This window comes from Solanum lycopersicum, chromosome 9, assembly GCF_036512215.1.
Source record: "Solanum lycopersicum chromosome 9, SLM_r2.1".
Classification (NCBI taxonomy): domain Eukaryota; kingdom Viridiplantae; phylum Streptophyta; class Magnoliopsida; order Solanales; family Solanaceae; genus Solanum; species Solanum lycopersicum.
In genome coordinates, this window is record NC_090808.1 from 48,994,178 (window position 1) to 49,066,266 (window position 72,089).

At 34.6% G+C, this 72,089-nt stretch overlaps 1 protein-coding gene and 2 long non-coding RNA genes across 3 annotated transcripts; all 3 read left to right on the plus strand.

The window, feature by feature from the left end:
* Positions 1–579: 579 nt before the first annotated feature.
* Positions 580–48,964, plus strand: LOC101266665 (N-terminal acetyltransferase B complex auxiliary subunit NAA25). Its single transcript, XM_004247002.5, has 18 exons — positions 580–1,109; positions 1,186–1,304; positions 1,389–1,463; positions 7,836–7,929; positions 8,034–8,152; positions 9,129–9,199; positions 12,995–13,136; positions 13,218–13,393; positions 13,809–14,011; positions 19,835–19,965; positions 21,541–21,617; positions 35,068–35,142; positions 35,295–35,487; positions 38,029–38,148; positions 38,565–38,703; positions 38,849–38,889; positions 46,622–46,885; positions 48,064–48,964. The coding sequence occupies exons 1-18, from the start codon at positions 806–808 to the stop codon at positions 48,748–48,750; spliced, it is 3,030 nt and encodes a 1,009-aa protein (XP_004247050.1). The 5' UTR covers positions 580–805; the 3' UTR covers positions 48,751–48,964.
* LOC138338335 (uncharacterized) lies at positions 17,449–18,741 on the plus strand. Its single transcript, XR_011211803.1, has 2 exons — positions 17,449–17,538; positions 18,543–18,741. It is a non-coding gene; the product is annotated as an uncharacterized lncRNA (long non-coding RNA).
* Positions 18,929–19,439, plus strand: LOC138338334 (uncharacterized). The gene is made up of 2 exons (XR_011211802.1): positions 18,929–19,061; positions 19,279–19,439. It is a non-coding gene; the product is annotated as an uncharacterized lncRNA (long non-coding RNA).
* Positions 48,965–72,089: the final 23,125 nt, after the last annotated feature.

The window sequence follows — 72,089 nt, forward strand, 5'->3', positions numbered from 1 at the left end:
GTGGGTTGATGGCAGGGATAAGAAAAACAATTATTTTAATTATTTTATTTTGAATTTTGGATACACACAAAAAGAATTGCAATTTCCTTTATAGTTGCTTAATTAAGTAATCTTTTATTGCACTAATTATTTCTATATGAATGCATCATTATTTTCATCATTTTCTCTCTCTTATTTCATAAATTATTTTTTTTTAAAAAATCGGCGGACAAGATTCAAAGAGAAAAATAGAAGAGATAGGAAGTGATGGGGAGGAAGGAGTATAGACAATATATACTTAACCTTTTTTTTTTAATTTACTATGAAATTCAAAATTAAGTCAATCATGTGAAGTATTGTAATTTAAAATTATTTTAACGAAAAAGAGCCTTCAATGTTCTTAAACTATGATTGGTTATTTGGTTGGAAACTAGTTATATCAGGATAAACTATGTTGGGTTAGTTATCGTGTGATGACTTATTCCTTCATCTATATGTAATAACTTATCCCATTACTATGCTATAAATTGTGGATAAGCTATCCCAAACATGTCAACCAAATATGACATTTAAATTTTGTAGTAGGACTATTTTTTTTTCATCCTTGGACTATTTATAGTTATTTTGTACAATATTGCACCTTATGAGTTTGGAGCCCAAAAATAAATGAAAGGTAGTTTTGTTTTGTTAAGTTTGAAGTAGCTGACGACGGAAAAAAAAGAATAAAAACGAGGACGGATTAGGTCTTCTGGTGTGTAGCCGACACTGAAATTCGTTGATAAAAAAAGGGAAAACATCCATCAGAATTGAGGATTGAATTTGTGGAATGGCGTCAAAGTTGGGTTTAGCGGGTGGAATACCGGAGCGTAGAGTTCGACCTATCTGGGATGCAATTGATTCTCGGCAGTTCAAGAATGCTCTGAAGCACTGCACCACTCTTCTTTCCAAATACCCGAATTCTCCATATGCTCTGGCACTTAAAGCTTTGGTTTTGGAAAGGATGGGTAAATTTGAAGAAGCATTTTCGGTTTCCTTAAATGCCAAAGACGTTTTGTACACTAATGACTCTCTCTTGATTGATGATCTTACTCTCAGTACTCTACAGATTGTCTTCCAACGACTTGATCACTGTCAGTACTCTTTCTCCTTGTCCACTCAAATCCATCCATTCCTCTCTCATTAATATTTTTAAATCTGTCTTCACAGTGGATATGGCCACAAATTGCTACGAGTATGCTTACGCCAAATTTCCAAACAACTTGGATCTAATGATGGGTCTCTTCAATTGCTATGTCCGTGAATATTCCTTTGTCAAGCAACAACAGGTTTGCACCATCTGTTATCAACTACAGTTCACATTTTGTAACTCAAAAGTCAAACCTCACATTTAATTTCTTAACCCTTTGTAGATAGCTATTAAAATGTACAAGATTGCTGGTGAAGAAAGGTTCCTGCTTTGGGCAGTATGCAGCATTCAATTGCAGGTTCTCTCTTCACTTCTTTTTCATTACTTTTGCTCCACCACTACAAACATAATTCAGGTCTTGCTTCTATTTGTTTTCTGGTCTTCCTTTTTAAGTCTCCTTTAGGTCAAAAACTAATTCTAATCGTATGCTGAAGCAAGTCTATCAAGAAATCAACTAATACCTAATTGGGTATGGTCTTCATAGACATTCTGCTCTGTGCAGATATTGATGTTAAGAGGTTACATCGTATTTTTTTTCTTTTATGTTGGTGGTCAGTTTACCACATAATTCTTCCTTTTAGAGTATTGTGATCAGTTATGCTTTACAAAGCTCACAAACGCAAAGTTGAATGATTTGTGAAAATGTGGGAAAATAAACATTTTCACTCATTCAAGTTGGATTGTCTCGCAATGTTACATAGCGGGATCAAGCTTTCTAGCGGATGAATTTCACTGCTGTTTTAAGAAGAATGATAAGAAGTATTTAAGATGCTTCACAAGTTTGACTTTATCAATTTTTTAGAATATTGATTCTTCTATCCCAATAATGTTATTCCAAAATTGTTGCTTGTTGTCAACACTCCTCATCCTTAAATCTTTCTTCTAAAGGTAGAACCAAATGTTTAGTCAAAAGCTCAACATCCATCATCCTCGTGCTAGACAACATATATTTTGTATTTCTCACTTTAGCACCAAATCAAGATACTAAACAACACTTTTACCTATTGTTATTGGAACGTGGAGAAGCATAACAAGAAAATATGACATACGATACTTGATGCAACCACCTAATTTTGTTGCTCAGGGGAGTTTAGTAGCCTTTTGTGAGGATTGCATAAGGTCACACTATGGTTTGAAACAATCTTCTCAAGTTTGACTTGGAAGTTCAACACTATAATTTAGGAATTTATCACTCTGTGTTTTATCGTCATTATGCATCAAATTCAGTATTTTATGAGAAGACTAAGCACATTGAGATTGATTGTCAATTTTGTAAAGTTAAGTGATCAACTTGCAAATATCTCATCGAACATCACTTTGTGTTTTATCAACATTGTGCATCAAATTCATATTTTATGAGAAGACTAAGCACATTGAGATTGATTGTCAATTTTGTAATGTTAAGTGATCAGCTTGCAAATATCTCATCAAACCCCTCATCAGTCCTTGCAGTAATTACATTTGTAACAAGCCAGGTACATATGAATTCTATGCACCAGCTTGAGAAGGAGTGTTACGAGTAGAAATAGAAACAAGAATAATATATACAATCCTACTTAGAATATGAATAGAAATTGAAATAGTATATAGGATCTAACTTAGAAGAAGATTGTATTATAGTGTCCTAGTTGGAAAAAGAGTAATTTAGTTTCTATTAATAAGGTCTCAATGCAATATTATAGATACCTAAGTCAATAATATTTTTCTCCTATATTTTTCACCATGTCTATAAAAGAAAGCCATGTTGCAGGAGAAATAACATGTACAACAAATGTCCTTAGATCTCATACCTGAGGCGAGAACATCATGAGTATTCATGGCAAACATTCTATGATAACAATCAGTTTTATACCCCCTTTTGAATCTTGGTCGTATAAATATCTCGCAAATAAAGTCTAGAAATGGCTATAGAGGGATGGCAAAAGAGGTGTAGATCAGAAGGGGGTAAGAAAGTTTTGATCAAAAGCACTCTTTCTAACATTCATACCATATTTTATGTCACTTTTGCAGGTCCCCAACAAAGAGACTAAAAGATTGTTAAGACTTCAACGTAACTTCCTATGAGACTCAACGAGAGGCTTTAGGAAGTTCCACTTTGTAAATTGGAGAGTTGTCACATCTCTAAATGAATGGGGGTACTCATTAAGATCTCAAGGTGTTCAATAAAGCCCTGTTGGGGAAGTGGATCTATAGATTTGGGATGAAGGATATTGCTCTTTGGATTGGGCTAGTAGAGAAAAAATATGGAACAGTAGATGCTGGACGGAGGACTAGAAACATTGTAACTCCTTTTGGGTGTGGTTTATGGAGGAGTATCATGAATGGATTGGAAATTTTTGTATACATATATTTAAGGTTGGGGACATAAGCATGATTAGCTGTTGGCACATAAGTAATGCAGGGGAGATGGAGTTGAAGGAAACCTTCCGTACTTATATCGTTGTTCATGCTAGAGGGATGAAAGTCCAACAAATTTGTAGGTCTCATGGGGTGTTATTCAATAGGACTTATGATTAGTAGGAACCTTCAAGATTGGAAGATTTAAGAATTTCATAATTTTATAGAGCTTTTGACGGATTAGAGACAAAAAAAACTTATAGATATATAGAGGTGCTGGGAGAGTAGTGATTATTTGCTATTAATATTTTTTTAAGTGTTTGCTAGGAAGAGTGGAAGGTACTTCCCCTACGACCCCATTTAGATCCATAGTGAATCGAGGAAGGTTTGTTTCTTTACATGGTTAGTGATAAGGGGTGTGATCTAAACAATAGAGAATCTGCGAAAGAGAAGAATCACCTATGTCAATTGGCATTTCATAAGTAAAAGTGTAGGCAGATGTGTAGATCATCTTCTTTTGCATTGTAAGGTGGCTAGTCGATTATAAAGGATGACCCTCAATTTGTTTAGGAGGCATTGGGTCATGCCAAGTACAATGAAGAGGCTTTGCAAGGTTGGATTCATTAAAGAGGGAAGAGACACCCGAGGGCTTGGTGAATTGCACCCTTCATAATCACGTGGGCCATTTGGAAAGAGAGAAAAAGGAGGGCCTTTGAAGGAAAGTAATGTAAAATTGCAGTGTAGTATTTTGTCCTTAGCTTCTTTTTGATGTACTTACAAGGTCCCAAAATTTGTGTAGAGGATTAAATTTCTTTTGTTGATAACTATATTTTGGTGTAGGGTCGTTTCTTTTTTGTATTCGACTTGTATACGGTGTCTCCCCAAATGTTAATAGAATTATTTACTGCATAAAAAAAACAGATCATCAGAACTATATGGACATGCTTGGAGTACTCACATAAATTATGTAAATACTATAGAGCATCTAGTATGCCTAATAAAGTACATAAAGAATAAGGCATATATATAATGTATATAAAAGGTAAATTAAGAGAACATAGATGGTAAAGGTTTACCTAACATATGCTTCTGTCTGGATTACAAGCAAAAAATATTGGCTCAATGAGAAAACAACGATCAATTGGCAAGATTCATAGGTGAACAAAAGAAAATTTGATTGATTGACAAACAATTCATAAATAGGTCAAGATATACAATTTCATTTCCCAAAAGTAGAAAATTAGAATTGCATTTAGAAAAATATGGCACTGTTCAATTCCGTCAATTTAAAAAGGCATCTGTTAGAGTGGTAAAAGTCCCACATTGGTTGGGGAATGGATGGGTGGTCTCCTTATATGAACTTGGGCAATCCTCCCCTCATGAGCTAGCTTTTGGGTTGAGTTAGGCCCAGGTGTCGTATCTTTACATGGTGTCAATGCAGATTCAATGATTGAGTTAGATTTAGCAGTTAGATAGTCTAATGATTGAACCAGATTAAAGATGTAGGTTTTCATCTTGGCGGGTGTAATTCTAGCCGCAACCTTTTTGACAATAATGAAGATTTTGTTGGAGAAACTGTTTCAGAGAGAGGTTCTCTGTGTAGAGACGTAGATGTGATGGAGGGGATTATGGAGAAGAAATGGAAGATCCTAAAGATTATGTGAAGAAGGTGGACAAATTTATTTTGTTAGCAATTCAGGCAAAGGGGCAAGATTTGTTGGTTTTATTTGCCCTAATTTCTTACCATAAATAGGTTTTCCTTTTAGAAAAATGTTTAAATATATTGAGTAGTCCTTTTCTTGTAGGAAAGCTTTTAGGACTGTATAAATATAGGCTTGTTTCTGTAACTTAATCAGCATTCACAATGTAGTCCTAGGGTTTTGAGAGTTGCGATTAGGGGGATAATTTTGTGTACCTCCCTTATTTCGAATTAATTGGTTGAGGTTGTTTCACTCTATATTTTGTAATCTCAGTGGGTTGCTCATGTCCTTTGTGGACGTAGGTCGATTGACCAAATCATGTTAAATTTGTCTATTTTGGTGTGTTTCTCGTTTTTCTTCTTACTTGTGGTCTTTCAAGGTTTGCTTTGCTAGCTTCCGCATTACAATTGCTTATTTTCGGTCCTAACAAGTGGTATGAGAGCGAGGTCCATCCCCGTTTGGGCTCCCGGTCCACAATCCAGTCGGGTCTGGGCGTGAAGGGGGTTGTTAGAGTGGGTAAAAGTCCCACATTGGTTGGGAATGGACAGGTGGTCTCCTTATATCGACTTGGGTAATCCTTCCCTTATGAGCTAACTTTTGGGATTGAGTTAGGACCAGGTGTCATATTTTCACAGCATCTAAGGTTGACACACAAGTGGATCATGAGGCCAAAGAACTTTCACTGAAAGTGTAAATCATCTTGGCAATATGATTTTTAAACTCAGAAAAATTACTTTTAAGGGACACCTTCCATGAAAAACCCAAATAATGTCCTAGACAAAATAGTTCTTCAAATTCAAATTTACTTTTAGGTAGTTTAAGTAAGGAAATCAAAGGACTGTAAATTTTTTGTTGATCTCAAAGTCCTAATATATATTAGTAAAATAATGAAATGACTATTTTTCTTTTGGTAAAGTAATTAAATGATATGAAAAAGTGTTGAGAATATAAATAAATGCTAAAAGTGTGCTCTCTCAAACAGGTTAAGCTTTTTGATGAGATGATCACACTTTAACATGATACAGAGCATGCAAAGGTCTTGAGATCGAATCTCACTACCACCCAAAATTTAAAATTTTTTCCACGTGTTTGGCCCATGAAAAAAAATTAGGTCCGCACGCGAGGGGGCGTGTTGAGGATATAAATAAATAATAAAAGTATGCTCTCTCTAATAGATTAAACTTTTAAATGAAATGGTCTCATATTTCAACAGAAAGCATCAAGAAGATGCAATTTTTTTTTGACGACGGAGAAATTTGTCTGCGATCCGCCATTTGGACCAATTACAGCCTTCTAAGCTCGTTGGATAATGGGCCCGCCCCTCTACCTTCTCCACTTAAATACTGGGCTTCGGGTTTGTGTGGTGTGGGGCTTGAACCTGCGACCTAAGTCACAAATCCTCTACCTTTACCACTCGAGCTAGGCCTTGGGGGCAAGAAGATGCAAAGTTACAAAAGCAGTGTGCAAGAAATCTGCCCCAAAACAGAAATATATGGAGTTTGCTTGGCAAATACCTGCGAAACGGTCAAAAGGGTATCCTACTACTCTACTGTACTAGAGATAGGGAACTAACCAAAACCAAAAAGTCATCCACACTGTTTACACTGTGACAAAAAAAGGGCCAGCCAAATAAACTAACTTGACAGGGGGCCGTAAGAGGTTGATATTCCATTAAACATCTGCTGTTTCTCTCCTTCCATAGGCTATAAAATATGGCTGCTGGGATCATTCTCCAGATCTTTCTGATGGATTTGTCAACTCTCCACCATATCCAGCTGGCATAGGCCTATATTTCCAAGTAAAATACTATTTTTTAAATGGGTAAAAAAAGTGAACACATTTTTCTAAAGGGCTTTGTGCTTTAAATACAATATAGATATTGATTAACCTGGCTTAATTCCTTGAACAAACTACCCGATGGTGCTCTTAAGTAATATTATTCGAGGGGGAGCAGAGACGGTGCTTTTATTAAGAAAGAAACAACTTCGATTGGGAAGATATCTGTCTTGTATGCATGCATGGGCACTTCATCATATGTGCTGCATTCCTGTTTAATCAAAATATCATAGATGCTGTATTCCATGTCAGAGCTATTGTTGTCCGAGTTTGAGGCCCCTTCTAAGTTATGCAGGAGAAAAAAATAAGCAACTTTTTGTTAATTCTAGCAGTGTTTGTGAAATATTTTTCATGATTGGAGGATGACTATGTCAAAGTCAGGTCACACATCTTTGGAGTAAAAATCACTCATTCCAATCATGTGCTATCACAGCTCTTTCTCCCTTTTCGATCCCTACACCCTTGCTCCTATCTTGCTCTCATCCTTCCTCTATTGCTTTTTGGCTGTGGACTTATCATGTTGATTGCCACACATGGCTCTCTGTCATGGTACTCTTGGTAGTGCCTTTTTCTGATTTTGCTGGTTTGATCTTCAGCAGAAAGTAGTAGAACTGTAGTCCGTCCATGCTCACCATAAATACTTTTGAAGTATATGTGCCAGTTCCTGATCCCCTAAATCTTCTTAATTCCAGTGTATAAATCCTGAAACTTGTAATGATTTATCTTGTTACAGCTTTCTGATGTTCAACTAAACATTATGAATGATAATTTCTCATATTCCTTCCATCTTGTTATAGGTTCTCTGTAGCAATGGAGGAGAAAAGCTATTACTCTTAGCAGAAGGCCTGCTGAAGAAGCACATTGCTTCTCATAGTTTACATGAACCGGAAGGTGCTTTTTGTTTGTTCTCCCATAACTCATGAGTAATCAGGCTTGGTGCTCTCTTATGCTTGAACCTTGTTCTATCTACTGAAACATTTCATGCTTTTATACAGCTCTTGTTGTATATGTTTCCTTATTAGAGCAACAGTCTAAATATGGAGATGCCTTGGAACTTCTTACTGGAAAATTTGGGTCTCTTATAATGACCGAAGTTGATAGACTACGTTTACAGGTACAGCCTGCCTTTTTCTACTCTTTCGTTTGTTTGTCATTGATTAAGTTAACTAGTAGTAACAATGACTAGTAAATTTGAAAGAGGAAGGACGATTTCCTTTACATTTGAGGATATTCCTTTGCTCCTGGGGCTTAGATAGAGTTGTAAGAGCAAACCAACTGCTGTGTAGGTTAGGGTTAGGGCATGTCATGGTTTCGAATTCTGCCACAGACAAAAGCCTGGTGAGGCCAATTGTCTACCGCGTTTCGAACCATGCGCCACTGGCTCTTGAGGATTTCTTGGGTTATAAAAAGTTGGAACTAGGTTCTCATGTCGAATGGGTGCAACCTTGGTTCAGGAGTGTGCAGTTCTCTCGCTAATTGTGCTTCTCTACAACTGTCAAAGCGTCTGTTATCAGGGCTTATTTCAGATAACAATCTCATCATTTTATAATAAAGTCAACATATTAAAGAAGTATGAAAAAAGTCCAAAATAAACCTAGAGTCGCAATTTTTTTTTAACATGGTAACTTTGAACCTAGATTGTAAATATCAAACATACTTCAGGAGAAGTTTGGGGAAGTTGTAGTCATATAACATGGTTGACCCTCTATTGTATAAAATGAGATAAGAGAGTTCTGGTTGAAGCAGAAGACCCAACTGCATATTTAGGACTCATGATTGCTACATGGATCACTGATGGTTGAATGCTGAACAACGAGGAAGAATTTGTGTAAGGTTTCGGTAAATATCATCTTCACTTATGGAAATAAAATAAAGTATGAATAGATATGTTAATCCTCAATGTAGTTAACTTTTGCTTTTGGTGTCAGACTCTAGGTGAGAGGTGTCTTGAAAGCATAGCACTTTGTTATTCTGTAGATGGATATTCATTTCATTGCAGTGGCACATTAGTCCTAGGGTACTCTCCTTTATTTTCTGGGGAACATTGTTTTCGTTCCTTAAATGTGCATTCTATGACTTCAAGTTGACAGGGGAGGCTTCTTGCTAGAGGGGGTGATTATGCTGCTGCAGCCAGCATATTCCAGAAGGTTTTAGAACTAAGGTATGTGATTTGAAAATGCTGATTGCTTCATATTCATTGTTTGTTCGTGTGTTAACTTGTAGTCATTTGAATTTTGTATATGTTGCTCTCTTAGGTGTTGCACATTGAAGTTTCTTGAATGATTTGTGGCATTGATTTCTGAAATTTTGAGAGATATTAAAAAGATAATTTGACTTTGTAAATTTTCTTAGAGACATTATTTGAACATAGATGCCTTTTACCGAAACGAAGGATGAACCTAGTTGCTGTGGCTTGGCAGGAATTACATGCCTTAATGTCAGTGTGGAGCCAAGTTTCTCCAGTCTCTCTGGCAATGATTACCCTACATCTGTGTTTTGTCAACCATAGCAAACTGTTTGGTGGATTCAACAAGGGTTAGCTGGCCCAGAGTTTAATGTCATAAAAAGGAAAAAAGAAGTGCGTTATCAAAAAAAAAAAAGAAGTGTGTATAACACTGTTTGCAATGCCATGTTCGAATCAGCAGCCAAACTACAAAGCTTAAGACGATTTTAACGCACACACATATGTAAATCTGACAATTAGATTTAATTAATTGGACTGCTTGATCTTCTAATCCTCTTTTCCCTATATTAAATCGTTTTCTTCCCATGACCAACTATAACCAAGAAACTTCAAAGTCACTAAATTTCAATCTTGAAAAAGCATACATTAAGTGTAAAAAATGAATTCCACTCTAATAATAGGGAATTAGAGTGGTTTCGAAGAATAGGCAATGAGGGAGATTTTTTCTTTCACAGAATAAGAAAAAGGGAATGATCGAAGAGAGCAAGGGAAGAATAATTTTTCACAAGGGAATGACACTGTTCACCGGGACCTGAACCATCATTCCTCCACTAGATTCCATCTTGTTCAGCCTTCAAAATCATGGGAAACCACCATACCATTCCAAATCGAAAAAACAGAGCTCTAGATCTTCTCTGTTTTCTCCCTTTAAAACCACCATACTTTACTGTTAAACCGAGCCATAGTTGGAAAACACCTCCTCCACCTCTTTCGCACAAATACCACTGACGAACCTATACCAATCCAGCCAAACAACAAACAAATCAATGCATTTCAGTGGTTACACCATCAGCCTCGAACAATTGAATTGAGAAGAGTTGCTCGAGGTTTTTGATTGCCATCTCCGGTCTAGGCTCCTGCTCTGAAGCCCCTAATCTCGCTTGGCGGAGGAAATTTGCCGTTGAAATGAATAAAAGATTTAGAAATTAGGGAATAGAAAAAAGATTCAAAAATTAAGAAAGAGAAATGTGCTTTAATGAAAAAACAAGAAGAAAAAAAATTAATGCTAAAATGTATATGAAGTGCATGCAATAAACAAGTGGGATACTCATTTGGTTGTCTATGCCACATCAACATCGCGGTGGGGGGGGGTATTATTCCATTTTAAAATAGTTCAGGTGGTAATAGGACCTGCAAAGAAAAAGTGTATCTGTGGATTTCCGATCATGGTTTGGGGGGCGGGGGCATTTATGCCTTTTCCCTAATTGTAAAACAAGCCCTATTATGAAAGATATAGTTGTTATCCCCTTAACATTTATTTTGTATCGAGGAACTTATAAAACTATTTAATATATAAGGGTACTTTTAAAACCTTGAGAGGCAGCACATCTCAGCCTTATACATAAGATTGCTTTGCCTGTTTCAAGAACTGGAGTAACTGAAGTACAGAAAGGCCAATAGTTCCTCCACCACCAAATTTCTGCTTTATTGATATGATTTTAATTCATTTAAGCTGGTGGAGGATGTATTGTCTTTCTTTAACTTTTTTTGGGTAAAAGATGGTATTCTGCAGTTGCGATTCCAGTCTATCAGCACCACAACCCCAAAAGTATTGTTAACATTTTGAATCTCACAGAAAAATGAGGACCTCTATGTGCAGTATGAACTCATCTATGTTGTATTGGTAGTAACTTGGGCTAGCATTTCTTTCTTTGATTACCCATTAGAAGTATCTTTTTTTATACCTGAGCATATTGGTCTGGTACCAAATGATGCTTTGATATTGTTTTCCCCTTTGCCAGACACCAAAACCTGGTTTAGTGCAGGTTATTTCCCTTAGATATAAACCAGACTGTCTTCTTCAGTGTTGGTGCAACATATTAGATTCTCACTAGCATTCATTGGTATGTTCTTCTGTAACACCTGGTACATGCTTAGTTTCTTAAGAACCGAGGTCAGTTTGAAAGCTTTACATCATCTCCAAACCACCTCTATTTTACTCTCCATTCTCTATATTTGGAGAGTAAAATAGAGAATGGGCACTCCAACCCACCTCCAAATTACCCTCTATTCTCCATTTATAGAGAGTTGGAGAACTACTATTCACTCTCTATTTCCCTTTTTCATTATTTTATTATTATTTCTATTACTTTCTAATTAACATATTATTTTACATACGATTCCATTAATAAATATCTAATATTCATAATTCTTTTTTAAATATAATATAATATTTAATTTTTTTTGATATATACTACTTAAATTTCAAATTAATAGTATTTTTAATTTTTTTTTCTAATTTTCATCAATAGTAAAATTTTATTATTTTAAATTTTCATTATGAAGAATACACAAAATTAAAATGGTACGATGAAAAAATTAATTTAAAAGTACAATACATGATATGATAATTTAGATACAAGATAACTATAAAATACATTACATAATAATTTAAATTCAAGATAACAATACAATATAATTCATGATATATGACATGCTTATTTTGGATTGCCTGACACCAATGACAATATTAATGTTTTAGAGTGATCACATTTATTTTCCTATCTCGCTAGCGATATTGCATCTCCCGCCCATTATGTTATTTAATGAAAAGAATACAATATGGGTTATTACTTAGCTGATCGTATATGTCCTAAATGGTCTATAATTGTTCAAACTATTCGTGATTTCATTCCAAAAGAAGAAATATTTCATGATGAAGCAAGAATCGTGCCGAGAAGATGTTGAGCGTGCATTCGGAGTTTTGCAACCATGTTTTGCAATTACTGCAGGATCATAACGTTTTTGGAGAAAGGAAGTGCTACATAATATAATGACTTCATGTATAATACTGCACAACATGATGATTGAGGATGAGTGTGATTTCAATGCACCAATTCAATATGCCGTAGGGCTCCAACTCCAACTATAGAAATGGTAGTAGATGAAAATCTACGATTTGAATAATTTTTAGCTAGACATAATATAATCAAGGACTAAAATGCTCATTTTGAGATCCGTACTGCATTAATAGATCATTTATGGGAGCAATGTAATGATTTTGAAAATTGAGTGTTTATGTAATTGTATGTCACTTTTATTTCAATTTGTCTCCAATTTATGTATTATATTATATTTTCTTGCAATCTATGTTTTTTAAAAATTTAGAATAAAGTATAATTTTATATCACATCAAAAATTATACAAAGTAATTATTTGGGAAAAAAGAAATAAAAGATTTATATTATGAAATAAGAAAATAAGAATGAAATAGAAATAACAATATAATATTAAGGAGAGAATTTTTTTTAGAGAGTAAAATAGAGAACAGGGATAGAGTTGTCTGAAAAATAGAGAACTCTATATTTGGAGCGTAAAATAGAGGATTGGGTTGGAGATGCCCTTAGCATTGCATTGGAACTTACTCTCAAAATGAATAGAGGAGCTAAACCAAATGATATTACTTCTTTTTTGTTCAAGTATAAAGTAATTTTGTCCTTGTTTACCACTGTTTTATCACAAAAGTATGTGTAACACTAAACTCTTTGGCAGCCCCGATGATTGGGAGTGTTTCCTCCACTATCTTGGCTGTTTACTGGAGGATGACAGTAGCTTGTGTAAGGGGGAAAACAATGAGTCTACTTATCCTCTAAAGCTGATGGACTTCCAAGTTTCTCACTTGACAGATGAAGCAGTAATTACTAATATCTCTTAGTAATTTATTTATCTTCAAGTTTTATGATAGTTTCTGACTCATGTAAGTTGTTGAATGCAGTTCGATTCTCGCCTATCAAATGCATCATATCTTGTACAGAAATTGTTAAAAGAAGCTAGTAATGATACTGTAAGATGTCCTTACTTGGCGAATATTGAAATCGAAAGAAGAAAGCTTCTACATGGAAAAGGTGATGCAGATAAGTTGGTCGAGGCTTTGGTACAATATTTTTTGAGGTAGCTTCTATCGTTCTTCTAGTATTCCTTCTTTCCCTTTCCTAATTTGAACTTTAAACTCTAGATAATGTAATATAATTTTTTTTGAATACTATTACGCACAACTGCTTCATTACCTTATGATCGCGAGTAGTATTAGAATTCATTATACCATGGATGTCGGCTTAGACTAATCTGAGTTGTGAATTATAGAGTTTAAGTTGGATTGCTGCTCTGTCGTTTAAGTTTTTCTTGAAATTATTTGACTATTGCGATGAACGATAACTTTGTGCAGGGTCTCTTTTGGTCATACTTATTCCATATTGCTGATTTGTTTGAAATCAAGGATGTATTCTGCTTTATTGTAGGATGTTGCGTAGTTATGCTTGTCTATTAACTTAATATTATCCTTGAGTTTTTCCTCTTTGATCCGCAGGTATGGGCATTTGGCTTGTTTTGCTTCTGATGTTGAAATATTTGTACACACTCTGGATCTTGATAAGAGGACACAACTTCTGGATAAGCTGAGGGAATGCTGTGAGTCTATTCCAACTAATCCCAGAAAGACTCTTGGACAACATATTACTGTCTTCAAAATCCAAAATATTGTTGGCAGCATGCTCACTCTTTCCATTAATGGTATATCTTCTTCTTAATGATGCATTACATTCATATTGGTGTAAAAAATGTAGACAAGTTTACATATAAGGATGGTCAAATACACATAATTGGAAGCATAAATTGATATCCGTGCATATTGAGAAACAGTTTGACCCTGACACCCTAGTGCATTTCTCTGTTGAATCAATTGAAGGAACGCACTTTTTGTTTTTTTTCTAGTTTTGTTTGTAGATATGTTTTGAAGTAGATTCATTTTGAAATAATTGTTTCATGCAAGACTTGAATTTAAGCTTTAGGGGCCATAGTGAATAGGCATTGAAAAATAAAATACAGTCTGTTGATGTCGATACGGATTGGATTGCATGCAGACTGTCAGTATCTGTTTATTCTGGGCAGTGTGCAACAAGTAAAAATGGGGAAGTAGATATACGGAGGTTTTTGATAGTCGAGGGATCAATGATAGGGTCGTTTCTTTTTGAAGTCGCAAGGGCTATGCTTTTGGTGATTATAGGAGTTTAAGGTGAAACTGATATGAAGTAGAGGGGAATAGAGTATAGTGAAGGTTATTGGTGGAGGTCGAACTAGATTGCATGCTTGCTCTAGCTCTCTCCACCTCATTATTAATGGTCTCACAGGCAGGATTGTGTGTGGAGTGGTGGTTGGGGTTCGTAGGTACTAGCTTGTATGAAAAGGTAGGGAGTTTTTGGACCTCATCTTTTGTATATGTTTATTAGAAGAGGTTGTAGCTTCACAGTTCACTTCAAAATTATCTTTTCTTACACCGGTACATTAGGCATGTGTTCTCTCCACTTATGTTACTTACACAGTCCCTCAACGACTTACGATGATGTTTAAAAGGACATTTGATTTTTTTTGTGTGTCAAGTGATAAAAACATGGATGTGAGTGCGTTTAGATCTTTACCAAATCAATATAATAGAAATTGTCTGTAGAGAGAAGAATTACAATGTTAGATAATTGTTATTATAGAAATTCTCTATACAGAGAAGAAATACGATGTTCGATAAATTAAGTTTTGAGAAAAGTGGACTCAGTTTTTGGTGTTTCCATAATGGTGAACAAAATAGTTCTATCGTATAATGTAGATTGTGTACACGAGCGAACATGCAAATGTGGTCTCACAGAAGAAGAAACTGTCAGAAAAATGGCAGAACTTGATGCAATTCTCTAAAATGGAATTTTAGTAGAAAAGGAGACAGTTAGGAGGGCAGCAGTTATCATGGAATATGAGGAATTGATTAAAAAAATGAAGAAATATATCTTTTTTAAACAGGTAACTTTGTATATATATATCTATACTACCTTAAAAGCATTAACTTCCTAACTTGAATGTAAAATTACTTCAATACCTACCTTAGAACACTCAATTTAGTATATATTCTATATTTAATATTATATTTATTTACGCTATATTACATTAAAAGCAGGTACCTTTTCACATTGATGTGTACTGACTTTTCCGTAGGGTTGTGACTTTTTTTTAGTAGAGTTTTGACTTTTTCGATGAGTTGTGAAATTTTTGAAAAGTTGGTAATTTTTCTGAAGGGCTGTTACTTATATGAAAAAGACACGATAAGCACCTTTTCATTCTATCTTTTTTTTTAACTACAAATTTTTTCAAGTTTTCTATTCTTGTTCCACAAAATTTTTCAAGTTTCCTATTCTTATTCTTAAATAAAGTTGTGAGAGTTTTTCAGCTATGCAATTAAATTTTTTTTTTGGGTAAATTAGATAGGTCAACAAAAACTAATGCAATAATGAGAATGAAATAACTCAACTTTAAACAAGAAGAGTATGTTGATAGTTAATATGTACTTATTTTTATAGCCATAAAATATACTTTTGCGACCCTTCAGGGTGGTTCAGTGGTTTGAGCTTGGGACTTCCATGTTGGAGGTCTCAAGTTCGAAACCCCTTGCCAGCGAAAGCAAGGGGTTTGCCTTCTGGGTCCAGCTTGTTGCACCAGGCTCGCCTATTACGGGTTACCTCTCCTATGTGGTTTGCGAGCTATTGCATAGGAGCGGAGTTTTGCCCTGCGTGCACCCAAAAGGGTAGCGACTGCGGGTTTCCCTTGTCGTAAAAAAAAAAAACTTTTGCAGTACACAAAGTATATAGAATACTACTTGGATAAGGATTGTAATGTAGTGTCTATAAATAAGGCTTAGTGTAATAATGTAGATACACATCAATAATATTTTTCTCTCATATTTATCACATTGAATCAGAGCATTGGTGAGAAACATTTAATAAAAGAAAATTAGGTCGAAACGCTTGTTGTGCATCAAATCTCGGCGACTTTCTAGGGATGTTATGCGTCAAACCCGTATTCATTAGTGTTGTGTGAAAACCAACACCACCATAGGGTCCCTGACCTCCCACGACCATAACCCACAAAATTCCCACCGCAGAAAACCTTCCACGTGCCCCTCCCACCACTGGAAGTTGTCTTCACCGGTGAGATCTACACCATGTGCCGAGTGTGTTAGCCTTTTTTAGGCCACTTGTTTGAACTATTGTGGTACATCATCCAAGTGAACTCTACAATCATTGTTTACATTTTGATGACTACTCACACCTATCTTTGTTTTTGTTGGTGTGCAAAATCCAACACCAGTACAAGGTCCAACCATCTCTGATGACCAAAGTGTAAGTAGCATTGCCATTCGTAGATCCCTCACAATCCCTTATGCATAACTAGATCTAGGGTTCCGGCGATTGCTTCAGCTTTATGGGCTGGTGCGTGCAACTTTCTTGTTCAATATCAACTAGCCTCTTGATTTTGATATGGTTCATATATTTTAGATTAGATTTCAAGCACTTTGAGCTGATTTGAGTTTTTCAGTAGTGTTTAGTTTCAAATGCACTTTTGCCAAAGGGTACTCTCATATTGACTGCATTACAGTGATTCTTTCTCTTCCATGGCTATAATAACATTTGTTCGCCTTTTTCTATACATGGCTTGCCATACGCCATTGGCCTCCTCATCAGTATGACATTAGAATGCTTTTCCATGGTAATCTTCAAGAAGTGTATGTGAAACAACCACCTAGTTTTGTTGCTCATGGGAGTCTAGTAGCCTTGTATATCTATTGCACAGGTCATTCTATAGTTTGAAATGGTCTTCTCGAGCTTGGTTTGAAAAGTTCAACATAGTAACTTAGGAGTTTAGGAGTCGTATTAGAGTTGATCACTTTGAGTTTTGTCGACATTCTACAACAATTATGAGTATTTATTTGGTGGTTGATGTTGAGTATATTGTTATCATCGACAATGATCAGGATAATATTGCTAATCTGAAGCAACGTCTCGTTTAGCTTTTTCAGATTAAAGAAATTTGGCAAATTGAAGTATTTTCTAGTATTGAGGTTGTTCAGCCCAGATCAAGTAAGTTATTGCGCAATGCAAGTATGCCTTCGACATTCTTGAGGAGACAAAAATGGTGGGATGTAGGCCCATTGACACTTTTATGGATTTAATGCTAAACTCTTTTCAAGATAGGGGGGAGCCGTTCATTGATCCTAGAAGGTATAGACGACTAGATGAAAATTTCAATTATTTTTACAGTAACTAGTCCTGCCATTTCTTTTCTTATGAGTGTTGTAAGTCATTTTATGACTACCTCCAGTGATAGTCATTGGGATGTAGGTAATGGACTACACTTTGAGGATCGAGGCCACAAACTTATCTTTGGATATGCAGACGTTGAGTAGTGTCTGTGTCTTAGTATGAGGCAATTTTGTGTCCTAGAAGAGAGAGAAACAGAGTGGAGTTGCTCAATCTAGTGTAGAAGCTGAAAAATCGAGCAATGACTGTAGCAACTTGTCAGCAATTTGGATTAAATTGTTGTTGAGAGAATTAGAGAACTAAAATTTGGAGAAATCAATTAGATGGAACTTGTGCGTGATAACCAAGCAAGACTTCATATCACATCAAATTCAATATTTCATGAGAGGATTAAGTACATTGTAATTGATTGTCACTTTGTCAGAGAAAAGATGCCCGAAAAGATGCCTTAGGAGATATTGTTTCAAAATTTCTGAAGTCGAGTGATCAACTTGCAGTGTCTTCACCAAGTTCCTCATTGTTCCTCGTATTAGTTACATCTATAACACACTTGTATGTCTTATATGCACTAGCTTAAGCAGGAGTGTTAGAATTAGAACAAGAACATGAATATTATATATTATAATATACTCCCTCTATCCCAATTTATGCTACACTTTTCGTTTTTGGAGATAATCAATTTAAGATTGACCGGGAATTTGTGCATAGAATCTTCACTTTTTTAAAGGATATTTATATATTTATAAACTACATAAAAAGTACTATAAATAATAATAAATTGATAATTCAAAATGTTTAATAGATCTATGAACAATTTATGGTCAAAGATAGACTTGTTTGAATCTCGAAATCCGAAAAGTGCCACATAAAATGGACGGAGGGAGTAGTGTCTATAAATAGGGCTCACTGTAATGATGTAGATACACTTTCCAATAATATTTTTCTCTTATATTTATCACAACTAGGAACTTTTTGTGGCAACTTTCAAGGGGATAGAGAATGGAAAGGATACCATCTGGTAAATTGGAAGGCACTGACAGTTGGAAAGAGATATGGGGGATTAGGAATTAAAAACTTGAAGTTGAGTAGGGCACAACGAAAGAAATGGTTATGGAAGCTCACTACTGACAACCTGTTATTGTGGGGGAAAATCAGTAAACAAAATATGAGGAAGACATTTTTAAAGAGGTTACTACAGCTATGGGGTGAGCTTGTGGATATCCATCAGAAACTTGTGGAGTGACTTCAAAACCAATACCAAGATCGAAGTACTAAATGGGGAAAAACTCTTTTCTGGAAGGATGATTGGCAAGTTTGTAAATAACTATTGTAGAATTGTGGACAACTCAAGGTAGGAGCCTTATCTTTGGCAATTGGAAAGCAGTGGCTCAACTTTTTTTTTTATCACAATTGAACAATTCTGTGGGCTTTAGATAGGAGAAGATCCTTGATGGTGGCTGAGCAGTAACAACTGTTCCTTCAAGGTTAGTGGAACTTACATAATGATGAACCATTCCAATAAACAACTCTACTATTGGCCTTGGATGCTCATTTAGAAAAATAAAATACTACACAAAGTAGCTTGTTTTGTGACTTTTTGCTGAGGAAGCAGTCCTTACACAGGGATCACTTTATGCTCCAGTTGTTTCTTGTGGGGAAAAGATTGATACATTTAATCATCTATTTCTACATTACTGCAAGGTTACACGACAATTTACACGACAAGATATGCCATTAAGGTTTCAGAGGCACTCAAAAGCTGGGAAGGAAGCAGGTCTGCAAGCAAAATACAAAAAGACAGAAGCAGACGAGAATTGTTCCTGCTCCATCTGGTGGACAATCTGTAGAGAGAAAAAAAAGAATGAAGAAGTTCCAAACTGGTGCTAGCCTATAGTGCAGATTGTTTGTATACATGTACTTCACTAAGTACTTTAATGATTTTTCGTACTTTTTTCCTTTAATAAAATCAATGACCACGTTATAGAAAACTCTATAGAGTTGCAAACATTATTTTTTGTAACTTGTTGTTGAGTGAGGCCTATTTATCTCGAATATCTATTGTTTTGTGGCCTATCATTATGTGTCGCTAATAATGCAAGAAGCTTTAACATCTCAGGTCATTATATCATTTCATGAACTTTAGTCCTTTTTAAGGAAGATGACATCTATTGCGCAGCCTATGTTTGGTGCATAAGTTGCATATTGCTTTTGTTCAAGCATGATTGTTCTCCTAATGTATTGCCATTTTCTTTTTTAGAGCTGGAGACAACAGCTGTTAAAATGACACAAATGTTCTGTGAAAATCTCCCTCTATCAAAAGAATTGGATGCTCAAGAGAGTATGTATGGTGAAGATCTTTTGTCCATGGCATGTAACTTGTTGGTACAGGTTTGTATTTTTCCATATGGTATTATAGTACTCTTTCATTATGTATTATTACAATCACAATTATGTGTGACTCGAAAGCCATCAGGGACCGCTTTTGACTTCTGCAAGTGTTTGACAAATAGAAAAATTAACATAAAATAATTCAAAAATAACTTAAAATAAGTTAGGAAGTGTTTGACAAGGTTAAAAAAACTAAAAATAAGTTTAAAATGACTTCAAATAAGTTAAAAATCAAACGTAGGCCTCCCATACTTCTTATTTTTTGACATAAAAGTCATTTAAGTTTGACTTAAAAGCTACTTTTCTTAAGCCAATTCAAACAAACTCAAGTGTCTTAATTTGTTGAATAGCTGGAGTTATTTGTCCCCTATAAACTCCTTTGACAACTTTTTGGATTTTGTTAGCTCCTTATCTTTAGTATAGGACTCACTGTAATGGAGCCAATACACCCACTTTTGATCGCACTCTTTTGTGTACTATTTGCATTTTCGTGATGCCTTTAATGAAATCTATTACTTCATCAAAATAAATTATGTAGAGCTGCAGCTTCAAAATGCACCATATTATGTCTAATAGTTTCTATTTTACAAGATGTTCCTTTGAATGGATTTCTAGTAATTAAAGACCAAATCTTGTGTGTGACTATTTTATCTAAAAGACTAAGTTGTTAGCGAGAGAAAACTTATTATTTTACTCGATTATGTCTTCAATGTCTCTAGTGTGCAGGCTTTGATTCTTTTTGATGAGCTAAGCTCATGGAAATTTTATTCAATAATGATCTCAATATCATATAAAAGTTTAAACAGTTAGAGAGGTCACACACATTTATCTTGTCTTCTAATTTCTTTCTTGTCATTACATCCATGCTCCTTACAAATGTAATTGACACACTTTTGTCATATATCTAAATATATGCCACACAAGCATGACTAATGGTCGATTTACTATGTGTCTATGCATGCTTTTTTTGCCAAAGAGAGGTGTTAAGTCGAGGAAAGTTCTTACAAGGGCTGGTTTTCAAAACCACGCAAGTTACTTTGACTTAAGTATAGTTTATATTGTTTTTTTATGTATTTGCAATTTTGTTTTTACATTTTAATTAAGTAAAATCAAAAGCTTACTTAAGTTTTTATAATAATTATTTAAGATAAGTTATCTGTTTAAATTATATGAAATGTAATGTGAATACGTAGATGTTTTTTTTTCTTAATTTGACACTCAATCACTTTTGAAAAGATGGGATAAACAAAACTGTATCTCTAGTAATGACCAGAGCACTTTTCAATTGGATTATCCCAAAACAATCTACGGTTCCCCGCATGAGCTTCTCTGTTAGTCCTTCTTGGCAGAAGTGCTTTCAAAAGCATATTTGGGAGATTGCCTTTACTGTCATTGAGTCTTTTTAGTGGTTGCTTTTAGCTTTGTTTATCTTTTTACTATAAGCTGATTTGTTTTTTCATAATTTCCAATTGTTTGAGTCAATATCTTACTTTCCATTGACATAACAAGGAGAAGTCTCATTATATTTTCTTTGTGTAACTGTCTAGCTGATTAAACTTCTTACCCTGGCTGTAGCTCTTTTGGCGGACTAGGCACATCGGGTATCTGGTTGAATCAGTTATGATCTTGGAATTTGGTTTGACAGTAAGAAGGTTAGACAGTTTAAATTCTTATATGGCTTCTAATTTAGCACATTCCTTATTCAATAACCCATTGTTCAGATTTATGCCTTTCTTGAATGTGCAAAAGAGCAAAACCATGTTAACTGATGGATGACTTACATAAAATGTCCTTAATATGGTAGACTTGACTGATGGATCCAGTTCTTGATTTTCATTCTAATTTTGAGGGTCATGTCTTGCACAGCATGCACTTGTTGCCGCTCCAAGACACTGAGAAATATTGGGGAAGAATATTATTGAATTGTCTATCTACATTATTACATAGAGATCCTATTTATATACACTAAAATACAATCTTTGACCAAGTAGGAAGCAATATATCATTCTTATTCCGACTACAATTACTATTCCTTTCTACCCTTCAAGCTGGTGCATACAAGCCATATGTACATAGCTTGTTTCAAATGTAATTAAGGTGAGGAAAGACGAGGTGCTTGGTGAGATATGTGCAAGTTGATCACTTGACTTCACAAAAGTGATAGTCAATGTCAACGTGCTTAGTCTTCTCATACAATATTGGACTTGATGCAAAATGTCAATAAAGTACAAAGTGATTAATTCCTAAATCACGGTGTGAACTTTCCAAACCAAGCTACAAAAGACTATTTCAGACCATAGAGTGACTTACACAATCAACATATAAGGCTACTAAACTTCCATTGAGCAACAAAATTTTGTGGTTGCTCCATATAGACTTATTTACCATGCACAATCGCCAAAAAGTGCTCAAAATATGGTATGAATATATGGATCATCTTGGAAATCAATAGATAAACGATATTAAACAAGAAAGTCACTTCAGTTAGTTGTTCCTAAAAAAACAAGAAAGTCACTAAAAAATGGACTGAAACATGTTCATACATCGGAGTATTAGTTTTGATGACCGAAAGTGGTCATAATATGAGAAATAAAAGTATATGGGTTGGGTCAGAAACTCGAAATGATGGCATGACCCTACTGAAAAAGAAAAAATTATATGGGTAGGGTCAAAATGATGGCACGACCGTACTGAATAATAAAAATTATTTGGGTAGAGCCGGATTGACGACACAACCCTATTGAAAAAAGGAAATTATATGGGCAAAGTCAAATTGATGACAAGCCCCTACCGAAGATGAGAAATTATATGGGTAGGCGGAATGATGACACGACCCCTCCACGAATAAGAAATTAGTCATCAGAAAAATTGATGTTACACAAATCATGTATAAAGAAGTAGTCACTAAAAAGATGCAATGTGCTATACAAATCGGATATGAGACTGTAGTCACCAGAATGAGGGCACGGTGCTACACAAATTGTATAAGAAAGTAGTCAGTGGAATGACGAAACAGTGCTACAAAAATTAAATATGAAAAAAGTCACCAGAAAGATGACACGATTCTACACAAACTAAATATGAAAAATAATCGCCGAAATGATGACACTGTGCTACAATATTAGGCATGAGAAAATAGTCACCTGAAAGATATATGGTGACCCAACTTTTGCTAACATAATTGTTGGCCAGACGGGCGGTATATATGGGTAGTAGCCACCCGCTGACAACGAAAGCTCTTTGATTCTCTACCAAGATCGTAGAGGCTCTGATGCCATGTGAGAAATATTGGAGAAAAATATTATTGAATTTTGTATCTACATTATTTCATAGAGACCCTATTTATAGATACTAAAACAATATTTTTGACCAAGTAGGAAATTATATATTATTCCTATTACTATCGCTATTCCTATTTCTAATTTACGTAGAATTCTATATACCTATTCATATTTTAACAATAGTGTCTATTAGATTTGAGAGATTTGGTAATGGTCTTACATTCACAGAGATACAAAAGTCACAGATATGTTAGCCAAAGGATAATTTTGTTGCATTAAACTAAATTTAGCGTGCAGTAATCAACAAGCAGACGTATGGACCATAATATTTGTTGAAGCTGTATCAAATCTACAATATATACACACATGCATGTACATGTGAGTAATTGATACTATAAGCAGGTCATGAGGTCTAATGAGTAACTTTAGCTTTATGCACATTTTTGCTGGTCTATGTTTTCCATTGGCCAGCAGAATATTACTCTTGAATATCTTTTTACATATACAATAGAATGGTCAAACTTTATGAGATGCATGTGAATGGGCTGGGTTGTTTTGTATCTTTTTGTGATGTGAACGGTGTCAAAAGAGTGGTTTTCCCTAGGACCATCTATGCTACTTATGTTGGATAACTGTGTTGTTGAGAAGAATCGGGTCACTAGAATTAACAAAATAATAATGCGCAATCAAAATTATTAAAATTAAAGACAAAATTTGAAAGATACGTGAGATTCGAGAATAAAATTCCCAAATTTCAATAAAAGTGCTAAGAAATCAATTGTATTATTTAAAACTACTGGATTAAAACTAAGATTAAAACTATGACTTCAATTATAGTAGAAAATAATATAAAAGCAATGGTTGAGAAGCTAGTGTTATGGAGAAAACCTAAGTTGCTGGAACTCTTCACTTTTGGTGCCACATCCGTGTCGACACAACATGGGTGCGAGTGTGTGATGTGTGTCCAATTTGGTCAATCGATTTTGGGTACTTTGACCAAAATCTATGGAGAGAGTGTAGACATCTATAATGATTTGTATAACCCATACAAAAGCTAAGGTGAAATTGAAGAAAGTGGAATACCTTTAATATAAAAATTTCTATGCACTCATTTTCCTTGAATGTCCTTCCAAGATTCTCAAGTTCTCCACATAATATCTCATAATTTAGGTTTTATATCTCTATCTTTAGATAGATAAATTATATATAGGAGAATCTCCACACGTATTTCCACGCACAGATCCATATCCCCAAATCTTCAAAATTAAATCTTGATGAAACTAACCTCTAGATCCGCACCCGTATCGAGCTTTCGCACTCCAGTTTGAGCAACTTAGGAAAAAGCCATAGTGTCACATAAGAACATACTACCTTATTATGTTTGAATGGGTTAATAAACCACTTATTTTATTGATTGGGCTCATTTTTGAAACATGTAGTTCAACCCATGGTTGATATGCAACCAAATTATCCATGAGCTAAATAGTTTGGACACTTCAAAAAGGTCAAAGGGGTGCGTGTCAGATTTGCCAAAAGTAGTTTATATTTGCAAAATCCGACACGAGTGCCGCATAAAAGTAGAGTTAACACAAGTTAGCCCATGAGACATTTTGTCTAAATTTTTTTATTTGATATGTTTTTAATAATCATAATATAAGGGTAAAATTCATATTAGGTAGTCAACAAATTATAAGGAAACTCAGATTGAATTTAAAACTTAGTAAAAATTGGTAGTTTGGAGTGCAGATAATGAGCTTATTGAGGAATATAGTAACTCCTCCCTGGCACTACTCCCAATACTCCTTTTCCCTTACTTTATAGGAGAGAGAAAACTCTCTTTCCAGCAACTCCTTGCCGGAAATGTCCTTTCTTCCTACTCTCAACTCCCACATTTTGTGGTAGCCTTTTCACCAAACTCGTTTTTCCCCCCCATTATTTTCTTCTTTCACTAGCAGAGCTCTTCCTCTCTTAATCCGTGAAGGTTTAAAACATGATATATTTCAATGTAGGCTTCAAGTCTTTCGATATAATAAGATGGACAGTAGGGAGAGACATTTGGTTTGAATGGGTCGAGAGAAGCCGCAAACTGATGAGAAGGTCTTCCATGAGTGCGAAAATCATGAAATGGCTCTGCACAGTCCTCAAGGAAGCACCCAAGGATAGAGAAAGAGGAATCAAAAGATGGAAATACAAAGAAAAATTCACTGGGACTTTCTGCACTAGGAAAGTGAATGAGTACGGTAGATTCTTGAACATTTTATCTCTTGCTGGTTGGGAAAGAGTAGTTATAATACTTCTAGTGTTAGCTATAGATGCTTGGTGGGATGAGATAGCCAAGTGTTGTGAAAAGCGCGCTTCAAATCGAGGCGACACCAGTGCCCTTCTTTCTCGTGAGGCGATGCGATCTGAAAAAGGCGCTCGCTTCAGATAAAGAAGTGAGAAGCTACACTAAGGCAAAAGCGCAATAAAGTGTGCTTTTTATAAAAAAAAGCGACAATTAGGGTTTTTAAAAAAAAATTAGTTTTTTTTTAAAAATAATCTGAAATATACAATATAACTTAATTTTTTCTTTCACGACTCTTCTTTCGCTTCTTCTCTCTTCATGACCACGACTGAGACTTTGTCTCTCTTCATACCTCGACCGGATTGCAGGTAAGTTTTAATCGATGTTTATTAGTTCATCTGTGTGAGTTCCTTTTCTCCTGAAATATATAATCTTCGCCTTAGCTTCATCTCTGTGAGTTTCTTTTCTCTTCATGATGCGATTGTTGTAGTTTTTTCTTCTTCTTTTCTTCATCTCTACTGCGATCTGCTCTGTTTGTGTTCACAATTACTGTCTGCCTCCTTTGTTTTTGTTTTCAATTCTTTTGTTTTTTTTTCGTTTTTATTTTGTGATCAGTGTGTATGCTGGCAGTTTTTTTTTTACTTTTCTGATGATGAAGAAGATGATTACCAATTATAGCCCTTGGTTATGGCACTTGAAGAGTTTGAGGATCTTGTTGAAGAATAGGAGTTTGAGTCTTTGTGATTTAATTATATTTTTGATTTTTTGCTTTATATGTTATGACTAATGAGTATTATTTACTATCTATTTTCTTTTAATCTAAGACTATATTACCTCTATTTAGTTATTTAATATTTTTTTATTTTTATACTAAATGTCACTTTTTTTTAAAAAAAAAAAAAAAGCGCGCGCTTTGCTTCACGCTTCTCGCTTCTGTGAAGCAAGCCCTCGTCGCTTTTTTCTGCTTCTCCCCTCCCAAAACATTGAGATAGCCTCTAAGATAAAGAGGTTCATTCAATGCTCTCACCAACTGAAGAATGCAGTACAACCCAAACTTTTTAAGAAGGACCTCTCTTATGCCACATAAGGTGGGGAAAGCAAATGGAGATCAAACACTTCGGGTGAGACTAAGATCTCGTACAGGGAAGGAAACTTTCAAGATACATAGACACTAGGGGCAAGAGACACTGGACTTTTCAAGAGGTGCATTGTGGGCTCTTTTGATGAGGGAGAAACACAACTTCCCTCTTTATTAGACCTCAGGATATGGATTGCAGTCTCTTGGAAAGGAGTGTTTGGGATCAACATTTACGAGATGGCCAACAACATGTTCCTCTTCGTATTTCCAAATAGGAACATGGCAGAACAAATCGTAAGAGGGAGTGGAGGTGGGAGAAGATCAAATTTAATCTTCAATTGTAAAACCCAGTAGTAGGATGCCAACATTAGCAGAATTCAACAAGTGGTGTTATAGAGATTGTGCTCAGATCGCAGTCTCATTGCTCTACAATGTGGAGCTTGGGAGCAAAACAAATCCTATTTCAAGTTTGATAATTGGTGGCTCAACACGGAGGGTTTTGTGGAAAAAATTAGAGAATGGTGGGAGTCTTTTGTATTCATTGGTAAGCTTGATTATATCCTTGGGTGTTAGCTCAAGCCCCTAAAAGGCAAACTGAAGGAGTGGAGTAGAACCAGCTTGGGCAACCTTGGGTTACAAAAGGTCCAAATCCTAAGGCTGGATGCGCTAATGGAAAATAGCGTCCTAACAGAAGAAGAATCAACAGTGAAGGGATCTTTGATTATGAACTATGAAGAACATCTTAAAAATAAAGAGTAGCATGGAGACAAAGATCAAGAGCTTTGTGGCTGAAAGAGGGGGACAAAAATACCAAGTATTTCCACAAAGTGGCCAATGCACGCAAAAGATGCAACAACATTGATTAACTGATAATTCAAGATGAAATAGTGAAGGATCCAGAGAGAATTAAAGGGGAGATTTGGTTTTTATCATAAGCTTTTTTCAGAAACCTCATATAGAAGACCTTCCAGCAACCTAATCAACTGTCCGATGGTCACTGAAGCTGAAAATGAACTGTTACAAAGGGAGTTTGAGGAGCAAGAAGTACTAGCATGTCTGAAGATGTGTGCCATGGACAAAGCTCCTGGTCCAGATGGTTACACAATGGTTTATTTTTATCAAGTGTTGGAATGTAGTGAAGAAGGATATCATGGTTACCTTTAAGAATTTCCATTCTCGCAATATCTTTGAGAAGGGCTTTAATGCCACCTACATTGCTTTGATCCCAAAGAAGAATGGTGCCAAGGAACTGAGAGACTTTAGGCCCATCAACTCATCGTAAGTGTATATAAGTTGTTATCCAAAGTGCTGACTGAAAGGCTGAAGAAAGTGGTTGACAAGCAAGTGGATGCTCAACAGATGACATTCATTAAAAATCGACAAATAATGGATGCTATTCTAATTGCTAACGAAGTAGTAGATTCAAGAATTACCCAATGAAAGGCAGGAATTTTGTGCAAACTGGACATAGAAAAGGCATATAACCATGTGAACTGGAAGTTTTTACTGAAGATGTTTGCATGTATGGGTTTGGAAGGAGGTGGATTCAGTGGATCAAGTATTGCATCTCTAGTGTCAGATTCTCAGTCCTTATAAATAGTGCACCGCTCAAAGGGGACTGAGGCAGGGAGATCCCCTATCTCCTTTCCTTTTTATCATTGTTATGGAGGGCCTAAATAACATATCAAACGAATTCCTCAGGGGTTTTGAGGTAGTCACAACTCAAACCTCAATATCAAATGGCAACATAGAAATCCTCATTTACAGTATGCAGATGACACCTTAATATTTTGTGATGCTAATGTGGGACAACTATTGGTTATATCAACTGGAGAAAGAGTCAGTTGTATCCTATTAATAATGTTTCTAATATGGAGGAACTGCCTTGGATTTTGGGAGGGGAAGTAGGTTCTTTGCCTACCATCTATCTGGGCACGCCCTTAGGAGCCAAATCGAAGTCTTTGAACATTTGGAACCCAGGGATTGAAAAGTGTGAGAAAAAGCTTACTAGATTGAAATCTCAATATATCTCCTTGGGAGGTAGAGTCGCTCTCATTTAGTTTTGGATGCCTTACCTACTTACATGATGTCCATCTTCCCTATTCCTAACGGGGTGATACAAATACTTGATAAAATTAGGAGGGATTTCTTATGGATAGGGACAGAGGAAAATGATTCCACTATCAAACATTTAGTCAAGTGGAACAAGGTTCTCTGGTGGAAGAAACATGGGGGTCTTGGAGTAAGGAATTTGAAAAAGCACAGCAAAGCCCTTAGACTAAAGTGGTTATGGAGGTATTCTCAAGAGCCTCAACCATACTTCGAAAAGTGATTCAAGCAAAATATGGAGAAGAGTACAAGTGGATGACAAAGGAGGTACTTACACTATATAGGGTAAGCCTATGGAAGTCCATCAGAATCTTGTGGCCTCTCTTGAAGATCAATACGACCATCTGGGTAGGAAATGACATTAAGACTTCATTTTGGGAGGATAAATGGTTGGGCAACTTTAGCGTGAAGAGTATCTTTCCAGAGATGCATGACTTGGCAGTGAATAAACAACTGAGTGTAGCTGAGGTTATGACACAACATGGATGGAATTTCCAATTTAGAAGGAATTTCAATGATTGGGAAATTGGGACTGTGATTGATTTTTTTGGTAGGTTTGGAACTTTTACAGGAACAAGGGATGAACATGATAGATTATGGTGGAGCAGAATTAACAAAGGCACATTCAAGGTTAACTCTGCATATAAGTTGCTGAATCAAGATGGAAAACAACCTTCTTCTTTGGCCTTGGAAGCACATTTGGAAACCTAAAATCCCTTCCAAGGTGTCATGTTTCACTTGGCTTCTGTCAAGAGAAGCAATTTTAACACATGAAAATCTCAAGAAAAGGAAGTTCTCCATGTGTTCTAAATGCTATTTATGTGGGGAAGAGGTTGAGACAGTCAATCATCTATTTCTTCAGTGCAGAATAACATCCCAACTATCAAGGATTTTCATTAGTCTCCGAGGTTTTGCTTGGGCTATGCCTAACAGAATCACACATCTTTTATACAATTGGGGAGAAGTAGGGGTGGGAGCTGCAGATAGAGATAGATGGAGGATTGTCCCAGCCTTTATTTGGTGGACTGTTTGGAAAGAAAGAAATGCTAGATGTTTTGAGAGGAAGAATTGTGATCTCCAAAAGATTAAACTAAATTGTAGTAGGATTTTTTGTTTCTGGTGTAAGCAAATGTATTTAGAGGACACTAAATCCATTATAGATATCCTAGATTACTGTTAGGATTCAAATTCAGTTTTTTTATTTTTTTACCAGCTGTAAATATGGTTTAGTGCAACCCAAGCACTGGTTTCAATGAATATACACAATGTTACCTTCTCAAAAAAAGAAATTTGGTGGGTTGGATTATGACCCCCTTTTAAATCTCATTTCAGTCCAAACTGCTTCATCCCAATAATATTTAAGCGTATTAGTGATCCGCCCATTTATTAACTCAATCCATTTTGTCATTTCCAAATTCAGCCTAAGCCGCCCAATAGACACCCCTTGAGAAAACATTATACCCAAAGTTAACACTTGGATAGTTTAATGAATCACATTGTTGAAAGTACTCCAAGTTTTATGGAAATGGAATGACATTGAACATTAAAGGACTCTCTAAAAAGGAAAGTGTGTCATGTAATTGGAATGGAGAGTTGCAAAAGCGTGTGATAGACTTATATGAAACTTTAGGAGGACCTATTACCCCCTGCACGATTTAATAATGTATTTTAAAGATATATATGTGCCACGTGGTGAAGTTACTATTTATAATGCTGCAATATTTATGATGTCCTCATAGACACTTATATATCTTTAAAATACACTATAAAATAGTAAAGGGTGGTAATAGGTCCTGCCCAAAATTTGGGATTGTTACAACAATTTCGGTCAAAGTTCAGATATATTTCAAATCTTTTTCCCAAAAATGATCTTAGGTTCTTTTTCTTGGATTAGTAACCATTTTTATTGATATAAACAAAATTTAGCTTCCAAAAAGATATTGAGTTGTCAAACTTACAAATATTCAATAGTATAAGGGATCTCTTATCCAAAAAAATTTCAAGCTTATGCAGTGCCAATTCTACCAATTCTCCTATTTTCCTCCATAAATTCTGCTTTCACCAAAAGAAGAATAAACAAGACAATTTATTATAAACGTTGGGATGACATTGCTTGTATTTCAAAGCGTTTTGTTTTCCTCTCTTTCCAAACTATCAATTAAATACAAGTAGGAATTATCTCCCCACCAGTCCTCTTCAGTGTTTCTCCTCCCCACATTGTTCCAAATGCTCAAAAGCTCTAGTGTGAATCAAGGCTCGACCCATTTGAACTCCAATATACTAAAGAAAATGTACCACAGATTTGTAGTTGAAATGTAGTGTAGAAAAATTGCTAATTATTTTTACCTTGTTGTATGCATAATAGACATCTTGAACAAATTTGAAGTCCTCTCTGTTGTAACTTATCTTGAGTTACACATGCTTTACTTACTATTAGAGTGGGTAAAAGTCCACGTTGGTTGGAAAATGGATGGATGGTCTACTTATATGGATTTTGACAATCCTCCTTGTATGAGCTAGCTTTAAGGTGTGACTTCGGCCATGTGCCATACCTTTTCATGGTTTTAGAGCAAGGTTCATCCCCGTTTGGGATCCTAATTCACGTCCCAATTAGGTGTGGGCGTGGAGGGGCGTATTAGAGTGGGTAACTGTCCACATTAGTTTGGGAATGGACTAGTGACAATTCTCTGCTCATGCGTTAGATTTTGGGGTTGAGTTAGACCCATGTGTCATACCTTTACACTTACCACCAACCAACAGAACATAATATCTTTACTGAAACTTTAGCTTTGCAAATGATCTTCCAAGGCCAATACAAGTATCTTTCAGGATTCAAATTGAACCATACAGTAACTTGGATAAATATATCATGGTCCGCCCGAGATAACTCATTGAGCTTATCAGTACCCCGAATATCTGTATCAACGTGCCGTCTGGGATGATACTATGAGCTTATAGAAAATGTGAATATAAGTAGTATACTATAGCTCGAGCCTAAGCCAATGGGCTGCTCGGAATGATACATTGACCTCGTCAGTGTAAAAAGCAGTCGAAAGGTGCAGAAAATCAAGTAAAAAGGGCCTTTTTACCTCTTTTTATTCAAAACAAGTCTCAAGGACTTCCAACTCATTACAGTTTACTTCTTTTATACAAACCAAGTCATTTTTGCCAACAGTCAATCATGTAGAAACTCCTTAGAAGCATTATCACAACCAAATCATGTCATACACATAGAATTGGAAGAATAACCGTCACATCACAATAGTACTAACCTTGAACTCTTGCCAATCTGAGCTTAGGGCCTCAAGTCCAACAATTTAATAAACAACCAAAGTCACAACTCAAGCATCCATACCATCAATCAAACCAACCAAACCAATCAAACACCACACAATCCTAAGTTTCACGCCACCTAAAAGCAAAGTCTAAGGATACTACTCATTCAAGGACATAGTTGCATGGACTCTTCACTTTTAATACCGGGCTCGTGTCGGATTCTCCAAAAATACACCACTTTTTGGGAGTTCGATACTCACTCATTGATATTTTTGAAGAATCAAAGCAACATAGTACAAGGCACCTAAACTGTGGCCTCTTCGACTAAAGCTTAAGTTGACCAATCCAAACTACGACCATAATTGTTGAAGGATTAATAGAACTCAACACAACCTAAGGGTTCAACCTAAATCATGCAAATACTACCCAAATATAATTAATCTAACTAAGCCATGTCTAAGAATAGGAAGCCATAACCTACTTCGAGGTTGAAAATCACACTAGAAAAACTTTGGTGCTTTTCCCTGACGGAGAGCCTTGGATTGCTTCCAAGTTATCAAGAACACAAAGAGCAAGTTATTACGGGCCCAATGGTACGTATATCTCTGACCTGAAATTTGTATTGGAATTGGGTATAAATTTGATCCTCGAATTGAAGAAATAAAATTACTAAAAGGAAATCGTCCTACTATCCTTCTTCAAATGAAGATTACATGCCTGAGGATGGGTGAAAACGGGACTCAGTCCAGACCTCAAATGACCAAATAACCTTACTTTAAATTTAAATTTTAGATAGAAGGGAATTTGAGGTCGGAAACAAGTTCAAATTACAAAATTAAAGATTTAAAAGCATAGAGGAGAGGAAGATGAATAAAACTACTTTTGAATGGTTAAAAATGGACGAGAAATACTCCGAAACCTCCAAGGCTGAGCTCTTACCCAGGAGGGTTCTTTTTGGGAATAAGGGGGGAAGAATGGGATTTTAGTCCCAGCGATGTTCGCAAAAGCGACCAAATGCTTGCAAAGCAGACATCGCTTAAGAGGCCAAATGTTTGCAAAAGTAGAGCTCGCCTAAGAGGCGCTCTTTGCTTAAGTGGCCACTTGTTCGCTTAAGTAGCGTTCGCAAAATCCAAGCGCTGGTCGTTTAAGCGACCCGCACTCCTCAAGTGCCCATGGCTTAAGCGTCCTCTAAGTCGCTTAAGCGATCAAGATTTTGCTCAAGTTGTCGCACCAGACACCAAGTCTTTCAGAAAAATAGGCTAATGTCCAAAACATTGAATAAGCTCTCAGAAATCATTCGGAGTCCAAACGACGCAAACCACCTGGCCTCAACATTCTGGACTCAATGGAATCGACGAAATAGCCATCCAAGGTGTTTCATCAAAACGTTGATCAAACTCAACACTTATACAAAGAAACACAACAAAATGCCAAGAAGCTAAAACTCACTCCAACACACTCGGGATACAAACCACAGATGATTCTAGACCAAATTCGGCATTTCAGAGCTAACCGTTTTGATGAAATTTGATTTCAAGCACGTTTACCAAGAAAGCTGTCCCAAGATCGACTTTTGGCTAAACTCAAAAGCTAAAAGGCCTAATTGCACCAACTCTAAACGGAAGCCCAAACCAATCATCTCTGTCGACCAAAATGACCCTTCCGGAGCTGATGGAACTTCTTAATTTTGATCCAACGTTATAATCTCCGGATTTTGACTGAAGTCAATTCTTTCAAACATTAAGCTTCCAAAACTCAAAACTCGCATCAAACTCAACAAACACCTCGGGGAGCGTGCCACCCAACCCTGCATCACACAAAAGCTATAAGAAAGCTATGAAAAGGGGCAAAACAGGAAAAACACATATAAAACATAGAAATGACCCTGAGGGTCCCACTGATTTAACTATCCATACTTCTGAATGATGAAATCTGCACAGTGGCACATCTTTCTTGTTGCACCTCCATAATCATTTTTGCAAAGGACGTCTGTGTGTAGCCTCAGATTCTTAATGCCGAATACCACCTTGCCTCTTATTAAGAGTGATACATCCCATCTCACCAGGTTGCTGCCTCTGTTCTCTTTGTTGCTTTGCCGAGAAACTCCTTCCTCAACTTTTCGAGCTTATTTTTTCTAGCCCTCTAGTGATTGGGAAAACAGACATCATATAAGTGGGGGGAGCATCCAACACTGATTTAATAGGTAGGTATCAATCTTTCACCTATGGATGAATATTAGATTTTCCACCTTGCCAACTTATCATCTCTCAATAACCTCATTTCATATCTCTACTGACTTATTTTTTCCCCAAAACCATCCCCAGATATTTTGTTGGAAATATCCCCACCTGGCATCCTAGGTTGCTTGCAAGAAGTTGCAACCAGTTCACATGTAAGCCATAAATAGCTTAAAAAATAACCAGGATTGCCCTAAGATGGCTTATCTGATCCACTTCAGCTTCACTAAAAACAAGGGAGTCATCTGCATATAATTAATGATTTCAGAACCATCACCAGTATTTAACTGAGTTCCAAAGCCTTGGACCCATCCATTATAAGCTGTCCAAATCATCTGATTGAGACCCTGCATTGCTAACAAAAACAGGAAGGGAATCTATGATAGAAGGCTCTCGAACCGGGTTATGATCAACGTGAAACCAACGAGTTCAGTCGAACAAGGTAACGAAGGGAAGGGGCATTTGAAGATAACCAATTCAAAAAATGGAAGTTTGTGCAGATTAAGAGAGGATGGCAGCCGAGAATGAGGCCATACTATTCTTTGTTGTTGTTGCACATGTGGCACAAGTTTAAACTACTGCAGGAAGCCTGAAGCTTTAATTTACCCATCTTTTACTGTAAAATTTGTAATGAGTTTTTACTATTACTTCTCTACATATATAGAGTTACAGTTATTGAATTCATATGCTATTAAATCTTTAGTTCCTGATCATATAATTATAGAACTATGCTGATTTGAATTTTGATAATCCTTCATGATACTTGAATCTTTTAAGTGCTTGTCTTTTCTTTAATTTTTTTCATGATGTGTGATATCTATGGTGCATGGTTGACAGACATGTTTCACAGTACAAGATTTTGCTGCTGCATTTGTACTCTTATTGGAATTCTCTTCCTTTGGCGTATGAATGGTAAGAATTAGTTTCCTTTTTGTCCCTAGAAATCAGCTCATTACATGTTTGTATATCATTTTGTTTCTGTCTTTTTGGAAATCAGTTCTCTGGGATTTCATTGTTTACACTTCTCTGTCTTATATTGTAATAGTTCTCCTCTTCCTATGTAGGTATAAATCACTGGAAGTGAAGAACATATTGTTGGAAACTGTATCACACCACATTTTGCCACAGATGTTAGCCTCACCATTGTGGTCTGATTCAACAGATATTTTGAGGGATTATTTAAGATTCATGGATGATCACTTTAGGGAATCTGCTGATCTTACATTTCTTGCCTATCGTCATCGAAGTTATTCTAAAGTAAGTGACCTACAAATATCATACCTTTGGCGTTTGCAGTTCTAAATTTAGCATCCCAGTTCAAGCTGTGTTAGGGTGGGTTCTTTTTGTTCAAGTAGAATACATCTCAGCTTTAAGAGTATGCATTTTTTTCTAATGTTGAAACTAAATACTTAAAAAATTATCCAACATTAGTTGTAAAAAATAAATTATCAAACATTCTGAAGGCAAATTGACGTTGTAATCCAAGTTCCAACAATGCTGAAGTTTCTAGCGTGCAATCTAAGCCATAGCTGTTGTTAAACTTCTCATCTTGGCAGATTCTTGTTTGTACACTGTGCTGTTAAATGATAACTTTATATTAATTGTCTCTTAATAGGTAGAGGAGCAGATGCTAGGCTTCTGCTGCATGATGCAGGAATACCCGTCATGATAAAATCTGATTATTTCCTAGAGACTTAGAAATTTGTCCCTTTTTTCTTGTCACCTTTTGTCTTAGATTGCTCTCTTTTTTCCATCCTAAATCTTCCCTCCGTGTCTCTCTCTTTATACAAAGCTCTGATGAGAATGATGAGAGCACAACATGGCTAGTTGTATGCTATTGGTGAGAGTACGACTTGGCCTGTTATGAATGCATGTCAAAATATCAGATATAAAGATATTTTGGCATGCTGTTGCTGAAAGGCAATAAGCGACTATACTGTTGGCGAGAGTGCAACATGGACAGGTTAATTTATACCACACGATAGATATCAGATATTTTACGTCTTACATTCTACCAATTGCTGACCTGTTCTTAGTTTAGTTAATATTTATGGAACTGTTTTTCATGAGGTTTAAATGAATAGATTTATACTTGTGATCTAGTTGCTATCATTTTGAAGGGTATAACATGTGTGCGTGTTCCATCACTTTTTTAAAGCCTGTTTGACATTGCTGCTAAAAACTGCTTATTTTTGGAAGCATTTCTTTAAAAATAGCTTTTCAGAGAAGTGTTTTTGAAAAAAGCAATTCTTGTTTAGCTAATTCATTTGAAAAGTGCTTTTGATAAGCAAATTGTTTGACTAAGATTTTTAAAAAATGTTTTTAGAGTCAAATTATGAAAAAGGGCAAGATAATTGTACTTTTAGTATTAGATTATTTTATAGAGAGAAATATTTTAAATATCTATTACAAAAATTTTGATTTCATTTTTTATTTGAATTAAATTAAAATGTAGATATTCAAATTTCTAATTAATATTATACATATATAGATATATAAATAAATTAAATATTAATATAATATTCACATGGTGATTTAAATATAATTAAAAATATCAAGCAAAATAAATTTAAAAACCATTCAACAAATTAAATCACTTCATATGGAAAATGATATCAAGCAAAATAAATTTAAAAACCATTCAACAAATTAAATCACTTCATATGGAAAATGATATCACAAATTAAATCACTACATGCTAAAAATGATATCATAAATTAAATCACTAGATACCAAAAATGATACTGTTTTTTAAAAAACATTCAACATATTTCTAATCCTGCAAAAATACTGTTTTTACCTTTATTTCTAATTCTGTAAAATAAAACATAAAATAATATATCAAGTAAAATAATACATAAAATAATATATCAAGTAAAATAAAAAAAATTATTATATAAAAATAAATAATAAAATTCATGTATGAAACTTAACCTAACTTATGAGATTTGCTAATTAATTAATAAGAGATGTATTGGTAAATATGATTATATGAAAGATATATTTTAGTGTTAAAAAACTCTTCTGGTATTTTTAAGCAGCAAAATTTTTAACTTCTTCCTCAGTTTTTGCTTCCATTTAAAAGAAGTTTTTAGGATTTGCCAAAAGCTTTATTTTTCAAAAAATGTGCTTTTTTTTTTAAAAACAAACAACTTTTGGCCTCCCAACAATAATGCCAAACAGGCTCTTAGTCTCACTGAGATTCCTCTTGTTCTTTGCTTTCTGCTGCTCTCTACATTAGAAGAAGGAAAGCAGCATCTTATATTAGTGTAGGAATCCTGCGTCAATATAGGAAGTAGTCTTTTAGCCGAAGGTAAGCCTGCTGGAGGTAGATAGTTAGTCAGTGAACTTGTGAAGTACCTATTTCCTAAAATGGTACATGAATTCTCTTACCTTTATTTGTATAGTCTATAACCTTCTTCCAAAGTAAGTAAAGTAAAATAAGGTTAAGGTCTTTTTAAGAGATTCGAGCGAATTTTGCGTAGACGTGGTTTGGTAATTGCTTTTTTCCCACTGTTGTAAACCTCTCTTGTTATAGCAGGTGAGGAAAGAGGCTAACAGGAAGAACTTTTAACTGTTTCTGGGTAACTTAGTTCTTGCGAAGTGAGTCTTGAGTGGGTATTTGTTGGAGCAATTATTTATTTTCTGGTGTAGAAATTTACGTTGCTTATCATGACGATTCTCTCTTAGGATCATTTCAAATACTAATGGTTCCCTTTGTGAACGAAAAGATAAATTAGTAATCATACAATGAGCTAGCCCAATGGTAACAAAATCTTCATCTGTGAACTTTTTTAGGTTATTGAGTTTGTTCAATTCAAGGAGCGATTGCAACAATCTAGCCAGTATTTGATGGCAAAGATTGAAATATCCATTCTGCAGTTAAAGCAGAAAGCAAATAATATTGAAGAAGGGGAGGTAACCGTTTTCCTTGTCAGTTCATGTTTTTCTTCTAATTATTGATAGATCTGTCAAACTTGAAACATTTGGTTAAAAGGAGGAATGTGCATACTCTTCTCTTTCCCCTTGACTTTTTCTTTGTTATCTTTTAAATTTAGCTTCAGATTATTATAGATAACATAATTTAGTCATTAGCACTTATGGTTCTTTACTTTTAATTTTCTGCAAAAATAGATAATTGTCAAGTTGGTCAATGCTATTGTTTTTAAGATACTTGCTATCAGATGTGGTATTATGAAATATTTAAATAATTGAAAGGTAGGAAGGTATACACAACTGTGCTTACGTAACTGAAAACTTCCGAGGGTTGGGGTATTTAAGTTGTATTTTACTGTAATTTGTCAGTGACAAATTTTCATTTTGGGATTGCTTAGGGCATTCTTGAAAGCTTGAAACAAGGAGTTCAGTTTCTTGAACTCACAGATGAAATTGGAACCAAATCATTGACCTTCAATGAAGAATTGCAGCTGCGGCCCTGGTGGACACCAACTTATGACAAAAATTATCTCTTAGGTTAGTATATGATGCACCTGGTCATATAATTTGGGACAATTTGATGTTTCTAGTGTGAATTAATTTTTATCAGCCTTGCTGTAGTACATTTTCTTCCAATGTTTTACTGCATATGTTTTAAATAACTGCTTGTCTTTGTGTGCAGAGCCATTTGAAGGAGTAGCTTATTGCACCGGACAAATTTTGGTATGAATTTGTCTTAGATATTGTATACACTAGTTTGTTGTTTATTCATGGGGATGTACAAGAGTTCATTTCAAGATTAAATTTTATAAAGGTGGGTCAAGATTTTTTACTTGTTAACTGTGGTGTCAGGGCCAACTTGCACACATCTCACTAATTAGTGGAGAAACTTGCCACCCCAACTAGGAACAGGTACCAGGTAACTCCAACTACCAGGGTTAGGAAAGATGGGAAGAAACCATCATTAGAATTTTTGTCTCAGCTGCTACAATTTTAACTTGAAACCTTAACAGTTCTCAACCCACTAGATTAACCACTAGCCCACACCTTTGGTTACAATTGGGGCAAGATTAGTTATAGTGACTTTTAGAGACCTCTCTCGAGATTCAACTTTCTAACACTAATTTCTATTGCGATTTACGATATCACGCTTGTGTTCCCTATTTTTATGTATACAATTTTGTTAACTTATTTATCATGAATATATAAAAAGTATGAGTTATTGCCTTTCTAGTATATTCTTTTGTTAAATTGATTTGTAAATGTGCTCAATTGCACGCAGGCAAGGGGAACCACTTACTAGAATCAAAGTGCATTCTACCGTTACAAAAAAGCCAAAGTTGATTTGTTAATACACAAAGTAACTAATCCATATTTTTTCTTTATATAAAAAAGAATTGACACAGTTTTCTGGAAGTTCTCAAATGTTGAGTATATTCATTTATATTAAATGTTTTGCCCACCCTCTTCCATATATCCCATCCCCCTTTGCAAAAGTTTCATTTGCAATTTGAATGCATACTCAATATCACAATCCCTTGAAATAGTGCAAAGACTGTCTGAAATGAATAGGCATTCTAATCATTGATCAGATCTACCCAAGGAATAGACGGACGGCGAAAAGCGGCAAGGGTCTGCCTCACTTCGGGGTGTAGTGCCGCCATTTTGAATTGAGACACTAATTAATACTAAAAACATAAAGTATTTAATTGCAAATATATATATATCCAAAATCTCAACAGTAATAACATATTAACACATATTTCAATTTAAAGTATAGAACTTGAATGACTCAATAATTCATAAGACAACTAACAAACAATATTACAACCCGAAAAGTCTATTCTTCTTAAAGATTATCAAAATCTTGAAGTTCAACATCCATTTCATGATGATTATATTGCTTCCCATCTTCCTCCTCCTCAGATTGTTCATCAGTTAGAGTGTTCGAGTACTACTTGAACTTGTAGATGTAGTTTATACTTCTTTGCCTTGTCAAGTGCCGTTGAACTTGAAGGAATTTCCCTTAGACCATAGATATTCTCGTTAGCTACAATTGTCGCAGCAACAATACCCCAAGTAAGATCACCTTCCTCATATACTAGTTCATCTTCTTGATCTTTGAGGGATCCAACTAACCATTCATTTGACTCATCAATGGTATCACGAGCATCATAGCGACGTTTCAATATTCTGCTGTACTTATTGACTAACTTACACTAAATCGTTGAGACGCGATAGTGCCACCCTATTTCTCTTTTTGGAATTAATTTGTTGTTGTAGATATTAACTATTAGAAACTTATAATAATATAATATGGAAATTAGAATATACAATATTTTTCTTACGTGTTCAAATACTCTAAATTTGCTCGCATCCGAATGAACTACAAACTAGACTTAATACTTTCGTGGCAAACTTTTTCAAGGTTGGAGTTTGGCTACTAAATAGCAAAACCATTTAACTATAAAAAAAAAAAAATTAAAGGTTAATAAGTGTCAAAATGTCAAATCATTTAAGTAATGCTATAGTATAATGAACTAAATTAACTCACTTACTCGGACCTCAAGTCTTTGGCTCTTTGAGCCTGATCACAACCAAACATTCCATCTGCATTTTTGTACCTAGAAAGCTCAACTATAGTAAATTTTGTGTTGTTATCTTGGGGTTCATCTTCTAAACACATGCATGATAACCCGTCCACATATCAAAATGTTTGGTGCAATCGTGGAATCAAGTTATGGCTTGCAACATGCACATGCCAATGGAGTTGGCCCACCTTTCATCAATAATTTCAAACACTTATGTTGTTTCTTAACTCCACCAAAAGCCCGCTCAATAGTTTCCTTGACTCTATCCATTGCTTCATAAATATAGGCCATTGGTGTTTTATTTCCCATCTACCAAACTAAAGAGCACTGTCAACGGACCACAAGCTAAAGTAATATTCACCAAACTATTGATGATCAATTTACCTTTTTGTGCCATCCATTTGTCCATCATAATGGAACATCCAAACTTTCTCCATTGCACGCTATGCTCATCAATAGTTTTGTCCACTTACTTCACATCTTTTTAAGGTGAGTAACTCTAATTTCATGGAAGGTAAGAGGCTTCATTCTGGGGCCATGTTGTCCTACTTCCTGAATGAATTCATCAAATGATTTGTAAGTAACACAATTAAAAGGGAGATCCGCATCGTACATACGTTATGCAAAAGCACTTACCACGCGCTCCCTTAGAATTTTCTAGGTTTGATCAAATTCTACTCCCTTTTAAAAGCCTCCTTTTGTTGTGATTTTTCTGAAAATAGAGATTGAGAGCACATTTCGTCACGTTCTGCTCTGTGGATGATGCACTTACACTAGAAGACATCTTTTGAGTTTTCGAGGGAGGCATCATTTCACCATATTTATCCAAATCATCATCATCATCAATATTAACCACATTTTCTTCTTGGTCTGATATTTCGGATAACTTGCGATTTCAGTTTCCACATATGCCCTTATTTTTCTGTAACTTCTGTCCGACAACCATTGTTTTACCTTTCTGTTTCCACCCATCAAAAGTGCTTGTGTCGAGTAATACCACCATTATAAGTAACTTTACAGAACATACATATAACTGAATTTTTGTTGGTCATTTCATACCATAATTCCATCGAATGTCCTTTTTTTGGCTTAGATCATACGTCATTGAAATAACTATTTATGGACAAAGAAATACTATATTGTTTAGTATAAAACTAAATTGAGTAGGGAAGCCATAAATACAGAAGGATTAGTCTTTTTTGTTTTTCTTTTTAAAAAGTACAGGCAGATTGCAATAGTCAGTAGCTCCAGAAATTAAAAGCTAGAGCATAAAAGACATAGGCTCTGCACACTGCACACAGCTGTGCTGACTGCATATTGAAGATGAAGAATAGAAGAAGAAAAAGAAAAAAAAGGGTGCTGAAAATGTACCTGCTGAGGTCACAAAGCAGAGGAGAAAGAAGAACTGAAGAAGAGAGAAGAAGAAGTACCTGCTGGAGAAGAGTGTCGGGAAGCTGAGAAGAGGCGAAGCTTGCAGACTGCGAACGAAAGAAAAAAGGGAGTTGATTTGTGCGTTTGTCAAAACTCCAAATAAACTCTAGTATTGCTTTTTAATTATTAAATCAGGCCTTTTTTTTAATTTATAGAAAAGGTGAGGCCTTTAGCGCTTCGCCTCGCCTCTCGCAAGTCGCCAATGCCTCGCTTTGCCAGTAATAGGCGCATGGGTTGCGCCTCGCCTCACCTCACTATTCGCCAAAGGCGATCTCCTTTGAGGAACCTGAGTGCTATATGGAGTAGTCTGCAAGGGTAAATATTTCACAATGGTTAAGGGGAAAGTAGGGAAACTCTTCCATAGACGAGTTTGATGAAGCAGTCTATCATTCTTCGTGTTGTTGAAGTCGTAGAATTGTACGTGATTAGGGTTTCTGAAGTTGCATCTTTAGAACATTGTTTATAAAATAAATAAAATAAAATAAAGAATATATTGAAAGGGAAAATTAGGTAGATCATATTTTTTCATTAATGATAAGTTAAAATAATTGTTACAAAAAGGATCAGGGGGAGCCGGGAGGTAAACATAATATTGTAAACCACATAGGACGTTGATGTTGGAAGTTAAATCTTAGGTGAGGTTTCTGAAAATTTCCCTTAATGATGTTGTAACTTAATAATGAACTTTTATGCAAAGTCTTCCTTATGCATCACTTGTCCTATTCCCATTGATTCTATTGTCACTGTTCTTGCCACCAGGGTTCTTCCCCTCTTGGAAATCAACATTTCCTTGATCTACTTCTTTTTCTAATGGTTTAGTTCTCTTCCCCAACAAATATTGGAGAATATCATCTTGATACAAGGCTTTACAAAAAACCCATCTTTCTCACCTTTCAATTACTCATGTAAAAATGCCTCTATATATTTTGTACTAGAAACATAACAGTACATTTATATCTTACTTCTCTTGGATCTTCGTACAGAGAAATGAGTATAAGTCAATTATTGTCCCTCACAAACATCACATTTGTCTTGGGTAAGAAAATGAACCTTGGGCCTAAAGCTACCCCATAAGCTAGTTCATGTGGTGAAGATTACCAAAAATCATACAAGGAGATAATTAACTATCCCCTTAACTAATATGGGATACTCTTAACACCATAGCTGGACACTTGGAGTGCAGACAACACAAATTAGAGGCCTAACATTTGGAAAACCAAGAATATGAATGAGCCTAGTTCTAACGCCATGTTAAGAGTAAGTCTTGGACCTTACTCAATCCCAACAGTTAGTCGAAGGTGTGGATGGCCCAAGAATATAAGGGAAGGCTAACTCAATTCTTTCAACCAATGTAGGATACTGCAACGTTTGGTGGTACTGGTGTTAGTTTTAGAGGAACAATTTGAACTTATTGGGTACTTGGTGCCTTCAATCAATACTTGTATCGAATCACTCCACCTACCAAGCTTGAGAAGATGAAGAAATTACTTAAATACTTTTTTATCTTTTTGGAGATTTGCGCCCTAGTCTCCATGATTTTCATCTCATGTTTCCATTTGATTGCCATATGATTTTAAGTTTTTAAAAGGTAAATGGAAATGAACGGGGAGATAATGTAGAACAATAATAACTTCAGTTTCTTATATATAAGTTTCTCCAAGGTAATGCCCGTGTTTGTGTTATATTTTTAATGTGAACTCTTTTCCTAAAGTTAATACTGCACATTATTTTAATACTAGATATTGGAGCCCTTGCTAGCACAGGCCCAATATATATATATATATATACACACACACACACGTTGATTTATTGTTTAGTTTGATAAAATATAGAGAGTTGATAGAATTATAATATAATTTTTACATATGTAAATTATTCATTATTGTAATTTGCAGTGCTTTTTCATGATTTTTAAATAATCTATTTTACTTCTTTTCTTTCAATTTATGTGACAGAAATAGAAGTTCGAGAGTCGAGTCAAATTTGTTTATGTGTCTTCAAATATTTGAAGTTGTTAATTATGGTGATTAATAGTACCTTTTCACGTCATTTTTTTAGAACAATTGTTAGTCTTTGGAAATAAATTCCCATTTTTTAGAAAAAGCAAAAGGAATATCAAGGAAGTCTTATTTGAAGACGAAAATAAATTTTGACAATTTTTACGATAAATATTTCAAATATAATTTATGTTAGAATACATTTTTATCATAACATGAAGTATAATATACATTTCACAATTTATGTATTTTTTTAAAAAATATTTTTTTGTTTTAATGGATGTGACATAAATAAAATTTGGAGAGTTCATTAATTTTTATTTTGAGATATATAAAGTTATTAATTATTATAATTTTTATAATATTTTTTACGTTATTTTCTTATATGTCTTCTAAACTTGTAAGTTGATTATTATGATTTCTAGCGCTTCTTATGTCATTTTCAAGAATATATATTACCTGTTTTGTTTAATTTATGTAGCGTTGATGATATTTTGAGGGTCAATCAAATTTTTTGTATAATTTTTAAATATTTGAGTTGTTAATTGTTTTGATATTTGTTACTCCTATTTCATGTTATATTGTTAATTATTGTGATTTATATTGTGTTATGAAATTTCAAATAATATATTCTATTTTCTTTATTCTAATTTATGTAGTACTAATAAAAGTTTTACAATGCATTATATTTTTAGACCTTTTAAATATATTTTGAGTTTTTAATTATTATTATAAGTAATAATTTTTCATGTAATAGTGCACACTGCAATAAAAATCTAATTTGTCTTTTCAAATAACCTTTCTTAGAATATACGTGATTGTCAATTAAAGAAAAATATTAAAGACAGAAGGCAAGCAAAAGCTACATGACTGTGATGGGCAATTTTGCCATTACATCTCAAAAGTATGCCATAAATAGACAATATTAGTATTTGCTAGATCAATGATATGCTTCCATGTTTTTTGAAATTACCAAATTATCCTCTAAAGTTGCCAGGCAGGCATGTTGACCTCCTGCCTGGTTAAGCTGCTTAACTCCCTTTTATTATATTAGAGAATATTATAAGCAGGGATTGTACTAGAGTTAACATATCCAACATTACATGTCAGTAGGAGTTGATTTCTATAATGAGGAATAATTCTTAAAGGAAGAGCTTTGAGATAGCAAAATGAAATTCTTGATTCTGATGCTTCAGATTTTCCTTCCAACAATGTTTGTTGTCTCTACAAAAAAGTTGCCGGTTCAGACATGTGATGAGTAGGTGTGTGGTGCGCAGATGCCCCAGTAAGGATGTGTGAGAAATTGTCTATAGCAGGTTTTAGTAGGGGTAGAGGTAGGCCGGATATAAATTGGGGAGATGTGATTAGACGTGACAGCTTCAGCTTACTGTGGACATGACAGTAGATAGGAATGTATGGAGGTCAAGGATTAAGGATAGTTGCAGGTAGTAGAGCGTGGTCATATTTTTATGTGAAGGGGGTCAGTCTCCTCTTATCCTTATTATTATATTTGTTAGTAGTCAGATCGTATCATATTCTTCATTTTCACTACGTACTGCTTCATTTGCTTTGTATCTTGCTATTTTATTGTTGATATTTTTCTTTTAATCTTGTTTTGATCAAACTTCTTTTAAGCCAAGGGTCTATAGGAAACACCCTCTCTCTACCTATAAAGGTTGGGGTAAGGTCTGCATATATCACACCCCACCCAGACCCCACTTGTGGGGTTATATTGCATACATATTTGTATGCATAAAAGTAGTTCATGAAGTTTCAAATCCTAAGAAAGAAAAGCACTCGGTAATTTCGTGCCATTTACGTAAGTTTTGGTGGACAATTACTTGGTACCCTTACTAGTAGGAGGTAGCAGGTACCCAATGCAATAATTGAGATGCCTGGAAGTTGGCATGGCCACCACCATTTCTACAAAAAGGACAAGAGAGTTTCTTGAACTTCCTTTACTTTTCCATGTGAACATAAGCTACCTAATATGATCTTTTGGATTTGTAGAACATAAAAGTCAATGGACAAATTAGATAGCTAAATAGTATGTAACTGAAACAACATTGGACTGATACAACTTGAAATTCTAGATATTTTACCGCTTAAATCAAGATTTTATGACGCTAGTGAATTAAACCAACACAGTCAGCTTTCTTAGTTCCCATGGTGTCTGGAGTTGAGTTGGCTAGTTGAAGGTTATACATTACATCACACATGTTATTTTATATGTATAAGTGAAATTTTCTTTGTCAGCTACGGTTTGGAATTGCATAACAATAGTTCAATCGCTGAAGTAGTCTTGTTATTTGAGCCCCCTGTTCAATTTTCTTATTTTTATAGTGTTGATTATTCTTCTTTATGTATGAAATTCATGCAAAACGTCTTCCTAATGTTAAGCTTGTGGGGAAAAAATTCATCACTTCGTAATTGCAGGATGATCAAATCAAACGGTCTCAAGCTAAATTGGTTAATACAATTGAGAAGAGGTCCCTTTTACCAAGACTTGTCTTTCTCTCGATTCAATGTGCATCATCATCTGTCAAGGGAAATGTTGAAGCAAATGGTTCTGTGTTTGATCCTAAGCTATCATCGGAGCTGAGATTGTTACTCGAGCGGTATGCCAATATCTTGGGATTATCCTTCCAGGATGCTGTAGGGATGGCTTTTGATATTTCGAGTGGTCTTAAGGATGCAGAGGTAAATTCTTTTGTGTCATACTCTGAGAAACTGAGGATGTTTCCAAAGCTATTATTTTTTTGTTTGTTAAAGTACTTTTTGTTCTTTGTTTCTTGCTTCAATTATGATAATAGAAGCATACTTGTGGAGTCATTATCATGAATTTTGTTGTTATTTGTTATCTCTTCACATCATTGTAATGGTTGGGATAGTCTTCAAGGAGAATTAGAATTCCTAACTGTACAAGTTCAACATAGAAATGGGTCATTCACCGAAGAAACAGACGAGGTGCATTACTGCATTCCTCAGATTGAAATTTCAGAACTTACATCTACTGAGATTTCAAAGAGGCTTGGTCTCGAATAAACTTTTTATTTGTTTGGTGTTCAACATTAACTTTTAGTAATAATACGGTCGTTTCCGAATGCATAAAAGCTAGAGGTTTAGTTCCATACAACGTTTTGAACATTTCTGTTTTTTTCAGTTTTTCCCTACATTCTGAGGTAGATACTAGAATGATTATTTGCATTATGCTTGATTGGGGATGGAGTAACCCAGAAATTTCCAGCTGTTTTGAAGTATCTCTATGGTGCATGTTCTTGGGAGCATGAGAGTAAAAACTGAAGAGACTATAATACTTCTTAAAGCTGATACATACATCAGTCATCACTATAAATAGACAATGAAAAGGTTAAAGGCTATGATAATCAAGTATGAAAACACAGCCTAGATATATAGCATATTGAAACTGATTTCAGTGTAGGCAAAAATATACAATGGGGCCTGACCATATATCACAGTAGCACTTCTTGTGGATAATTATGTTACTCAGATGGTCACACTTATGAGAGGGGAGAAACTTTCTGTTGATGTAAAGTTGGTTGATTTTGGTTAGTATGCTGTTTATAATTTAAAGCTGCAAAAAATGCATGGAAAGTTGCATATTGTTCCAGTTGGACAGTTGGAATACAACAGAAGAGAAAAGAATTGCTTATATCAGTTGTAAAAGAATAATCACGTTGTGTTGAAGGATTAGCATTGATTCTTTGATGCAGCTCGCAACTATCTTAGGCATAAAGAATGATATTTCTAGGTCATTTCGTCCCAGACTTTCCTTATTTACTATCTGGTATCAACTGTTAAACTGTAAGTTTTTGTGATAGACTAAATTTTTGTATGTTTGGTCACCTTCATTACAGGCATGGAGCTGCAATCTGATTGATTGGATGAACTTTTTTGTATTTTTAAATGCTTGGAATCTTTATTCTCATGAAGTAGATAGAGATTCAAATAAGCATGGTACTACATGGCTTGTGAATTTGATTCTGAAGAAGTGTATCCTGGATAAAGTGAGATCAATGGGAGCACCAGAGTCATCACCCGGATGTGATCTTCCTCATTTGGTGCTATTGGTAACTGAACCTTTAGCTTGGCATATTATGGTGATTCAGTGTTGTGCCAGGTCATTATTGCCTTCAGGAAAGAGAAAAAAGAAAGGTGGACCTTCGGAGCAGTGTAACATTGAGTTGTGTCAAGAAGTACAGGATTCAATCCGTTGTGTATGTGAGACTATAGAGCTGGTTAGAGATTGGCTAAATAAACAAATGAGCAAGTCAGACAATGACAAATTGGAAAGTATACTTTCATCACTCAAAAGAGATGGAGAGTTAGGACCCTGGAAGGTCTACCGCGTTATTGAAACTTTAACCTCGTCTTCAACAATTGATAAAGGTCTTGGTGATGTGATCACTGGAGCATTGCAGTCTTGGAGTCCTGTTGATATTACTAGAAAAATCATTACTAGTCAGCGAACTTCTTTATCTAATTTCCTTAGAATTTGTGATTCAAAAATCAAATCAGTGAAGGAACTGAAAGCTCAATTATAGCTGGCTGGGGAAATATTTGATTTTTTTGTGGAGGGGAGTTCCAAGTGATTTTCTTGTTTTTAATTTCTAGCTATTGTCTTTTCCCTAGTAGACTCATCTAACGTTGCTCCAAATTTTCATTTCATCTTTCAATTTTATGTACAATAAACATGAAATTCATTTCCCGAGTATCTTATTTGTTTAGCCGAAATGTAATGTTTGCTTTTTGTACAAAGGATTTGACTGGCTGCTGGTTGATTTTGGTGCAAAAATATAAAAGAGGATGGAAGGATAGATGATTGATTCATGTCACTCTACAAAGAGAGAGTACTCATATAATTTCCTAGCATTGTTGTTAGTCGTTAAACCACCCAATGACCTCGGTGGAAGTTATCAAACATTTCAAATCTTTTTCTCAGATTTAAATAATTTTCAGATTAATTTTTAGTTTTTAACTGTAAGGAAAAACACTTGCCTAAAAACAGAAAGTGGAAAAGATTTTTCAAAATTCTTCTTCAACATCACACCTCAAGGGTCCACTCTAACTCAAGAAAAATCACCCCTAGTCTGGCTTGCTTGATCATAAAGGTACAAAATTAGGAAATTGTTCATTAACAGGGATTTGGTGCTACCAACAATCATGTACTAAGTTGAGATTTAAAGGATATAGTTTACTTCAAACTTTGATAGATAAACAAATTAATTTGGCTTTCAAATGCTTCAAAAGGACTTAGGGTGATATTCTCTTAGTTGGGCTGAATGTCTTTAGGAGACTAACAGATTCGATTATTTCGTGCATTGAACACACTTGAATGAATGGTTAGTATAAGATTTATTGGTGTTTGGCCTCTCTATTGTTATAAACAATGTAGTTATTTAATCTTAGTACAAACTCCGAATTCTCTTATAGTAGTTACTTTCTTGAATCTCAAAAGCAAATTATAAGAAGATTCTAGTACGCTCACTATGAGATTAAGCCTCAACCTAGTTGGGTTACTGTATTTTGCATTGACTTCTTTAACCTCGTGAAATGGAGTAGTTTGGACGATGATAAACTGTAGTTTAGAATACTTTTGATGCTTTAAACTTGAAGTTTTGTGAGCGTCTTAATTATTTTTAGTATAATGGTCTTTTGCTTGGATTTTGTTGGAAGACATAGTTTGGAGAATTTGGGACTGAAAAGTTGCAGCAACAATTACTTTTAGTGTTTTGAGGACTCGATCCATGATGTCACGATCGGAAGCACCCCCTAGAAGTAACATGACGTACTTGACCTCTCGGAGGTCTTATACAAGCCATAGTTATCATTCATCGCATTGTCTTAGGTAAATTAACGAAAAACTTACAAATTTTGATTGCACATCATATGCTAGAAACATCACTTCATATATATATATATATATATATATATATATATATATATATATATATATATATATATATACACACACACACACACATATATATGTATATACACATATATATATGTATATACACACACACACACACACACATATATATATATACACATATGTATATATGTATATACACACACACACACATATATATATACATATATATATATATATATGTATGTATGTATGTATGTATGTATGTACATATATGTATATATATATGTACATACATACATACATACATATATATATATATATATATATATTAAAAGTCATTATACAAAATTAGACTCTAAGTCTCTTTTGCCATCTTAGACTCAACATCAATATAGTAGAATAGGGATACGACCCTTTAACAACATAACCTAATATTTTAAGCTATTACAATACATTGAATATAAACTTGACATAGGAAATTCTTGTAACATAATGACCCCTTTCTTGAGCTTGGGAAACACATTTTAGAGCCCTTCACTTTAGAGACATTATTTAAGCATCCATAACCTACACTTTGTGTAAAAAGGTAAGGAGAATGGTATTAGTACAAGAATGCACTAAGTATGACAACCATGCAAAAACATGCATCTAAAAGGGGTGTTTGCTTTGAAACCATGCATTATGCCTTTTTATGAAAACATCATAAAACTAGATACCATAAGCATTATACAATTCACATACTTCATTTAGGAATATACAATAGTCATAATATCACTTAAAATCATACATTGCAATTAAGACACATTTAGGAGCATTTTACAGTAACATCCATGACATATGAGTTTAATTTAATGGCAATTTACACTGAGCACCGATAGACTAGATATGAGCGGTGATACTTTCTTTCGGCAAAGGTGAATGTTCACGTAAATCTCATGAGATGAGACTGTCCAGCATGCCGGGTATGGGTCTCCTTATACCTCTTACTCATCGAACCTATACTGCCAATATAAGGTTGTGGCGGGGTACAATTCCCATGTACGCTAGCATGTTTTAGTTGACTTTGGCCGGTGATTCCATATCTCTTAGGTATGGCGGAGACACTGAATTTCATGATGCTCATATGATCTATAACAATTAAAGTTAATGTTCCCCATGAATGAATGAGGCCATCCTCAAATGGTGCACATAATAAAATGAATGATATCAAAGGGTTAGGATAGGATAATTAAGAGGTGAGATAGACTCAAGTAATGACACTAGGTCATTCTTGATCATTGCACATCAAACCCGATGAAAGTAATAAACTACATCGTAGGTATAGCTGGTGTTCAAACTAGACTATGAATGAAATGAAATGAAGTACGTATGAACGAATGAAGCAGACTCCGTGTTTGCTAAAAAAGGCTCCCTAGTAGAGGTCCCATATATTGAGCCCTCATTTTCGGGAAGTCTTGCTATCATGTCCATGATTCCAAGGTCTCATGGCATATGAACGAATAATATAAAAAATGTTATTTGCTATATGCAATACGTTATGTGTTATGTGCTAGATGTTATGTGTTGTGTGCAATATGATAAGTATGATGATGCATGTTACTCTTATGGCATGACTTTCCTAATCCAAATTTTGAAAGTTCTCTCACTCCTAATCAAAATTTGGAAATCTCACAAATTTTGCTAATCCAAATTTGGCAAGTCCACTGACTTGACATTCCATAATCATGTTGTTAGGAAAGAACTATTCTTATTCATGAATGTCCTTTATGTGTTCTTGCATATATCCACACTTAGTACATGTGTGCACTAACCCTATACAACTCTACAACTTTAGGTGCAGGCACAGGTGAAAACTAGACAAATAGGTTGACGCTGAAACTATCCGGATGCGAACCATTCATATGGACTTGGTAGGCCTGCATGCTTTCGAGGAATCTTGCCCATTATATTCTACCTTAGTATATGATTGAGCTAGTATGTTCCACTAGCGTTTCTTTCCATTTTGTTCAGACATTTAATTGGTGCTATTTTTGCAAGTATACATTTTATGCTATATTAAACGATTTCTTTCATTTGATGATCTTAATGTTAGATGGTTGATGGTCAACAATTATGAATCTAATAGAATGATTATTATATATGTTAAGAAACAAAAAATTTCAATTTTTCCGCTAAAATTAACCTAGACGATGTAAGAATGACGTAAGTAGGCTTGTTTGCGACATCCGAGAGGTCAATGACACCGGTCTTATCTGGGGTCTAGACTCCGATCGTGACAGTTATATTTCGCAAGAAAGGGAAACTGAGTCCTCTTTATGTGGGTCCCTATGAAATCTTTCAAACGGTTTGTAAGGTTGCCTATGAATTAAAACTTCCTATTGAATTTTCTTCTATTCATTCAGTTTTCCATGTTTCTATGTTGAAAAAGTTTATCGGTGATCCCGAGTCCATTCTTCCTATTGAGGGTATCAGTGTAAAGGATAACCTCTCGTATAAGAAAGTTCCGGTTGCAATTCTTGATAGATAAGTCAAGAAGGTGAGGAATAAAAATGTGGTTATCGTAAAGGTGTTATGTAAAAATCATCTAGTTAAGGGTACAACATAGGATGTCGAGGCCGACATGAAGTCCCGTTGCCTTCATCTTTTTGAGAATTAAGTTTACCTCATCTTTTTGGGAATTAAGATTAGTCAATTTTTTAATAATATACATATGACTAAAAATTTAAGTTTCTTGATTTTTGGGTGAAGTTTTGCACAATATGCATTTTCGTAAGAACATACAGTGAAATTACAGTAGTATTGCTCTTAAAAACTTGAATTTTTGTTTTTTCTTGTTTTGAGTTATGTTGTTCTTTTTGATGTGTTGAGTCTTCATGAAATGATATGTAGCATATTTTTAAGTTGAACTTTGTGCTAATTGACTCATGTAATGTATGTTGAGCTTATAAGTGTTGTGAGAAGGAAATGCCTCATGATTAAGTGTTTTGAGCCTTATGTGTGGTAATATGAGTTTTGATATTTTCCTTGTTGAAATGACATGATTTATGTTGATTTGATATTTATGACTCGTTGGGCCTCTAGTCTTGAGTCTATTCCGTCCTTTAAAAGAATTTTAGTGTCATTCGGGGACGAATGTTCCTGGGGGGATAATGTAACACCTTGAAAAGCCAAGACTCATTGTAAATCCTACTATACATTTCATATAGTCTAAACACTGTTTCTAAGTTCATTTTTAATTAATATAGGTCGTTTAAGAGGTCTAAGAACCAAAACATCTTGGAAGTTGGTTCAAACGGATGTTAGTGTGCCTTAGCCGTTTTGACTAACTTTTAGGAGTCACCAATGTACAAAAATTGGTGGAAATGTAGATAATAGTCGTTTGAGTTGTTCCATGGTTGAAACGTCCGCGTACGACTTCCTAATGACCAACTAAGGGCCGGTGATTAGAACCCCAGTAGTGTGATGCAACACTACCTGATAGTGTGCATCGACAGGACAGAAGATGGACCATGTGTGGATCGACAAGGCGTTGATGCCACTATCGTCACACACTTAGGCTAGTGGAAAAAGTCCCTTCACCTACTCAATCTCTAGACTCATCGACAAATTTAAGTGGTGCAGGCTACAATCCGTTTGTGGATTGACGGGGCGTCGATACAACCGTCGTCCCACACTTAGAAAAATTGGAGGAAGTCCTCGCCTTCAAATTCTCTAACTGAGATGGTGGAGTGTAGGACGGAGGGGAAGGTCGTCTATCGACTCACAGCCAGACTGGCGATCGGTGTTTTGTTTGTAAGGGTAAAGTTTCACTATTAAATTTTTTAAATGATTTCATTTAATTAAGTAAATCGTTTAGGGGTTAGTTGTGGATTGAAGGGAGACTAGTTAAGTTAATTAAGTCCCACTATGAATACCCTCAACCCTCATTATCTTAAGGACAACTCTCAAAATAAACTCTCTTCTTTCTCTCTTGTTTCTCTCTTTACATGATCTCACCATTTAAGGCTAGCAATGACTAGGGTTTTGGAGATGGAAAGGGATGAATTCACTATCAAATTGTTGACAAACAGTAAGATATGTGCTCTATTCACCTTTGAGATTCTTTCCTTAAAGGGTTCCTTCAAAATAGCTTTCAAAAAGTTGAGTTTTCTTATGAGTTTCATTCAATAACGAAATTGAAATTATGGATTGATATGTTAATGAGTTATTAGGGTTATATTGAGTATATTAACATGTAATTCAACTTGTTTATGGTTATGGTTGATGGTTTTGTCTATGTTTAAGAATATGATTCTCTATCCCTAACCCAAGGTAGTGATCTTGACCTATATTGTATTGTGATCAATCAAATGAGTTGGTTGTTTTGATTACTATACTACGGTGTTATTATGATCAGATTAAGATGAATTATAGGACTATCATGATAGTTCTTGAGATGTTATTTAGGATATGAATTATAATGTTAAATTAGCCTATGTACCTTGTCTCAAGTTTTGATCTAAAGATGAATTGTGTTATAGATATACAATTGGCCTTGTTGTTCTATGGGTTATCAATTTGTGATGATGTTACTCCCTAAGTTGGGTTGAGTTATGTGTTGTTGGTAAGACCTTGATGATAGACTATGAGGAATACTTGGTACGTCTTAAAATCTCTTTCTTTACTTAGAATTGTGATTAATTGTTGTTTAGTAATGATATTACATTGGAGTATGCTTTATAATAGGATTATGGAGTGGCATGATGTTGAATTGAAATGTCTTGACTATGTTGTGAGGTTGATTAAGGTGTATGTTCTATAAGGATAGTGAAAACTATGAATGAGCCATAATAAGATATGAAATGCTAATGTGTTAATCTCACTTCTATGAATTGTGATTAAAGGACTTATACTCATACAATATTTATTGAGCTATTTATGATGATGATTATACAAAGGGTAGACCCTATGGCCTAAATTAATCTATGATTGATAATTCAAGGCTTAAAGACGTTTAAAAAAGGGACTCTAGCTTAGCACTGAGCGAACTAGATAGAGGAGTGTCCTTTCCCACATAGTGAAGGTAGGAACACTACATTACTCTTGAGAGTGGAGTCTATAATGCATGGATCATAAAAAGGGTCCCAAGTAAATCTCCTAGTTCTTTAACTATATTGCTCCCATAGAAATACGAGCTAGTGGCTCCACATAGTTTCTATGCTTCATGTTTTGGTGCTAGCTTTGTAAGTAGTCCACCTTCTTTCGGTGTAGGGTTTTATGAGACCGAATTGCACACTAACTCATGTGGTCTATGTCAGTTAGGGAAAGATGTTCCCAAAAGGTAAAACGAATTAAAGGACTTGAACTCTAACTTGAATAACCTAATGGGTCTATCTTAGTATAGGTAGGGGTATAAGACTCTACCTAGACATTGCAGTAGTTTGCCTTGAGGGGGAGTCTTAGGAGGAGTTTCTTATATATGTTTATGTTATGATAATATATGATGTATATATATAATGACCATGGAACATTGTTGATACTCTATGTTTATTAGTTCATTTGTGAATATGCCATGGATTATAATGATAATATATGATGTAACGCAAGTCTAAATGCCATGATATGTAAAGTTGGACATTAGTCATGTTTTCTTATTGAGGAGACTTGATTGAGTAAGGTTATGGGGATTTGTTTGGTCATTGCACTTGCTGACTTGATAAGGACTTATGAGTAGTTGTATTGCTTATTATGATATGTTTAACTGTTATTCATTCTTTAGATATTATTCTTAATGTTAGGGTTGTAGTAAATCATGGTTTCAATTATGTTGGGGATAAGTATTACTTGTATGATTGTAAGCATGTTGGTTGAAAGATATGACTTACTTGAAAAGAGCAAACTTCCTCGATCAATCTTCATCAATTAGTATGTTATGGGATGTCTTTCACCTTTTATTCCTCTTTTCTAAATGGGTTCCATCAAATTGATTCAAAAAACAAGGTTTTCAAGTGGGACTTTTCCAATCTCGAAATTTATGTTATGAAGTACTTTGTTTATTATTTATTGTGTATATTATTAATATATTAACATGTAATTTAACTCAATTATGTTATATCTTGATAAATTTGTCTAGTTTGTAGAATATGACCTTTACCCTTCAACCCTAGGTTGTGATCTTGATATGAATCGAGTAATATTGGTAGAATTGAATTGGATATTGGGTTAATTACTTTCCTATCATGTTGTGTTATCAATAATGACTAAATTAGGATTAATTATAGTCCTATCATGATTATTCTTGAGAAGTTGATCTAGGTTATGAAGTATGTTGTGAATTGACCTACGTATCTTATCTTAAGCTATCAACTAGTGATAAATTGTGATATATTGATTCATTTGGATTTTTCATAACATTGGTTATGGTTATATGTTGATAAGAAACATCAATGGTATTAATTAAAGATTGATGGTAACACCTTGATGTTTAATTATGGAGGAGACTTAGTATGTCTTTTGATCCATATTCTTTACTTCAATTATGGTTAATTATATTTAAGTAATGATGTTTTATTGTAGTATGCCTTGTATTAAGATTTATAGGGTTGGTATGATGTTGAATTGAAATGTGTTGATTATGTTTTGTTAGGTATTCATTTTATTTAAATGTTATAAGGATGGTGATGATTTACCAATGTGCCTTATCATTATATGAAAATGTTATTGCCCTAACCTCACCTATATGAATTGTAGTGAAAGGAAAATACTTATGCAATTATTATTGAGCTATGATGATGATGATGTTTATACAAGGGTTAGAGCCTATGACCTACATTAAATTATAATGATTAATAAAGACATTTCAAAAAGGGACTTAGCTTAGCATCGAGTGAACTTTACAATAGGAGGTATTGACTTTCCTTAGAGGAAGATTCACCCTATAGTTCCGAAAGAGGTGTTGACTCCCCTACGAGGGATACACACCTCTGGGTTACCATGAGAGGAGGCCCCAATTTCAAAGTGGTGTGTAGAGGGATTATACATATTGCTTAGTTCTTGAACTATGTTTCCCCCACATGAAGACTAGCTAGTAGATCCACCTAGAAAGCTACGTTTATGTTTGGTTTTTACATTGGCTGGTAGACCACCTTCCTGCAGCGAAAGGTTTTACAACACCGGATTCCACACGTAGATCTTGTTGTATATGCCAGTTAAGGAAAGAGTTCCCTAAACTAAAGTAATGAAGTACAAACCAACTAGGTTGACTTGAGAGGTTGACTTAGCTATGCCTTGCACTAGTTTTGCTTGAAGGGAACTCTAGGAGGTTGTATTTATGTATGTATATGCTTATGAAGATGGATGATATGTATATGATGTACTTGCATTTTGTTGATACTATATGTTTAATATTTTACCTTATGAATATGTGCTGGTCTACATTGTTAAAGTATGATGATATGCACTCTGAAATGATATGCTATGTGAAGTAGGAGGTTGGTCATGATTCTTGTTGGGTTACTTGATTGAGTAAGGTTATGCGGCTTTACTTGGTCATTGCACTTGTTGAATTGATATAGGTTTTGGGTAATTGTCTTACTTTTGTTATGTTGTAATGAACTCTTATTGATTCTTGTGCTTATTATGACATGATAGAGTTATTTGAGTATGTATTCAATTATATGATATACATATTGACTTGACTAGATTTGATGTTGTTGGTCTTGTGATGTACATGCCTATTGATTAATTAATATGTTTTTATTGATTTGGTATGGTCTTGTTGAATGTGCATATAGTTTTTCAAAGTAAATTGCATATTTAATGATATGTCCCTTAAAGAATGATTATATGGTTGCATATGGTCTCATAATTAGTACAAGTGGTGTACTAACCCATTTATTCCTTTTCCTCAACATTTTTGGTTTCGGTAATTGAAGGGCTTTTCGAGACAACTTTGAAGAAGACTTAGAGTACTTATTAATCAAGATTGTCTAGGTCCTCATTTTCCGAGGGCAATGCTACTATTAAACCTATTATGTTACTTTAGTTTCTAGTCTTATGTTCTTTCCTTTTCATTTGGATATTAAGAATTGTATCACCTATTTGTGGTCTTATTATATTTGTATATGGGCTAGGCCCAATTTGATATATTCTTATTTGATGGTTATGAGATGAGACATGTGTTTGAGTGTATGTTAAATTCTATATATTTATGTGCAATCAAAGTAGAAGACTAAGTAATCTTCATATACGAAGGGTCTATTTATACTCGATGTGCATATAATTTGTGTATATAGGGGTCTATGTAAACCAAAATGTTGAAGTAGTAAAAAGTTTTAAATTTCCGCTAATTTTGACCTATCAATGTAATGACGTAAGATAAGAGGCTTGTCTTAGTCCTCAAAGAGGACGACGATGCCGGTTACGTTAAGGGGGTACTCCTGGATGTGATACATCTTAAAAGACTCAAAACTAAGGCAAGACATTAGAATAATGATGAAAGCGAAAATTCTGTCACCTTATATCTCTCACTCATACGTGTGTCGCAACTCAGAGCCATGAACAAGACTCAACTAGATGTGACTTGTGAGAATTTAGACCCTAAACTTTTTTCCATAAACTTATGCTCTGAAATAAAGTTTCTAATGACCCAAAAGTACCCCCTAGAATATAGGGGAACCCTTAGATCAGACAATTGCGTAATTGACCCTTGGGGGGTGTCACATCCCAGGAGCACACCGTAGAAGATATGACACTGTCGGAGTGCAACCGACGTACTTGACCTCTCACAGGTCTTGTACAAGCCCTTATATATCGTTCATTGCATCTAAACATATGAATAGTAGTGCTGAATTAAAACTTTTCACATGAATGTCTTAAAACATCTTTCTGATTAAAAATCATACAAACGCTAAGTCTTAACATAGGTCATTCTTAGACTCAAGAATACCCGGGATACGACCCATACAGTACGAATATAGAAATACTTAGTCTATTACATTACATTGAAATAAAAGACATATATGCCCTCTAGTCAAGTGAGGACATGATTTAAATTTTCTTGAACGACTTTAGAATGCAAGCTTTCCTTTACGATCCTTCTCACCTTCCACCTACACCTTTAGATATAACAAATTGTATGGAATTAGTACAATCACTTTACTAAGTATGACTTAATGCCTAAAATCATATAAACGGAAATTTATTAGAAATATTCATCTTATAGATTAAACATCATATCATAAGCATAAGAACAACATTTAACACCTTAGAAATACATAAGATAACACTTAAACATTTTTATCACTTTTTAATGACATTACAATAAAAAAAAATGTGACTTTACAGTGACTAAATTCCAAAGTAACATGTTACTGTCTCACTAAAAGCTATCCGAAATCTCTCTTAAGTAAGACAAAGAGAGACCACCCATACCCTCTCTAGGCACACCTAAACGATTCTTAAGACCACCTATAAGCAGATATACACACTCACAATACACCAAACACATATCCATAAGATTCTCCTACCAAAGGTGATTCTAAGCTTCACTTAAGTGAGTGGTTAAGTGACCGCCCATACAATCCCTTCACACAAACTTAAAAGATCCTTTAGACTACCTAAGATAAAATCATTATCTTACCAAATATCATGAAAAGACTTACTTAAGTAAATCAAGAAGATAATGTCTCTGCTTGACCTCTCCATGATTACCTAAATAATCCTTAAGACAACTAAAGTTTGGATCATGTTTATTTATTCAACCAACTTTCCCAACTAGAGTCATTCTTAATACTAATCTGGGTAAGATACGAAGTGACCATTCTTAGGACCCCTTCACACCTTAACTAGAACACCCTTAACTACTCTAGATAAGTACTTATTTATTTAACATGTTTTTCTAAATTAAGTCATTACATTTAATTATTTCATTTAAGAGACATTCATAGCATTAGGATATTCAAATAATGGCCTTGGAGAAGACTTAGGAACTCTTACTAACATCTTCAAAGCGTATTGTGCAATGTCTAGATAGTGTGACACACCACAACCTAAACAATCTAGAACTTCTCTAATACTAATAGGTATCCCATATGATGAGTATAGGTAATAAACGACATATACCATGGTAGAAAATCATGGAATCCGGAGTTATAACCTACCTCGATGGAGGGTATTCTACTTGTTAATGGTAAAACTTGATCACATCCTATGTAGGCATATGGCTAAGGAAAATGAAGGGTTTTCTTTATACTCTAGTTTGGTTTTTCACTAGAACTACTTCCCAAACCATACTATCTAGATGCTAGCGTTCTTACTCATAGAGTAATTGTCACATCCGTGGAGCATCCCTAGAAATAAGATGGCGTACTTGACTTCTTGGGGGTCTTATACAAGCCGATAATTATCATTTATCGCATTGTCAGAGTTATTTAGCGGAAAATCTAAAACATTTCATAGAACATTATATGGTAGAAACTTCACCTCATATGTATATATATAAAAAATCATAAGTACATATTTAGACCTTAATTCACATTTTCATCCTATAAACAACATCATTAGATTACCTTAGGGGTACGACTCTTAAAACATAATGCATAAGTACAATAATACTACATTTTACACTAAACAATAGTCTAGGAGATCCTTGGAACTTAAGGATTACTTTCTTGATTTTGGGAATCATATATAAAGATCCTCAATCATATAGACATCCTTTACAAAGCCATAACCTACAATTTGTGTAAAAAGTAGGGAAGAATGGAGTTAGTACAAGAATGCACTAAGTATGGCAACCATGGAAAAACATGAATTTAAAAGGGACATTTTCTTGAAAATTATACTTATGTCTTTTTGAGTAAATCTTCAAAAAACCTTGTTACAATAGCATTTATATATTTCATATACTTCACATAGACTTGTTCAAAGTCCAAGCATCATCTAAGATCTCATATATAATGTAAGGCATTTTAGAGTCACATTATAATGGGTTATTTTCTTCTTTAGACTAAGCTATCTTTCCTTTTACTCATTAACCTCCCGAGAAACCGTCTAGTGATACTTCGTGCAATGCATCACCTTAGGGACACAAAGAAAGTATATATGCAATCTACATAAACCAACTTATATCAGCGCATAAGCATCAAATATCATAGACACATTTAAGTAAAGACTTCATTGGCTTAAGAATAAGTTACATCCATTTGCACATATACACTTCACTTCACATAAATAATTATAAGATTTTAATAATGACCTAAATCTTAGTCTACTAGTGAAAAATACATGTGAATACCCATAACCTCACACATACTTACTAAATCTATGATGATACCACAAGAATTAACGCTTCATACATCAACATCGCAAGTAAAGGCAATTTCGTCCAAGATAGGCAAGACCTTCATCATATAGTCGTCAAGAACAACATCATTCATATAGGGACAAGTTCACATCATTTATAATTATACCATGCACATCTTCATAAACGGTATATAATTACTACAATGTCATGCATAAAAACATAACCATAATCATACACCTTAGATGACCTTCCTAGAACCCCCTAAGGTTCCACTTGTGAAATGTCTAGGTTGGTTCATTACTTCCACCTATCCTAAGTAACCTCCCTTAGGTCATCCTAGGTAGGGTCTTAGTCATTTACTGCCATTGTCCATTCTACCTTAGGTAAACTATAACTGTAACCGACGCTAAGACAATGGGTGCTAAACATGGAATTTGATGTCATCTCCCTCACACCAAAAGAGGGTTCCTTACTTGCCAAGGTAATACATGAGTATCATGCTAGCATATTATGTGATATCACTTGCTAGACCTGTGGGGCAACATAGTTATTGAACATGAAGACATAATGGAAATATCAACTGTAATACACTTTTTTGGTCAAGAGGCTATCCACCCCGTGAGGTCTATGGTGAGCTACCTTCCTACAATGGGAAGAGACAGCAATCATCTTCAATTTCACTCAATGCTAAGCTAAGTTCCCCTTATTAAAGCCTTTAATTACATTACATTAAAAAATATAGGCTTTAGGTGATTAACTCCCTATCTACTTTGCTCATAGACCATAGATGACAGTTCATCAACGTAAATCATGTGAGAAACCCTTTCAAATGGACATAGTATATATCATTAGCATTATCTAGTTTAGGATACACTTGAGCACACCTTTCAAGTCCCCTCTATTGAGTAGATCATCATTCATGTGTGTATATATACATATATGTGAGTACTTTTTGAACATAAACACATTAAAACCACACATGACCATGCATTCATATTCATGCACATAAAATCCAAAACTAGGAAGTATCCTATCAAGGTACACATGTTCAATGCATTGGCAAGGTACCATACCCTTGCCTATACTAGTACACCTATCAAGTCTTCCTAGTTAAGGAAACACATATCATGTTTTCATAGACATAATATTAACATGCATAGTAGTAGACACTAGTGAATATAAGAACTTACTTTTATTTAGACACCATGACCTATACTACTTATAAGCATACATAATGTGTGAGTGTGTGTATACATTCGTCAACATGATCACATAATGACTATAAATAACACCTTGGGGTATCAATCTGATTTATACCATAATTCACAAAGATGCATAGACCACACAATACAATTTAGCATAGGAGGCAAGACAATCTTCACATTACATTAAAGACTCCTAACCTTAGCTATCCACACATTCGCATAAGGGTACGTGTGTAGGGGTCATCAATCTTAGTACTTCATTAATGGAAGCACCAACACATAATCTTAACATAACATTTTCATGCTCATAAAACTAGCAACACAACCTAAATTATAGTTAGAATTGGAAACTAGGCATAGGCTTCACATAGGATGATTCATCGCCAACACACATTCGTAGTATAGTTTCCTTCAGGTCCATGATCACATCTCATATAGATTAGATATAAAGTATTTGCCTCCACAATAAGGGGACCATACCACGCCGTTTCCATACAAGGCTTCATACACAATACTATAGAGAAGTAGACAAGTAGAAGAGTGGAGCAAACCTTACCAATCCTTTAGCCTTTGGTCATCATTGACCATTACTATTTTTTAATAAACAATTAAAGTATAGGTAAGTAGATAAAAAATAAAAATTGTATATGAAGTCATGCATAAGATACTACAAGGGATGCTACAAACTAGTACAACACATCATTAACATTCTACAATGTAGAAGGAAATAGACCATTGACCAACTTCACTTACATGGATTATAGATCATATTTGATCAATAATATAAATCTAAGGAATTATCTAATCATACACTTAACATAATGAAATTATCCATAAAGCCCTTCAAGTTCAAGATACCAACATAGGCACTAAACTATCCATTCAAGAGAGAGTAGACAAAATAGGCAATACTAATAATTCCCTAAGACCTTGATCATCAATCATATTTTAACACTAATATAAATGTTAGGAAGTATCTAAATAGATCATTAATAAAAAGGAATCATGCTTCATCTACCCTAAATTCGAGATCACATCACATACATATTATTACCAATCGATAGACTAGAAGAAACTAGCATCCATTCATGCCAATAATTCTGTAATTCTATCATAAGAGATTCCTATAAATGATTCAATGAGTATGTAAACCTAAAATAGTATCTACAACCAACTTAACATAATAAAAAATCTTAAAAATCAACATGAACCCCAACTTACATTGAATACATAGAACATAGAGTTGTTTAATTCAAATCTTCATACAATTGATCCAATTGGATCATTCAGAAACTATTCACCATCAATATACCTAAATAACAGTAAATATGGGCAATTCAATGTAATAGAATCACAATTCAATCAATAACACGCCATGATCACAGTGCACATGCAATGGCTAAATCTAGTTGTAAGGGGACATAGGTTCACAATGCAATTGGATTGGTTTTTACGTTAAAACCATCACATAGTCAAAATTAATCATGATTAATCCATTGAAATTGTTTTTAGAAAGAACCCATGGTTAGATTGAAGAAAAAGAGATTTGATCATAAATCGTTGAAAAACTCTGAGAAGAACTCTCCAAGTGAAAAGTTTCTTAGAGATTAAGGATCACAATACCTTTGTATATTTAAAAACCTCTAAAATATGATGACGAAACCATCCAAGCTCTAAGATGTTCTTGAGCTTAACCTTCTACGGAGGTTTCTAGGGAGAATAGTTTTGGAGGGAAAGTTTAATTTGTGTAAAAGGGAATAGGAATGGGTCGTTGAATTGTTTGATACCTAAATACACCAAAAAATGACTAAATAAACCAAGTAGGGTCAGGTTAGTACGTGGGGTGAATTTCCCATTCACCCTTTTAATGAGCAGTCGCTAGGCAGTGAACCAGCCTACATTTACGGACCCAACGACGGGCGTTGATCCATCGACGGGCCGTTCTGTGCCCTCCGTCTATTGGGTTTGAGGCTTTCATGTGGCCAAGACTTCTCCAGGCTAAGTGCCAATCAATGCATCCCCGTCGATGTGGCGTCACTCTACCTAGGGGACGTTCTTTGAGCTCGTCGATTGACACTGCCAAGGCAGTGTCTTGATAGCATGTGGATCCTTGTTATGGGCCCTTTTGTGGGGCCCTTGAGAAGTTGAACCAAACTTTTCAAACTTAAATATGCACATTGACATGTCAAGGACCTTACGTGAAATTTTCACCGAAAATGCACATATAAAACACGTCCCAACATGTTCGGCCCTATGAAGACATACTTGAACGCCTTAAGAACTAACTTTTGAACGTCTTAGACGTTCTTGGACGTTTGGACTCCAAATTATATCAAACTTAATATACTGCATTTAGAAATTATTATTACTTATTATAAGACTTCACAAGATCATCATACAAGTATAAGCACACAAACACATAAAATACATAGGTGACTAGTAGTCGAACGTCTTGGTCGTCCCTTGACAATAGACATCCAAATCACCTCAAATCTTACTCACTGCCTCAATACAATATTATAAGCCATTTTAGTATCTTATACCCTTATTTCAAACGTGTTAGACTCTATAGACCCTAATTCATCTTGGGGGTCTTACAATATCCCACACTTGGAAACATTCGTCCTCACATGACACTTAAAACACTTTAATCATAATAAGGACTTTAATGAAGCATAAAGCAGTTTATAAAAGTCATAACATCATCATATAAAATTTAATACAACTAACTTACAAGGAACACAACTTCAAATTATTTTAGCACTCACTGCACACAAGCAAACAAAACATTCATTCACTTACCCTTTAATGCATCAAACACCTAGGCGATTCCTACGTTCATAGGAGGTACATCCATATCTTAATAATAACTTGGTCATTACAATTTCATTCATTGATCTCATCATGTAGGGTCACACATATGCAGATTCCAACAATACTCAAACATCATTTAAGAACTCATACTTCAATGCATATAGAGTTGAGTTAAATAGGTTGACAATGGATTTCTTATTAGTTAAACCTACTACTATAAGGTTCATACTTAACCATACTGTTTTTTAGTTGTTTTAATGGAGAAATGTCCTTATCCTCAACGCACTTACATGTCTCATGAGTTCATACCAAAGAAAATGCACACGGTCATCCTTATTGTAATAATTATAATTTTATCAACTTTTAAACAAAGGCATGATCAAACATCCGTCCTTGTGAAGTAAAAAATGATAAGTCACACCAAGCACATCACGTCAAATAGGAAGTCATTTCATAAAATGTCAATTTCTGGCATAGTAATTGCCTTCATAGAAAGCATCATTTGTGAAAAGTAACACAAATCATAGGCACACACATGAACACTTAGCTAATAATGCTTCCACCCTTTAAGATTTATCCTACAATCATCTTTTCCAAATCATAAAAGTCACATAATTTTAAAGAGACTCTACACTTTTAATTATAAGGCTAAACATTACATCTCCCAAGTGACTACCATATAAAGATGCACGATCAACATGAGAAAACCATGAAGTTAATGAAAATTTCTTATTAAGTACTTTAGAATCTTCAAAATAATATTAACATAGTGTTAATCAAGACATATAAAACATGTGAAGGTCATGCAATTCATATTTGAGACAAGACTTTTATCATGACAAGCTTACTAAAACTTACTAGATTTACATTCAAGTAACAATAGAAGGACAAGGAAGAAAAATATCTACAACCTTTTTACTCCATCACCAACTCCCACTTATAAAACCAATTATGAGACAACTCAACCCAACCATAATAGGGATCTCAGCCTTTCAACCAACAAAGAGGTTTGCGTAACTTTCCATAAGCCTTCAAAGGCATTCCAAACTTTATCACCTATGCAAGTTATCCCCAAACTTTAAAGTTAAGTCATACTATTCAACCACATAAGGTTTTCATACAATACAATAGCCACCAAGGTCATGTAACATTAGGGAAAACAATAAAGGAGACTAAGCCATAAGGACCCTTTCTTTTCTTTTAACATCAAAGTGAGGTACTTCTAGGTAAATCAAACCAAAATAATCACCCTACAAATAAAATATACTAGCCTCAATTCTAGGGGAAACATCAATTCTACAATATCAAGGGACTCACATCACAATAAGAAGTTAGAAACAAATCTACGACTAATCATGCCATAAGACTCTCATTCTTAATTCCAAATAGTAAATATCCTTTCTACATTCATTATAATGATCATATTAATCAATTTTATACACATTTCAACAACTTCTAATAAAAAACAATTTAGTCGATTCCCCAAAAATTTTGTAAGATCGAGAAAATGTCATCAGTGGACTCAAGCCTAACATTGTACTCATGATGGTATAAAGTCCAATGTGGTAAAGAGGAAGTGTCTAAGAGTGTATCTGATTTGGATGTGAAACATAAAGGTACGACAAAGACGTTCGACGACTAAGTCACCTATGTGTCTCATATGTGGTTCTATGTGTTTATGTGTGATTCATGAAGTTATAAGGTCATTATTTGAGTTATTATAGTATATATAGGCAGTGTGTATAGGTTTGTGAAGTTTGCAGGTTAAACTTCCAAGAACGTCCATGATGTTTGAATGTTTTCCTTGAAACAACTTTGTGTGTCTAAGCATGTTCCGTGGAGTTTTACGTGTTTTTTTTGGATAAAATTCATGTATGAGGTCATATAATAGTAAACTATAATTTTTGGGTTGTAAACGTCAAGGGTAACATCCCCAAGGACCATCCAAGGTTCCTTGAGGAAGAACCTAAAGTTGGTGGCCAACACTGTCAAAGATAGCCCACCTACGGAATGCAGTCGACGCCCCATATGTGAGGGCTCGTCAATTATAACTTAGTATCGGTAGAGGAGGGACCAAATACAAGCCTCAGTCCCATAGCAAAGACCAGAAGGATGGTCCGTTGGTCAATGGATGGGCCATCGATGGTCCTCCAATGATGGGTTTGTGTCCCTATGTGCAGTTCACTGTATGTTGAGGGGTGAAGTTTTAAATTTACCCCATGATCAAATAAGAGTATTTTCGGTTCCTTAAGGTTCCTTAAGTGTTTTTAAGCATTTAATAATGATTTAGTTTATATTAATTTTGTGATTTTAACTGAATTAACCTATGTTCCCATGAATTTGATGAACCCCAATCTTTGACTAAGTTATGGGTTAAGTAATGTTAATCTAATTTTATGAATTCTAGTTTAGTTTTCTATTGGATATTGATAAATGTAATATTTTTCTTAAACTGATATATAGGTTGTAATTAGATTGATGATTATGTACTAAGTTAACCTAGTTACACGAATATTGTTATAATTAAATTGAATTGTTGGTTATGGCGATGGGTAAGAGACTTGTGGTATTGAATTAGATTGTTTAGCATTGAATTCGGGTGTTAAGGATGGAGTGGTGGTATTCCTCACTATTTCCCCTCATTTTATGTTAATTTTACTTCAATTATGTTTTGATTGGTATGGTCTACTTATGGTGGTGGTGTTATGTTCATTGCCTGCAATTGATGTGGCCTTGTTTGTGTTATTTTAAGTAATATGATGATTATGGCCTTGTCATCAACTATTTAATGTAATGTGTTTATTTTTGCAGTTCATTATGTGAAGTTTGACAATATCTACCTACATGATAGGTAATATGAAAATATATGTTTTCTTTTATTGATGTTATTTAGGTGATCATGTTAGACTATGAGTATGGCTTTGTGTGTATAGTCTTAGGGTTGATGTATCTTATTACTACTTGACTATATGGTTCTTTGATGGTCATATTGACAATTATATTGTAGTGTATAGGATGACTTGAAGATGATAAGCGTTATTTCTATGTGCTTCAAGAATGACATGTAATATGAGGTCAAGTGAAGTATGTGGTATCTTGTCTTGGTTGACTTGCGTCCCTTACATCATGCATTTATCAACGTGAATATGATATATATTTACATATGACGATAAAGCCTCTTAGTATTGTATGTATGAATCACATGAGATCTTAAATGATGTTAAAAGGGTCCTTTATGTGAAACCTTGTACCTAGTGGTAAGGTTATGAATGTTGAAGTTGAAAGTCGTAATAGTATCCTCCAAGTAGAAGGAATGATAGACTTAAGGTTGATTGGATAGAATGGCAATATATGAATCTTTAGGAAAGGCATTATGAGCTTCTTGTCGCCATTGTGAGGTAGCCCTAGTGGACCTTTCTTTGGTAGGGTAAATGTAATTGGGTTATGAACTTCATATGGAATCCCTTTATATGAACCTTAAGTGTAATTACTTTATATGAACAAAGGCTAGCACTGAGTGAGTATGGTAAGGGAAATAGTTCTAGTTAAAGAATGAGAGTAGATTATAAAGCATGCCCTTTATATTCATTAACAATGTGCCTACATAGGATGTGTCTAAGTTCTACCATTGGCAAGTAGAACAACCTCATTTGAGCAGGTTAGAAATTTGGATTCCATGTCTTGCTATCATGGTCTATGTCAGTTATTGCCTATTCAAATTATATAGAATAGCTATTAGCATTAGAGAAGTTCTACCATGTTTGGGTGGTGGTATGGGATGCTATCTAGACATTACACAATAGTTTTGAAGTTTTAAGTTGAAGTTCCTAGGTCTTGTCCAAGACCATAGCTTGAATGTCCTTTATGTGTTGAGTGTCTCCTAAGTGAACTAATAAATGTAATTACGTAAGTTAAGAAAGTTTGTTTAAGTAATAAGTACTTATCTAGGGTAGTTAAGGGTTTTCTAGTTAAGGTGTAAAGGGGGCATATGAATTTTCACTTCATATCTTAACTAGATGAGTCTTAAGAATGACTCTAGTTAGGGAAAATGGTTGAATATGTAGACATGATCTAAACATAGGTAGTCTTAATTATTATTTAGGTAGTCTTGAAGAGGTTAATCGTGGACGCTATCTTCTTGATTTACCTAAGTCTTATGATAGATTTTGGTAAGAGTGTCATATTATCTATATGTTGTTATGTTATGTGAAAATAATTCTATTATAGGTACTCTATAGGATCCTTAATTGTGTGTAAGGGATTGTATGTACGCGGTCGCTTCAGAACTCACTCAAGTGAGACTTAAAATCACCTTTGGTTGAGGAAATCTCATGTTCATAGTTTGAGGTCTTGTAAGTGTCTATGTGTCTTATTGAAGTAGTCTTGAGTGTTATTGAGGAATGCTTAGGGAGGTTTTATGGGGGGGTCTCTCTTTGTATTCTTTCAGTGAGTCTTAGGATAACTTTTAGTGAGAAGATTACATACTAGGAAGTGTTAAAAGACAAGAAGAGACACTTTACTGTAACAGTAAAGTAATTCACTGTACACTGAATTAAGCTCATTGTAAAGTTGGTTGAAATATATGAATTATTGCTTAAATGTTATCTTATGTGTTTTTAAGTTGTTAAATGTTTTTCTTGTGATTATAATATTATTTTTTAATGAAAAGATGCATATTTTCAATAAATATATGATTTCATGCATTATGCCATACTTAGTACATGTAATTGTACTAATCCATGCTTTTATCTATCTCTATTGTTGTTCGTAGGTGATGAGCGTTTGGGAAGAAAGACTTGGATCGTAGCGTCATTCAAGTGAAGTTTAAGTATGTCCTCAATTCACTCGAGGACATATGTAGATATCTTTTATGATTTCTTTTCAAGGTATTATAATAGACTAAGTAATTTTATATTTTGAAGTATGGGCCGTGTCCCAAAAGTATTCTCGTATTTTAAGTTTACTGATATTGAGATTTAGTATATTCCTATGATTTCTAATAAAGATGTTTTGAAAGATATTTCTAATGTTTTGTGAAAAATTTTAATTTCGTACTACTTTTCATTATGTATATACCATGAACAATACTGAAAGGGTTTGTACAAGACATCCTAGAGATTAAGTACGCCAGTTGAAATTACGAGATTTACCTTAAACCTCTAGGGTGTGGTTTCGGGATGTACAATTTTATAGTAATCTGCCAAGCATGACAGTTAACATTCTTCTAAATTCAACAAATGCAACATTTAGGCAATTGATGGGAAAAGCATGACAATATGGGAACCAAACATTACGAAGACAAGCATACTATTATCACACCTAGGATCAATTCTATAGTAAGGACTCCAATCCATACTAGGCAACTTATCAACGACCACATATATACAAAGGGAAACATTGAACACTTTTAAGCACATATTCTTAGGGTAGCGTGCTTCCATAGGTATTCACTAAGCATTTCAAGTTCAAATCATACTATAAGGCTAATATCATGCAAAACAAAATAGTAACATACCATTAGAATAAGAAACTCATTTTTACCATGGAAACTTCTAACATGCATTAGCTATATCATGACATATAATTCTCAACATAACATGCTATTTGACATAATTCTCACACATAGCCATAAAGAACATCATATCATCAAAGTATACCAAAGTTCACCTTCACACATACTCATGAAAACATTAAAACCAAGACAAGTATAACAACTCACCTTTTCTCCCTCAAGTATAAAGATACCATCTCATCCAACCAATAATATTTAAAAGACCACCAGACAAGAAAACATAAGAGAGAGATCTTATAGGGTTAAGTTCTACGGCATGACATGAGAATGATGATGAAGGGAAACTCTATAATCCTATAGCCTCTCGTACCATTTGATGTATCGCGACTCAACGCCAATGATACAAGACTCTACTAGACATGGCAATAGGAAACTTTCCGAACCTTAAATAACTTAGATAAACCTCATGCTTTGATACCCCGTTTGCCACATCTGGAGAGCATCCCTTAGAAGTAACATGGCGTACTTAACCTCTCAGAGGTTTTATATAAGCCCGTAATTATCATTCATCGCATTGCCATTGTAAATTTAGCTAAATATTTATAAGTTTTCATAGCACATTATATGCTAGAAACTTCACCTAGTATATATATAAAATATCAGAAGTACATATTCCGACCTTATGTCTCTTTGCCATCCTTGACACAACATCATTAGAGTACATTTTTGACATAACCCTTAAAACATTATACATAAGTAAAATTATACTAAACTTTACAATAAACTATAGTTTAGGAGATCCTTGGAACTTAAGAATTCATTTCCTAGAGCTTAGGAATTACATATGAAGCTCCTCAACCAAATAGATATCCTTTAAGAATCCATAACCTACACTTCGTGTAAAAAGTAGAGAAGAATGAACTTAGTACAAGAATGCACTAAGTATGGCAACTATGAAAAAACTTGAATCTAAAAGGGACATGTTCTTGAAAATCATACTTCATGCCTTTTTGAGGAAATCTTCATAAAACCTTATACAACATCATTTATATAATTAACATACTTCATATAGAGATATTCAAAGTCCAAGAACCATATAACATTTCTTATAGAATTTAAGGCATTTTAGTGTCACATTATAGTGAGTTATTTTCTTGTTTACAGTGAGCTATCTTTCCTTTACTCATTAACCT

Coding starts and splice junctions, on each gene's coding strand:
- LOC101266665 (XM_004247002.5), top strand. CDS start 806: ATGGCGTCAAAGTTGGGTTTAGCGGGTGGAATACCGGAGCGTAGAGTT. Junction 14,012..19,834: donor GCTCACTCTTTCCATTAATG/GTATATCTTCTT, acceptor TTTCTTTTTTAG/AGCTGGAGACAACAGCTGTT. Junction 21,618..35,067: donor TTTGGTTTGACAGTAAGAAG/GTTAGACAGTTT, acceptor CATGGTTGACAG/ACATGTTTCACAGTACAAGA.